The 72,089-nt window shown below is 40.9% G+C and overlaps 1 protein-coding gene across 6 annotated transcripts; it reads left to right on the top strand.

Moving 5' to 3' along the window:
• The first annotated feature begins 38,876 nt into the window (after positions 1-38,876).
• On the top strand, positions 38,877-70,256 carry LOC108606871. Of its 6 annotated transcripts, none has more exons than XM_017997383.2 (4): positions 38,877-39,102; positions 41,626-41,937; positions 59,198-59,239; positions 65,848-70,256. In XM_017997383.2, the coding sequence occupies exon 4, from the start codon at positions 65,979-65,981 to the stop codon at positions 70,029-70,031; it is 4,053 nt and encodes a 1,350-aa protein (XP_017852872.2). In that variant the 5' UTR covers positions 38,877-39,102; positions 41,626-41,937; positions 59,198-59,239; positions 65,848-65,978; the 3' UTR covers positions 70,032-70,256. The 6 variants fall into 6 exon arrangements, with proteins under 6 accessions (XP_017852872.2, XP_017852875.2, XP_017852873.2 ...); XM_017997384.2 differs by lacking the exon at positions 38,877-39,102 and adding an exon at positions 39,350-39,438; XM_017997385.2 differs by lacking the exon at positions 38,877-39,102 and adding an exon at positions 39,361-39,452.
• The last annotated feature ends 1,833 nt before the right edge of the window (positions 70,257-72,089 follow it).

Genomic DNA, 72,089 nt, shown 5'->3' with positions numbered 1-72,089 from the left:
CACATATGCGAATGTATCTTTGATACACTTGCGAAATAAACAAGTGTATGTGTGTGTGTGTTAGCCATCAAAAGCGTTGCTGCCATAAACGGTACTCTCACTTCACTATTCAGCTAATGCTGCTGCTTGGACTCGTGCTACAAGTTGAATGGCTTGCGGCGCTAACTGTAACTAGTGGGTGGTTCGAGGGGTACGAGGGAGGGAGGTAGGATGGCAGGGCGGGCGGTCGGTTTGCAGTTGCACACGAGTACGCGCAGTTAAAGTTAACGCTTGAGCAACCCCACTGGCCGCCAGTGTCTCAAGGGAATTTCAAGTCCGTGTCCGCTGCTGCGGTGACGACGACGACGACGCGACGACGGCGACCGCGCCAACAACGATTGCAACTCAACGAGAACGGCCAAAATGATCGGACAGTAGCCGAAAAAAAAAGAAATAACATCTCTATGCAGCAGTGACTAGCTTGTGTAACGGCAATGATTCGGTCGACAACATGCAACATGTGGCAACCCAACGCAGAGCGACAGCAATAAGCTGTAAGCCGTCATAACGCAATCGATGTGCCAATCTGCTGCCAAGGATATTGGGTAATTGGGATCAGCAATAGTTGATATATGCTCTAGTTTACACGCTTAGTAATTAATCATGACTTATAATAATAAATCATACTATACTTGGCAATAATTTCATAATTATTTTTTTATTTTGCGCAAATAATTATTAAATACCACGTTGATTTATAATTGTTTTGTATCATACTATTATTTCATATTTTCCTATCTACAATATTAAAATAAATAATTCGTATTTTTCTAACTGAATTATTATATTATTTCATTTGTGCAGAATTTGAATTGATTGTGCCTTTGTTTCAATATATTTTCAAAATTTGTATTATTTATTTGATATTCAATTATACTATATATTCGCTTTATTTTTGTTCTTTGTTTATTTTTCCGTTTCTTTCCAACTCTACATGATTCCCAGGCTTTGACTGCTTTGCGCATATATCAAGCAACAACAACAGCTTGTTAATACACACACACTCACACATATATACTTATATATTTATACATACATACACATACGCATGTATGCAAGACTCATAATTTAATGAAAATTGGCTGTCTCTTAATATGCCATAAACGACTTATTTAACACTTGGCGATATGCACTTAGCTCAAAAGGAGCTGAAGCTCACAAAGGACAACACATTTACATATGCAAATCAGCAAAGCTTCAGTTGCCACTTGCCACAGTCTCTTGGTTGAGGTTTCATATTGCAGCTCAAGGAGAGGAGAAATCCCGAAAACATTAAAATTAAATATATTGTATAAAATGCGCTTACAAGACATAAAACACCCTTGGGTTTTCAATCATTACTCAAATTATGATCGTTTAATTTGGGTGCTTTTTAAAACCGCAGTCATTAGGCTCTTTGGCCAGCAGGCGCAGTTACCACATGCCACTTGCCTGTTGCCTGTTGCAAGTTGTGGAAGTCCAGGGGGCATCAATGCGTAATGCAATGCAAAACACCGAATCGACTGGAGGGGAGCACAGGGCAGGGACGGAGCGACTGTTTGTTTTTGTAATGCATATGATGCGACTAATGTTGATGCCTGGCGGCTATGAATTGATAAACAGGCTCACAGTTGCAACAAGAGAGTGAGAGTAAACAGAATGTTGGGGGAGGGGGGGCAGAGTGTGCATTTGCAGGGTGTTAATTAATGAATTACTAGGCTCATCAAGAACTGGTCCTAATGAGCTAAGCCAAGCTTTTGCATTAATTCTAAGGAACAGCATACGTTCCGTTTGGTAAGTATAAAAATAAAATGTAAATGTTATTAATGGCAAATTAGCTTGAGATGAAATATAAAAGTTTAAATGTTTAACTGAGCTGTAATTGGTAGAATTTTGTATTTATTTTCAAGTACCTTTTTGAATTTTTACTTTATAGACTTTTTGTCCAACATAAATAATCTGTTATGTAATAAGTTAATATACAATACATACAATAATAATTCTAAGAGTATTATTCAATTTTTGTAGACATCTGCTGTAGAAGCCATAATATTTATTGCAATCCTTTACTCAGCTTAGCATACACTAGTGCCCAAATGTATTTTGACAAAAAAGAGAAATGCAAGTCCTATGGGAAACACACCACAAATAGTTTGTGAAGTCAATCTGTAGAATCTGTAATAAGAATAATCAATACCATTTTCTAACCAAATAATCTTTGACTTTGGATTGAAAACTAAATACACTGAACCTGAATAGGGAATTCATTTTTTGAACACTTAAGTGAAGGCACAGAGTTCATATTTTGAAATTGAATTTGAGCAACAAACATATAAGAAATATTATATTCTAAATTTAAAATTGATAAAAATAAATTCAGGCAACAATGCGCAGTTTGTCTTGATGATCAAGAATGTATATAGCTTATGCAATCTGTCACGCCTCCTTCACGATATATAACAATTGTAATATAATATTCGCTAAGAGTAATACTACGATAATTTAGACCAGGAACCATTGATAATGAAATAACGCGAATTTAATTTTGCATAATGTTTGTCCCTGGTCAAATGTATGGAATATAAGTATAAATATAGTATTGTCTTATAAGTCCAAGTTCTTTATTGTTGTACAACTATTTTTCTCAGCTATTTTTAAGGCAGCTATAATCGCAGTAGCTCCAGCTAAGATCTATGTAATTAAGCCAACAAGTAGGTAACAACTAAATACATTTACTGCTTTTGGCCTGCACGTGTTCAGAGTCTTGCTTGTCGTAGTCGTCGTTGTTGTTGTTGTTGTTGTGGTTGTTGCAGTTGCAAACTGCGTTATAGTTTGATGATTCATGAATATTTAAACGTCACATTTGGTCGCACTTTTCACGATGCTCATTAATAAGACGAAGTCAACAAGAAGTAGGGGGGCAACAACAAAAATGAAGAAAATGTGTGGCGATCAACGTTTTCGCCGTTTGCTTGGCGAGTTTCTGGGGCACTGAACAAGTGCCCTCACTATAAGCACACACACACACACACACACACACACACACACATATATATATATATATACATGCATGCAGATGGACTTGGCACGGTTGGACAAGCGCTGAGCCTGAAAAGCTACAGAGAAGAGTTTTCTTTGTTTCGGATATGCAGCAATTGTATATGTGTGTGTGTGTTGCAACTGATGTGGGGGGCGCCTCTTAACGCTGCATTTCACCAGCGTAAGCGTCAGCCAACTTGGATATGCAAGATAGCAGCAGCAGCAAGTGAGCTGCAAGCTGAGCTCTGCTCAGATATGAGGTTGGATTTAATTTCATGCCGCAGTAGTTTGCGCATTCGTTTTATGCCGCCACATTTCCAACTAAACGAGCGTCTTCTGCTTTATTCGAACCACACGCTCACGCTCTCCCGCTTGCAGCTGCAGCAGGGGAGGATTACACAGTGGGCAGAGTAGGGGCAGCAGCAGCGCATCAGCATATTAACTTATTCATGAATACATAATCAGTGGCATTGAATGTGTCTGCTCAAGTGGTTTGTGCCCAACAATGCGAAAGTCAGCGTCGTGTGTGTACTACGAGCTAATGTTGTCAACCCTAGCCCTCACACACACACACACTGAGACACATACAGGCACACATATGCATAAAGAAATACATTAATGCCGTTGCATTGTTAATGAGGTTGGCATAAGAAAAAAATATACACTTGACACCAAAAAGTTATTTTGTCAAACTACCAACCCCCCTCGCCCTCCCCACCACGCTGACCCCTCCGCAGAGGGCAACTCGTAGTTGCAGGTGTTTCGCGCATCCCTCGCTCAGCTGGTCACGCTCAATAAATAACAAATATTAAGTAATTCCTCGGCAATTTATACGCTTTTAAGTCGGCCAGCACAATTACACTCTTTGCCGCTGCTGCTGGCGCTGCTGGCCTCTGCCTCTGCCACTGCTGATTGACTGCCCTTTAGGCTTAGGTTGAGATAAACCCGTTTCCGTTTCAACTCAAAGACAACATCACATCTAAAGCCAAATCCAAATAGCATTTCCCCTCCTTCTAAACAAAAAGGTGTTTGCAGCTCAGACTACAAGTAATTTGTTCTCATTACGTTTACTTTACTTTTTTTCTTTACTTTACGCCTTACTTTCGGTATTTGGAAATTATTGTAAAAATTAATCATTCAGTTCGTTAATGCCTTATTGGAGCTCTGCCCGCATTACTAAAGAAAGAAACACACACACACACACACACACACACACACACACACACACACACCACACACACACACACACACACACACACACACACACACACACACACACACAAACATGACAAATAGCTACTGGCGCAATTAATGCAGCACTTACTCGAAATATCGAACTCAAATAATTTTCTTATTAGAGTTAAAAGTGTACCTTTAGCAGTTTTTGAACAATTTCGAATTTTAAGATCTTGTATAACTTAATCCTACATTAGCTGACTTTCAAGTCTGCTTGCTGTCTAAATGTTCCTCGAAGGACATTTTTAATTAGCTCACAGCGGCGCGCAGTCCTTTTTTTTTTATAAATTTTAGATTGAAAATACGTTGCGCATAAACGCCCTCTTGGTAACGCTTCTGGCAATATATATATGTATCATATATATATATGTTAACAACCTATAGTATATAATGATATATATAATATATATATATATATATATATATATATATGTATGCCTATCGTAACTGTTCGCTGCGTCCGTTCTTCGCCACGACATATTATATGAGATGCGCTTTATTCGCCTGGCACGCCACTGATAGTGATGCAGTCACTGGTGCTATTGGCGCCACTACGCATTCGAAGCGACTACCACAGAGAATGTGACAACAAGATAGAGACAAAATAGGCACAACGAAGCGCGCAAACACAAGAATGCAATCTACTAGTCTCAACGAGTATCATTTACCAGCAGTATACGAGAGATACGACTCGCTCTGATCAAGATGCTGCACCTTCTGAATGTCGAAGAAGGTCGTCGAGGGTTCGCGTGTCATAACGTTCTCATCTGACGGTTGAGCTTATGTTTGTGTATGGTTGCTCTTAAGGGTCATTTTATACAGACGCACAGTGAAATTCACGAATAGTTAGCCTAACACTATGGTGCAGACTGTGAATATACACTGATTACGCTAGAGACATATACTTTGATGACACATATCCTCTCTCCGTAATTGCGCTCTCTCCTGTCAATTTTCTCTTTTTTTTTTTTAAGTGTCTATTAGAGCGCTCAGCAATTCTCGATAAATGAGTCGCTTTTCACGCACACGCACAGACAGAGAGAGAGATGTAGAGTGTAGATCGTGCATTCCACGCAGCTCGACGCGCTCGAGCGAGTCGCAGCTCTAGCTACTCGCAGAGAATTGGCACATGGCGCACTAAGCAAATCAAGCGCTGAGGTACAAGTGTCTTGGCTAATTTTTTTTTACCACTAGCCCGCTATGCGATCTCTCTCAATTAATGGATGCCATAAATCGTGCGCAGAGACAATTTCTAATCCTACTCCTTACTATTCCTACGTGACTTCGCACACCTCACTACTAATGCTGTCGGCAACGCATCTTCGCTAGTTACTGTCCCATTATGGCGAGATCAAAATGGAAACATGGACTCTCACGAGTTGTATGCACGCCGTGTTTGCTGTTCGCGGAATTTTGCTGTGGAGTGGTTTTTTGTATTGCGCCACACAAGGTTCGAGACTATACAAAATACATCTTCTAGTAACTTCTATTAATAGAACTGTATTGTTAAGTTCAATGGAGAAAATAAACTCACCTCACGTCTCTCAGGTACTGATTCCAGTCGATATCGTCACTGTTGATTAGTTTTACCACTCTTTGTGTTATTTAGTTGGAATGCTTAAAGTTGTACGTTGCTTTTGCCGCTTAAGGAGCATCTCTTGGTGATATTTCCCAGCAGCTTACCACACACACACACACACAAACAACACACACGTACACACAGCGATAATAATAGTGTTTAATGCGAGACTATAAGTTCGTCTCAAAGGAGCTCACAAAGGCAGAGTTTTTGTATGCGACACTTGGTACGAAGTACAAGCAGCATAGACACGTTTTATTTAATATATTGCATGCTCATTGAAACTAATGAGCATTTTTGTTGTTTTCACACGCTTTAATATTATTCTATAAAATATAAATAACAACAACAGCAGCATAAGAATATATAACACTGATACGTAATGAAGTTCATCCCAATGCTGAAGACGATAATGATGTTATTGTTAATGAATTGACAGTGTCATGACTATATGCTGCCTTTTTCTGCATCCACTCTAGTCGCAATCCATCAATATTTATCGCTATCGTTAGCAATCAGCGTATATCATTTTATGATCCATAATGATCAGCGTTAAGGAATAACTTTATCGAAGTTTTTAATGAAGTTTTAACTGGCCTGTAGCTAGCAAATGACTTTATCTAGCTGAGATTAATCAAAAGCTACAAAAGTATCAGAGAACATTTCTGAAGATCTCGACGCATGAGCTTGACTTTCAACACATGGCCCTAACGCTCACTAAACGCTCATACGCTCATCAAGTCATCGACTCGCTGCACTTAGGACTTGTTTACAACACACCACGTACCACTCAGGTCTCGCGGGCTCGTCGCATAATATATTCACGTTTAGTTTTGCGTTCACAATCCTGGTCTCTGTCTCTGTGAGCTGATGTGTTCTGTGTTGTCTCTGTTTCGCATAGTGTTGCTGTTTGGAGGTTTTTCGTCTCTGTTTTTTTTTTTAAGGGCTTGCTTCACTCAGAATTCTATAGAATTTAGATTTTTTACGGGTATGCGTACTTTGCTTGCTACAGTCATGACACAATCGCTAAATTTTAAGTATTATGACTTATAGCTATCAGTCCGTCTCACGGCTTGTGCAGTTCGTTGTGCAGTGACTGACCGTTTTCGCTCGTTCATTTTTTCCTAGATACATTTCGCGCCAGAGTACATCGGCATTTACTTTCACATTTTGGCGACGCACTGTGTATGCGTCTGAGTCGTGCGTAGTGTGCTGCTAGTTTCGGTGTTGCGACGCTGTAGTGCTCGTGTAGATGTGTAGTGTTGCTCGTGTTACTTGGTCATTTCTAGCTTCCTATCACATGAACTCGTGTCAACTTATTATTTATTCTAATCATTATATAACAATATGTATATTGATGTATGTAAGAGATATACAAAGCGTCAATTATATGCCGCCATAATCAACACGCTCGCATGTTGGACCATTAGATATAAGACAGTGTCCTATACCAAAGAAAAATACTGAGAGCATTTAGTCTGGGATAATCTCTAAGACTCAGCAACAAATGATATGATATGATTATACGTCAACATATATTGGGTGTAAGCTCATATGAGCACACGAGAGCGTGATTAAAGTGTGCTGCTATCTGGCACTGTAAGCACTAATTGTACGCAATTTGGATATTGATAACAACATCGTCAATTACTTGATTTAGTATGTAATTTGATGTGCATTTAACTCTCCACTAGGACACATCACTTTGAGCAATCACGTTCGAGCATGTCAGTATACGCTAGCACACGTTAAGTACAGCATACACACTCAAATTATGCGAACAATGCTCGACCTGCTTACTACGACCGTACACACACGCTACGTGTGCATCTGATAGGTAGGCAGCACTGTGGGTCATTAGCTTTTGCCTATTTATAAGCCCCATGTATCTAATCTTGACAGTCGCTGACACACATTTGCATTGAAAGACGCCCACGCAGTGTTTCTCTGTGCTAGTTATCGTGCTCTCACGTTTTGAGGTTTTTTATCGTTTCTGTGGGAATTATTAGATGGGGCTTATGCGGTTAGCCAACTAGCTATTGATGATGTGGTTTTATTTTTTTCTCTTTTCTCAGCATTACATTGTGACTGTGTGCTCGATCATGTTGTTGATGTTGTTGTCACGTTGTTACACATGATTTGTGTTTGTTGAGATTGGACCTGGAGCCTGGGCTTAGCTCCGTTCCTCGATTCTCCTGTGTCCTTTGTTCTCAAGAGTGACACTTGTCCACCTACTCGCCTGCCTTTCCTGGCACAACAATTCGTCACACAACACATTGTGTGTGAGGTCAGTCGTCAGTGTGTGTGTCCTGGAGAGAATTTTTTTTCTGTTCCCGATAACCATCGCGTCTTATTGTGACCTAAGCCATAATTGAGTCTCTATGTGGATAATTAAACCACATTTTTACTGTGTACTCTTTTGTTAGAGAGCCCAAAAGTCATTGCCGGCGTGTGTGGCAGATTGTTGATCTATCAGTGCTGACTATATGCTCGTCTAAAACTGGAAGTCATTGGCCATTTACCAAGATTACAATAGATTTAGATACTAGTAATGCGTGGGCGCCAGGCATTTGTCAAAACATAACAAATATCCGGGAGGATAAGAATGTCACGCTGGTGCAGGCTTTTAGTGCGTAAAGTGTTGTCTTAAGCTTGGCATATGAAAAATTAAATGAGCTCAGAGTTAACTCCACTTAGTAGATTGATTGAATATTTGTCAAATGTGTATTATGTGTTTGAAGGTTTCTTGGGAAATACCTATTATAGTACACCATGTGAGAATACCTACTGACCAACATATATTGAACGGATGTCTAGATTAGGAGAGCTTGCTGTGTCGGTAGACCTCGCAAGTTTCTCGCATAGCTCACTTCAGGAGACTATTGGTCTCGCTGAACACAGGGCATTGATATTTGGTGAATGATTACTCTGGTGAGTGGTTCAGACGAGAGACCAGAAGATCAACCGAAGTTATCAGCAGCACACCATCGCACAGCCAAGCCTCAGCAATCGCCAGCAACAGTGGTCACAGGCGTTTTACTGAGTACTCACTCACTAGACTCGGGAAATAGAGGCATTAAAGTATCTCGTCACAATTTCACATGCCCTGTGCACATATGAAAAATTTCCATCATAGTCATATTGTATCTCGTGCATATTTGTTAATAAATTGTGATATTGTCGAAAACATAACTGATACTAAACATTTCTCCATATGCTCATGAGAATTTCCGGTTATGTTACTTAGTACGAATCTCCTAATAGTGAGCGTGAATTCTAATATAAATATTTTATAAACACACCAAATACGCACTACGCTGTGCACGACTTTGACAAAATGATAGTCGTGAGACTTCTCTACTTAGTGAGGCTCATTAAACGACACAGAGAAATACTGTAGCGCAAGCACTCTCATCAATATAAACTGATGAGGGTATGCTCTGTGGGTGGCCTGTTCGTGAGCTCTCTTCACTACGAATAGTCACTGCTAGTCACTTATGTGTGCGTGCAGTTGTATACCCATGAGATTGGTCGTTTCCTATATATAAATGGGCTGTGGTAACGAGACTCGCCTGATTATGGTGTACTATCCGCTTTTTTATTTTATGTGGTGTATAGTCGAATATATATATATAACAGCTAAGTCTTGTAATCCTCGCTTTTTGTACGCCTTCACTCCTTCTTCCACTCGTCGTTTCATGCGTTCCACATTACTTGCTCTATGTATTGCTAATGTTCACATTGATGATGTTCCTAAGTTATTGACACCAAAAAATGGCATTAGATAAATCGGCATATATTTTCTAGCTCCTAGATAATGCAAAATTTGGGCCGTAGCCTTTCTCATAACTTCACAAGATTTCAGCTTGAAGACAACTATATTCTCGTGGCATTTACCGCTGTGATAACAAGTTTTTAGCAATCGAACTTTTATCTACTGCTGACACATCCACAAGTTGAACCTTTCGCTAAAATTTGTGTAGACCTCTAGGCCCAGTATATGGAACGACTACACCAAACTCTGCGAATAAAAATGTACAGAATTATGCGGACTCGCGCTTATCTCTTTTTCGGTTTTAGCCAAAGCTCCTCCAAATTCCAACATCCAACCTCCGTGTTTCATTCCTGCTTATAATGCCAGGTACAGTGCTCATGTAAAAGTGTAAAATAGTCTATATTGGAAAACCATAAAAAACGCGTGTTTGTTTCGAATATCATCCAAACCCGCAAGCCGAGTTCCAAATCGAGTCAGAGCTAGGAAGTGAGTTAAGTTTTCACTAGCGAGAACAAATCAAAATTATAGGGATACGAGCAACAGATTCGGGACACGCGGCCGCGCTAAGAGAACAAATGATAATGACCGGCACGGGGGGGGCGGGCGCAATGGCCAAAGACAAAACTATAGTGATACTACATAATTATTATATATTATACATACGCACTTTTAATTATTCTCATTAAGTATTATTTAGTGTATAATTAAAAAGACTTACCATCTTGTCTTTTGAATACACAGTTTCTAATTTAAAGACTGTAGGCTATTGAATTAACTCCTGAAAAATAATATCATACAGAGATATTCCATGTATTTAATTCGCTCTTCTGAAATGCCTGAGACTCGAAAGATATTTGGGCAACCACGAATTTGTGATATCAAAGGAAACGCTGCGACTTGTTAATATGGAGTGCTGTGCCGTGACTCCGCCCTTTTGAGTTATCATAGGATGGCCTTAGTGGAGTGCCCTTAACACAAAATTGTGACTGAAACATGTCAACACGATGTGGTAACAAAAACTCAGTTCGATAACTAAATGTATTATACTCATATAGAACTCGGTATATGTATTTAAATATAGATTAAATTTCATGGGTCACTCTCGATGACTTGAGTTTGAATACTGCTCGCACAGTAGTGAGCGGTTTTTCCGGTACTCGATATGGCTGTTGTGAATTTATGTTTCCTCTGTCTATATATGTAAATTTTTATATGCTCATTATATTCATAGTTTTGAGGAGCCACATATTTATACAACGCATATTTATTCTCTCTATTATATGGATCAAATGATCTAATGTTTTCTTTAAAAAAAGTAATTCAGCTCATACGATACATCTCACACCTCCACCGGGTCACACACTGAGTAATCATTAGTTGAGTATTACTTTATTGCCTGTATAGACTAATGATAGTATACTCTGTATGTGTGTGTCTGTTTATCGCTTAATATGTAATATAGTAGTAGTTGCACGCGTGTACTCGTGGCATATTTGAGTCTCGTATTATTGCTAGGCATGATCTGTCAACGGCCCTAATTCATAAGTTGGTCAAGGTTCTCACCGACATAACACTCTCGATCTCCACTACACTGAAGATATATTAGTATAATATGATTTGACTAGTGTCTTTATTGCTTAGTTTTCATATAGCTAAGACCTATGATCACACACCTGTATATGCACCATTAGTCATGGAGGTGGCACAGATAAACGTAAGAGCAATTTGTATTGGTAATTCAAGTATTTGTTGCCATTTACGATGCCGTCTTATTTTAGTATACGCTATAAAGTCAAAGCATTAGAACTAGTGCAGATCTCTTTGCCAGCTAACTATTGGCCAATTTGTTATACCAAATACACACACACACATGCCCACTTTGTTGGGCCAGCAGGCGTTTCTAGACAGCAGCTAAATACTTAATTGTTAAGTATCAACAAAATATAAATCTAAGTTGCAAAGCAAGTGCGTTTAAATTATTTGAAATTTACACACACAGAGAGACAAACAGCCATGCATACATATGTATGTTTGCATACATATATGGGCATGTGTGTGTGTGTGTGTGTGTGGGCATATTAAAAATGTTGGCAACATAGACAAAAAACATTCTAACCAAAATGTATACAAAAAGTAAGAAATTACCATTAATATAGGGCAATGCGCCGACAGAAACCAAGTGCGAATGATGTGCAACAGATGGCCCCAAAAACACCCCCTAAGCAAGCAAGTAAGCAGCCACCCCACCCACCCACCGATCCTCTGGTCCACCTTTGAGCGACGACAGCATTGAATGGCAATGGCGACGAAGCTAAGCGCATGCACTGCCAGAAATCTTATATCAACTTTAGCTTCAACATTTCCGCCTATCCAACAATTGCTCGAGTTCTTCTCGCAGTGTTTTAATAAAGAACGAATTTAGATTTGCTGCTGGCACAAGAGTTAAGAGAGTTGAGAGCAGATTGCTCGACCCGCAACCCAAAAAAAAATTAGAACAAATGTTTGGATAAAGATTCGAGAGCGAGAACGAGAGCGGGCGAGAGAGAAGGAGAAAGACTGCTAGGCAACGATGGACGGCGTCAGTAATGAAATCGAAATCGGCATCGCATCGTTTGAGGCACTTAGACACTTGAGTTGTCCAAAATCTCTCACACACACACACGAAAAACACGTAAAGCAAACAATAAAATAAAACAGATGCAAAAGAAAATGTTGGAAGTGTATCAGGATTGTTTCATCTTCCTGCGTTCAAAAGCACAGCAGGTTGTCTCCAGTACCTCCCACCACCCACCTCCTCCTACACTGGCTGCGTCTCTCACGCTGTTCATGCAACAATGTTCATTGCAGATAAATATAAACAAATTCGGCTGGCGTTTGTTGTTTGTAGTCGATACACAACGAATTGCAAGTGCTTGACTTGAATAATAGCTTGGCGATTTATCGTTATCGCCACTGCGCTGTTATCGACAGCCTATGTTTCGCTTTAAACTTACCATTCTATACGTGTGGCAGGCAGGAAGTACAAAAACAATAAAAATGAGCCCCTTCCGCATTGACCACACCTTCAATTAACCTTCACTGATTTATGGCGAGGACCCTCCCAAAAGTGTAGCAACCAAGCCTAAGTATTTCATCCCTCCAATGGTCTACAACACGCCCAATTTTCACAGTTGCACGCGAATTTTGTGCAACCCCATGTTGCAACAGCCACAACAACATCACGACCACGGCAATGACAAAGCCAAACGAGCGTTAACCTTACCCGCAATATTTATAACGTATACGCCAAGTGTTACACTGCTAGTTAGCTAAAAAATTAAATTATTAATTATTAAATACTATTTGGAATATAGTTGTCTGATCGCTCTGTGCAGTTAGCTCCAACAATTTTGTTCGAGTTTCAAAAGCCTTTTATAGCGTATTCGAACCGCAAATAGTACAAAAATTGGCTTTCCTAAATGGCAGAATCTTTGAGGTTATATTAAATGAATTTTTACCAAACTATATTATATTATATTTATATTATATACCAAATAAATATTTTGTTATAATTTAGTATTCGTTTCAGTGTTGCTATAAGTTTCAAAAGCAAACATTGAGATTTATAATGCAGTTGTGTGTGTGTGTGTGTGTGTGTCTGCGTCTTTCTTCTTAATTGTAATCCCTTGACTACGCCCTTGGTCCATACTTTATTACAAGGACAATCCATCTCACATATATGTCTATTGAAATCTATGGCGCAGACATATCAAAGCTTACACACATGCCATTGCTGATCTAAATATAATACTAATTGTAAGTATGTCTGTGCATATGTGTGGACCGATCGGGTATGTGGCAACCGTAGCTGATGATTGTTGGCTGCTGCTTCTGCATTGTGTTCTCAGCAGCTCCTCAAAATTTATCTAATCACCTGCCAAGCCCCAGCACCCTTAGTTGATGCGCTGCATGTGTCTGTTGGCTTTTGGTTTGTGCCACGTGAAAAATAGCGGTTCAAGATTTTTACTGCGTACTACAGAAGACTTTTCGATGTGTTCTGTTCGTGTTAATGTTTTTTTTTTTTTTTTTTATATCTAACTTGGGTAAACATTTAGCGAGAAGTAAACAAATAGAAGACACTTAAAAGGTATTTTCGTTAGTCGTTCACAGCGAGTAGTAGTACTTGTGCCCAAAAATGTAGACACACGCATACGAATTCATTTGAATTGGTTTCGTTTCGTTTCGATCCGATTCGATTCGAGTCGTTTTGGAAAAAAGTCAGCAAACAGCAATGATTATTTTCCAGGCAACAAAAAGAAACAAAACAGAAAGCAAGATAAACTAATTCTTCTAATGTTTGTTGATTTAACGCAATAAGTTGACTTATGCGCCATTAACACTTTAAAATGCTCACATATTGTGTGGCATGCAGAGATTTTAGGGTGAACTGTCCAATTGCCTTGGATATGTTGCAACTGTCGTGAGGGCAAGAGTTCTAAGTTTTTTCTAAGCTCAATGCTGGCCACAAAAAAAAAAATTGCTGCCAAATTGATGTCTGCAAGCGTTTGATTTTTTTCTTCCTTTTGTAGAATTCGGGCGTTACGCTTTTAAGTAACTTGAACGGTGCGTGCTGTCGCCGATTTGCTGTTCCACAAAAAAGACGAAGGCAAAACACAGGCCGCGCCCTGACTTTGCTGACTGGACATGGCCAGCCAGACATGTATATATATATATATATATATTATAGTAGTCTGTATGCCTGTGCAGATCCTGTATCCCTTTATCTTCTTTGCAGCTTTTATTGTTTGTGTGTGAACGCTCATCGATCGGCGGCTTGGCGGCGCTTGGTAGCTCAGTCTCAATTTTTTGTAGGTGCTTTGGTACCCTGGCTTGCCCTTTAGGAACATCAGGAGCGACAAACAAAAGCAAAAGAAACACAAGAAAATGAAAATAAAAGCCCTGTCCACCTATCTGTCTGGAGTTTAGATGCCATTTTTTGACTTTACAGCCAGAAGGTAACACCCACTTGCTGATTTCAGGCATATACCAAATCGAAATTCATTAAGATTCATTCTAGAGCCATGAAGACAGCTCCATTTTTTGTCTTTTGTTTTCAACTTGTTTTATGTCTTTTTTGCGGTTGTTTTTTTTTTTTCGTTTGTCGTTGGTTTTTCATAGTCTGCAGTTGCTAAAAATTGGATCAGCAACTAAAAACGCAAACGGATGCCATTTAGACAGCATGTTTTTTTTATGTTTTTTACTTTTACTTGACAGCAATGTTCAAAAATGGTATGAAATTAGCTTAAAGCCACGCAAACGACGACAATGCCAATAAACAAAATCAACAAAAGTTCACCAAAGAAGGAACGAAAACAAAATCAACAACGAATTGAATGCAGCTTGGTTCCTTGGAACTGAATCGCGCATCAAATGTAGGCAACAAATTTGCTTTTTATTTGATTTTGAATGCCAGGGCACTTTAATTTGTTAATTTATTATGATGTTCGTCTGAAAATTAGTGCAGAGCTTAAGGCGATTTTCCATTATCTGTTTGTGTGTCTGCTGGCTTAAGCCTCGCTCAATTGCTGCTACCATAAGAAATGAAACGATGAAGCGAAGCGACGTCTCGACGTTTTGCAGTAGAATGAAAAATACAAAATTGCCAAAAGCAAGAAACGCTGATTTGTAGCTAATTAATAAACTGATTAATCAATGAATGTGTGCTCATTTTTTATAGCAGCTCTAAGATCTGGCAACGCTATGTTTAAAAAACAAACAAACACAGATTTCCCTTTTGTGGGAAAGAGATGCATTCGAATATTTTCAATATACTAGCATTTTTTATGAGTGGTGACAACTCTTTGCCGCCGTAACCTAATATTTCCAGCAACAATGGTCTAGATACGACTAGGTCTGATTGTAAACATGAAAAAAAATTCATGATAAAAAGTGAACCTGCGCGAACAATCTTCTAATTGAGATCATCACTCAAAAATTCTTTCAACAGTCTAATTGGCAACTCCCAACCGGATCTACACACTTGCTAGTCTGGCAACGTTGCCATGAAGCCTCTCGTGTACTTGTAGACAATATATATTAAGTGCTTATTAACAATGAGACTTACAACAAAAGTCAAAACATTCTCTCTGGTCATGGTCAATGGGGCTGGGCTTTGATGAGAGATGGTCTTGGACTGGCTGCCAGCTGATGATGGCGTCTGCATGGGGCATTAGATTTCATCCATAGAATGGGAAGGGGGTACAAGTTAATGGGTTTTTTTTCGGCACAACAAACAATGACGGATGAACAAATTTTTGATTTTACGCTCTAAATTATGTACGTACGTAAGGTTCGATCAGCAAGCAGTTTGTGGTAAATCTGGTCAACAACAGAAACTAATAACCAAAAAATGAAATTTAAGCCATGGAAAGCAGGGTGCTTGGGTTTTAAGATAGAGAGGTAAACACTATTTGATAGTAATATGCCATATGTACATATATGTATATGTCAAATCTGGTCTGTTTGGTAACCGGAATATATTAATTTATTTACATTTCTATTTCTTTTCAAATAACTTATTACTTAAAAATTTTATTTTAATAGTCTATATTATATAAATGAATAACTTATATAATAAAGGAAAGTTAGGTAATGTATTATTGTCCAAGCAAAAACAACAATATATTTATATACATTTCTAAAAAAATTTTAATTTAATTATTTTTAATGTTTTATTTCTATGAAATTTCTCTTGATTACTTGCATTAAATAAATTTAATAAAAATTTTTTGTTTTGGCTTGGCCCACCCTGTATAGATCAATGGTGTTTGAAACTTTGACGCTTGGCTCATCCTATGCTCCACACACACACACACACACACACACTACTTTTAAAGTTAACACACAGTCAAAACCTGTGACCAAAATTTCAAAGCAGACGCGTTTTTCACACACACATACATACATATGTCCGGCTCGGCTTTTTGGCCTTTTGATACATTTGTTGTGTCTGCTGTGTGTGTGTGTGTGTGTGTGTGTGTGTGTGTGTGTATCGAGTCATGTTGTGTTTTATAATAGACCTATGGCTTTGAAGTTGTTTTGGCGATGACTTCGTCGCTTCATTCTCTTTCCGTTTTCCATAAATTTAAATTATTAATTTTTTACCACGGATAAGATGACGGCGACGATGATTATGTCGTTTTGTTATTGCTGCCGCTGCTGATGCCTTTTGTTGTCCATTTTAACGAAATGAGAGTAATTTGTGAATTTTTTACCTTTTTTTCTTCTGCGTCGTTTCAAACCCATCTCGTTTTTATTATTATACATTCAGTTTTTTGGATTTTTGTCTCGTTTTTGTTTTCATCTCGCACCGACGCTGATCTAAACAAAGCCAAACCAATTTGACTACACGTTAGTTGAGGACCAACATCAAAAACCGTTGCCTGAGAACATTTAGCGGGCTGAGCTTGGCTCTGCCAAGGGTTAACGATAGCTTAGTAATTGCCAGGCCCAAGCTTTAACCAGTGTTTAAAAAAGTCTTGGCATGTAAGCCTACTTATGGCACTTCAATGCCAAAGTCATTGAGTAAACGCAACAAACAATTGTTGAAGCTATGTTACATATGTTTGCCTTTTTTTTTATTTTTATTTTTATTTTTATTTTTGCTGTGTGGCTGCTGTAATCCTTGCGGCTGGCGCAATGAAAGCAATAATCTCGCATGTTTTGGTGAATGGGGGAGTAAAGCTGCCTGGCCTGGCACTTGACGTGCGTCAGCCCCCCAGCTCTGCAGCCTGGACAAACAAACGGAGAATGCCAAATGTGTGGCATGCGGCATGTGGCATGCGGCATGCGGCAGCGCACAATCATCGATAGACGCCAATGGAATTGACAATGGTAATTGAAACCGCCGCACGTTAAGTGTGGGCCTCTTAACAAAACTCGCTTATCGTAATAAACCACTTAAACGGTAAGTACATACGTATACGGCAAACATATACGTACACTTACTTGCTCAATGTGCTGTTAGTTTTAATTTCATCTTGCTTCCATAGCCGAAAATACCCTGTAAAAAGTGTAAGAGTACATATTATAATATTCTTAAAATTCACCTTTGCATAGTAATTAATTTTTGTTTTTATTTATTTTTAGTTTTTATTTTAATTTCATTTGATTTTTAATTGCTCTATTTTTATAACTCTAAAAATATGTTTGGAGTATTCATTTTATTACTTTGTGGACTGTAATAATATTTGTAATTTATTTTTTTACAGCGTATCTAACAATCCAGATAGATTTTTCTTTTAGTTTTTTGTTTTACTTTCTTTGTTTTTTTTTCTTTTTGAAACTTTTTTGAGCTCGCTTTTAATCGCATCAAAACGAAACTAATGCGAGTATTATTATTAGAGAGACGGAAGCTGACAAAGAAGAAGAAGCAGAAGCAGCAACATTACCACAGCTGTGCCTTAAAAAATTTTCCTTTTCTTTTTTTTTTTTTTTTTGTGGGGAGCTTGTATAAATGGGCAAGCGCTTGATAACTTGTACTTGGTTCAAGGCGGTGTCGGGGATGGGGTCTAATGAGTCGGTCTGAGTGTCGCACGTGCGTCCGCTGTTCTTGTTGTTGTTGTTATCTCTGTTATTGCTGCTGCTCTTGATGCAACCAATTAGTTGGCCAAAAAAGTATTTGTAAAATAAATCTTAAGCAATGTCCTTGCAAGTCTAGCTATATATGTATATATATATAGTCTATAGTACAGCTGGCACTGTTTGGTGCAGCCCGCATCTGCTTAGCGTGAAAGCCCCAATGTTGTCAATATTTCTTGGAAAACAATTCAAAATTTAATGATGTTTAATGCTGCACGCTTCGCATGCCACATGCGTTCAACCCGCTCTCGCATGCCCCAACCCCAAGCCCAACCCCACCCACTGCTGCTACTGCTGCTGCTACCGACCAGTTCCAATCATCGTCATCATCGTGCCCAACATCATCATCAGCAACAGCTCAGGCTCATCTCGTGCAACAGAAGCAGCCCACAGTCGTGCCACATTGCATTCGGATATGTGGAAGAGTACATGGATGTAAAATGAAAACACATGAATGCGAATGTTTTACGATTTGTGTGTAAGCATATATACACACATACGTATATGTATATCTACATATATATCATACATGGACATACCGACTAACAAGCATGCGTAGCATAGGAAATATTCAAGCATGAATTATATTGCGTACGCCAAGCATAACCATATGCAATTTGTCTAAACTAGGAAAAGCCATTGCAAATAAATAAACTCAATGCCAATACACAAATTTTAATCAGTATTTTCAAACTCATCTTCCATGCAAGAACTGCTCGTAGTACATTTGTTATATTTTTAAGACAAAAGTGTTACGCTCTGTAACAATTATATGGGCATATACTCAATTTTACTTTTTTCCGCCAACAGGCGCATCAATATTTTCATTTTCATTTTCATTTTACAACTAACATTTTCATAACGACTTCCCCATTCAATGACATTCACATGCAGGCGTAAAAATCAGCGGCATGAAATATATATATATATATATATATATGTATGTATATACATATGCATATATATACTAAGTATGTATATATATAGATATATGTGTTAAATTGATTTTGAGAATTTTTCGCGCGCGTGCATTTGTTTATCCCTTCAAGCGTTAAGTGAACAACAGCGCTTAATGATCAACAAGCCGCAGCAGCAGCAGCAGCAGCAACAGCAGCAACCAACAGCAAGAGCAGCAGCAACATATAACAACAACATTGGCAATTGCCTGCCCGCCTGCAATTATGACTATTTGCATTGCACATTACACATTTCACACTGCCAACTCTTAACTCAACGCCATCCCAAGTTTTTCTTATTACCTTCTGCATGGCCTGACGCTGTTGTTGTTGCTGCTGCTGATGCGATGTTGCTGCTATTCGCAAGTTCCCAAAAGCAGCGTGCTCGTCTTTGGAAGCAGCAGCAGCAACAGCAGCAGCGAGTGCAACAAAGGGCAGCATCTGGGGTTGTCTTTAGTTGTGTTTTTGTTTTCGCTTTGAATTGTTTGGGTTTCGGTTCGGTTTGATGGATACTCGCCAAAAGACTAAGGAGATACCGAGCGAGAACGAGTCGAGTTGAGTTGAGTTGAGTTATTCTTACGGGTGCTAAGTAGCTATAGCTTTAGCCTCGCATTTAGTAACGAGCTGCCGGGTTTATAAATATACATATTCACACTTTCACGTTCGGATTGAGCTAATTGAAACGTATCTGCATAAACTGCATACCAGGCCCTGCCCTTCTCTCGTTAAACACTCACTGCCTGTGGCCACAGCACTGACTAACTCCCCTGCCCTACCCTACCCTAGCCTACCATCCCCTCTGCCCCTCTGCCCCTCTTGCTGGCGATTACATGCAATCCCGATTGCCACAGGAGGAATCTCCGTGGCTCTTTTGGCCTTACCCAAAGTGCGGTGCTATCGAGGCTCGCTCATTGTCATGGCTGTGGTTCCCGCTATTGCTAATGGACCCCTGCTTAACCACAGTGCAAACCTCAACGCATACAGAAGCTCAATAATTTTGTACACATTTGCTAGTTTTTTGGTTTGCCTAATTGAATTTTATAACAATCTCCCGCTTTAGCATACTACTCATTGAAGAATCCTTTCAAGACAAAATTGGATCAGTGCACTTATCGAGAACCACAATAAATTACTCTTCACTATTGAAAACACATATATTGACACAAATTAATCTTGTGTACATTCAGTAGTATCCATTCTATTGATAACATCAGATGTTGGAATTGTGAATGGAATGTCCCTATTTCTCTAAGAATAATCTCAATCAATCACGAATGGCAAAATCTAACATGAGTACTTATCGAAACTATCGATCGTTTGTTAGGGTTGATATGAGAGTTGCAACAACAATATGCAGAAACTAAATTATCTTGCTCTAATTTTTATGTTCTGACCCAAACATTTTCGCACAACAGGCCTTAGCAACCCTTTGCCTGCTGAAATCTTTCAGTCCATTGCGAAAATGTTATAAAAGCTCTTAGTTGAGGTACTAGAACGCATAAAGTCGTTAAAAAGCAGCCGCTGGGTTGTAAATTATGAATGGATATTTGCGGTCTGTTTTCATAGGCGTTTTGGGCGTTTGGCAATCGCCCAATTGGCGATACATCAACAGGCAATGACATCAACATCAACATGAAAAAACATCGATGCACCGAGACAACGATCGGTGGCAAGTGGCAATAGCAAACGATGTGGCAAGCTTAGAGCTGACTGTGAGTGGGGCAGCGGGCTTTTGATGGTGGGCAAGACTTACACGACAGCATTAAGGTGGAGTGAGTCAGACAGAGAGAGAGAGAGTAAGAGGTGGGGGGCAGCGGTTGGCGCTGCCCGAAAAGCATTCGTCCTCTAATCACAAGTAAGCGGTGCGCCTGAGCGTGACTAAGTACGACTACCAGAGCCAGCACATGCCGCTTGCTAGACTTCAACTAGCAGGCTAACTGCAACATCGTGAAGCAGCGTTGGCCGTTGCATTAATAGCGTAGCAATCAGGGCGTTGCAGAAGCGAGCGCGGAGTTCATAACGAACGGTTTAAATACAATATATTAAATGGATTTATTATGCCAAAGATATTGCGCCTCTGCATGGCCATCAGCTAACACACACACACACACACATGCATATTTGGCTCAGTTGCTTGACCATATAGTTCAGCTCACAACAAAGCTTGGCTTACAGCTCTCTAGACTGTCCATTGACCAATGGCTGACCACGAAGTCGCATTTGCTGTTGCTGTTGTTGTTGTGGTTGTTGTTGTTGTTGTTGTTGTTGTTATTGTGACTACTGCTCACTACTTAGTTAAAGCAACGTTTTTTTTAGTCACAGTTATTACACTGTGCGCTCGCAATTAAAAATAAACACACACAAACGTCTTTCTGTGCAGTGTTTGCCATTTGCCGTTTGTTTCATCGTCCTCACTGAACACGCGCATAAATTGTTGTTTAATTAGATACAGATACAAAAACAGATACAGATACCAAAGCACACACAAATACATGCTTCAACTGCATATATTACACATCTAGAGATATCTTGAGCTTGCACTTGTTACAACAAGACCCAAGATTCGAACACCGAGGGCTCCACTCTATTGCAACTCTTCAAGTGCGTGAGTGGATCTCTTTCTTCCTAAGTTTTATTGAAGCTTATAGAATATGGCAAAAGACAAAACTTACTCCTAGATATAAGGTGTTTTAGAAAGTTCAAGAATTTTATCGCTTTCCAAAATCATTCGTATTCAAAATTGAACTAAAAAAGCTATAAATTTGTATTAATCGATTTCAAACCACATTTAAAGAATTTCCAGCAAAGTTGTCTAAAAAGTTATATACTTACATACGTTTGGCTATATAAGTCCTATGCCAGGTAAAATCTATATATAAAAATGAAGAGCTTTTCACTTGTCATACTAAAACTCGAGAACGGCTGAACGGATTCATTTTATTTTAATCTTGAAATATTTGTGGAGGACTAGGAAAGGTGTAAAAGGTCGAAAAAATTCGTTCAATTTCCGGGAACACCCGGATACATTTTCATGTATCACAATTTTGCTGAGCCTCTGGAGCTCTTTGTCATATTTTTTATTTTTCCGTCTCTCTACTCGAGCACATTGTAGTGCAAAATAAAAGTATTTTCACACTTTAATATTAATTACGAATATTTATAATATTACAAATTAAAACGCTTTATTTTGTTTCTACTCGAAATTCCCTTAACAAATTGAAAAGGAGCGTTTCTTCTTCTTAGAGGATATGGACTCCTTTGACTTGCAAGCGAATTTCTTTATCCTGACGCACTTCTTCTTTGGCTTCTTTCTGCAGCTCAGCATATTTGCACCTTGGGCTTGGCCTTGGATTTACACTTCGGATAACATTTTGGATTGGATCGCTTAATCTTGCAACTCGACCACGGCTATGCCGCGTATTATGGTGATGAGCACCTAGCCTATGTCCTGGGAAATGTAGCCAATAGCCTCCAGCGCATTTCCGTGGACCCATCAGAGATGACCTTGTTAGATATATAAATATAGAGATATTGTGTTAGCTCTTGAAACTAGAATCGCTTTTTGCACTTTTTTTTAATCAAATTATTAACATACTATATTCAGCTAAATTATAAAAAAAATATATAAAATTATTTAATTATAAGTTCGATAACACTCAGCTATCGATGGCAGGTAATACATCTGTAGGCTGTTTAATCTTTTCTTAAGTGAAGTCTAAAATTAAGATGAAGTACACTAAATATAGTGAGCATCAGTATTTTGACGTAATAGTGCCGCCAATTACCTTTCACAACTTTCTATATATCTTTCTATGCATATATTTATCCAGAGCTTATAATGCGCTTTAAGTATTTGTAAGCTTCTATTTTGTGTATAGAATTCGTTGTACAAATCGTGTATAGTAAATTATTAAACTAAAAATTAGACAACAAATATTTTCGGGGTTGGTCAATTATTTAATTTATTGATTCCGATTAAAAAAAAAGTTTAGAAATTATCTTAAGTTATTCCAATTATTAAAAAATAATCAAAAATAGTCTGACGACTTAAAATGATTATTTTTGACTATATTTAGATAATGTCACGACGATTATTTTGCAAAACTAATTTAATTGAGTAGTAATTCTAATTGAAATTTAACTGCTTGATCTTCAGCTAAAGCAACTGAACTTTTAGTGTCATGAACAAATAATAACAAATTATATTTGAATGCAATTTAACTGCAAGCAATTAAATGCAATTATAATGAGCGTAAAATTTATACTAGTATTTTCTAAGAGCAAGCAGTCGGAATATATATATATATATATATATATATACCATTTGTTTACTTAGGTAAGTACTGAACTTGAAAAGATACGCTTTGCTTGGCAATTATCTTATAAGCATTTAGTTGTGAGAACGCAACGCGCAGCATTAAAAAAAAACAACAACATTAAATAAATAGAAGAAAGAATTGAAAAATATAAAAATGCGCGAGCAACCACCAGCAATGCTTTTTCTACCCTTGCTACCCGCTCCTACCCTTAAATACGAGTAAGCCCCGAAACCATTGCGCGTCCTGCGGCCTGAGTCCTCAGGACTCAGCTCCTGAGTGCTCTGTGCTCTGAGCTCTGGCCTGAGCCTTGGCCATGCCCTGCTTTCATGTACAATATGTTGCGTAAGTGTCTAAACAATGGAGGCATATAGCATACAAAGGCCCAGCACACAATGTACAAATAAATGTGCTATGGGCAATGAAGGGCACGAAGGATATGATATGTACATAAGAGTAGGTGAGGCTGTCTCGCTGCTTGTGTGTGTGTGTGTGTGTGTGTGTGTGCACATCCTCCATGCTGTCTAAGCAGATGGCTCTCTCCGCACTAGTCTTCAATATCATGCAGACGTCATTGTAGCCTGTGTGTGCGGATCTCAAGAATTGGGATTTTCCAACAATATATGAATGACAGCATAATAATGAACTGAATGAGGTCACGGAGTGGGGTGGGGAGAGCTATCATAATGGCGTCAGCGCAATGATTACACAATATTTATTATTATCATTTATGAAATGTGTGTGCCTGGTTGGGAAACAAGACAGTTGCTTCCTTGATGTACTCGGGACATGCGTTAACAGCTGTCAGCCAACAATATCATCTCTGAGCTATCAATTATGGCTTTTGAGCAGCAATTGCCCATAACTCTCTCTCTCTCTCTCTCTCTCTCTCTCTCTCTCTCTTTGTCACTCTGTTTCTCTTTTAGCTTTTAAAATATAATCATATCGATAGTATTGATCACATAAAATATTTGCTATTGCTGCCAAAATGGCGCCAAAGGATCAGACAGCAAACGATGCGTTAACACACTCTGCACACCAATGACAGCTCAGCTTGGTTCCGTTCGGCTCAGTTACATCAGCTGTCAATGCTTTGTTTTCGCATCGTATTATTTTTTAAACACAACAGGATTTTCAAAATTATGAAATCAATGCGTCCATCAGCGACAAAGCCATGGCAACTGCAACTGCAACAATTGCAACCTTTAAGCTGCTTTCAAAGCTGGCCTTGAACCTTTTACGCGTTTGCCCAATTCAAGGCTGTGACTTTACTATCTGCGAAACATAAAGAGAAAAAAACACGCTATATACACAGTACACACAATATACATATAGATATGTATATATATATAAATATATTTGTATAGCTACTGTAGTCGCTTAGGAATGTTATGTAAACTGAACTTGAAAATCGTTGAAACAATGGCAAAGTTTTTGAATATTTCACTGGCTTAATTAGAAACGTAAGGAGGCGAACGCAAATAATTCTCGCTACATCTATACGCCCCTTCCCCTCTTGCAGCATTAGTCACGGTGGGGGGGGGGGGGGGGGGGGGGGGGGTGGGGAGGGGGGGGGGGGGGGGGAGGCAGCATGGAAGGTTACGTGAGAGCTCGCGGAGTGCAGCTCATAGATCGTAGCAGCGGCGACATTGCCAAAGCTGCACGGAAAGAAATTTCATTGTCGCAGTGAATATTCAAAGTGGAATATCATACATAAACAATAATAATATAAAAATGAAGACTAACCGAATGATTAGATATTAGAATTCTCCCGTTATAATCGAAATGCAATAAATTGAGAAAATCTTCAAGAAGCTTTGTATGGCTTGAATTTTCGGGCAGTGTATCGTAAGCTTGGAGGAGGTGACGCTGACGACAGTAACGTATAAATTATTCAACAGTTGGCTGGTGGCCAGACCGAGACACTTGCCACACTTGCCGCACATAGGTCTCGACTGTCGACTCTCGACTCTCTACTCTCGACTTAAGTCAACGCTACTCTGCTCGGCCCTCTCTCTAGACGCGGTCGCATACCGTTTCGTTTCGTTCCGTTCCGCATTGGCGACGCAAGCGCGTTGCGCAGCTTAAGATCGCTCCTACTAGTGCTTTCAAGATGTGCATGGGGTGTACTATTGTCACGCCCTCCCCTCCCCTCCCCTCACCGTTCCACCACTCTCTCGACCAGCTATAGACGCCCTCGAGACGCCGTAGGGCGTTGTGGATAATGTCATACGTACGCGTGTGTGCAGGTATTTGCCAGCGATTTGTGTTGATGACGGTCGGTGACGGTGACGGTGACGCTGACGTTGACGCTGACGTTGACTTCAACTGAAAATCATAAATGTGTGCTCGTCGCAGATATCTAAATGTATATGAACAGGTGCCAGAGGGCGTCTCCTACTACTCCAAGTTAGTGTGTGAGTGTGTGTTTGAAAATTGCTCTGGGAGACCAAAAATTTTTCAAAACGTCCCCAGCATTGTTATGCAAATTATGTCGCTTAACACGCAAACGCCGACACCGACGCCAAAGTCAACCGTCGACATTCGCGTTGTTTTGTCGCAAACAGATCTTATTATTGTTGTTGTTATTGTTGTTGTTGTTGTTGTATTCCACCCTCGGGCGTTTGCCTACTCATATAATATATTATGCGAACGCAGCTGAGTTCATCGCAGTTCCCCAGAGACAATCTATGCCAAGCAGCCAGAGCAGCTCTCCAACGCCACTTAAAGTCGCCCAGTTGAGACCAAAATGTCAACTGCTGGGAACTCGTTAAAGTGACCAAAAGACCATCAACCTGAAGATCAGCGGCAAAGCACGCAGGCACTCAAACCAAAAATTCACAAAGAGAGAGAGAGAGAGAGAGAGAGAGAGAGAGCGAGACGAGAGAGAGAGCGAGAGAGAGAGAGATAGGAAGAGAGAGAAAATGACTTTGCCTAATTATTTTATAAACCATAAAATAAAAGAGATTATTCGAATATCAACACAAAGGGTTAAAACTATTTTTTTTAGTTTTGTTTTTATTTTAGGGCATAGAAAGACGGATATTTCGTATTGCTGAGCCTTCTTAATATTTTTTTTTTTGAATCAAATGCATACTAACTTAACTCAACTTAAAAAAAAAATTTGCAATTAAAATATCTATTTTAAGAAATAAGTTTAATTATTAATATATAATTTTGTTTAAGTCAATAAAAAAAAAGCTTAAACTATCTAATTTTTTTGAAATCGGAAAGATTTGATAGAGAAAATAATATTTAGAATTCTGAACCTGCTGGGAAACTTTTCTCGAATTTAGTTTTGGAACTCAACTCTTACGTGGGATCCCTGAAAAATAGAAGCAGCCAGATGGGCTGATCAGTTTAAAAGAAATCTCTAGCAAAACTTTCAATTAACTAAAGCTACGAGCTAAGCAACTGAAGCCAAGTCCAACTGCAATGCCAAGGCCTGGGACGCTTATCAAGTTCGTTGCGGTTCAAGTTTTGATCTATTGCATTTGATTTTGTGCTCGAGACTGTGCTGCGTGTTGTAATGTCACGTGAGCTGGCATTGAGCAAGCTTCTATTGACCACAGAGACGTGCAACAGCAACAGCAGCAACAGCAACAGCAACATCAACAGCACAATGAGACAGCTACAGAGACTAGTATAGAGACAGAGACACAAAAACAGACAGAGACAAGAGGCTGTAATTAGCGAGAATGAGTGTGGGGCCATTGCATGACATTTGGCTTTGGCCGCGATGAATGATGCCAAATTAAGCAGCACTGTGAACAAGATGAACTCGGAAGACTGGCCATTGGAGCAATGTGTATATGGTTAGCTGGACCTCCTGCTTTGCTCTGCTCTAAAGTTCTGAAGCTCTGAAGCTGCGTGTTCGTTAAGATTTGCCCACAGATAACAGAGGCGGCAACAATTTTCGAATTGTAAACAATTTGCGCTGGGGACCTGTGAGCTTGCCTAAGCAATGGGAAAGGTCTTTTTTTTATTTTATTTCAACTTCATGCCCGATCGAACCGACTGTGAATTGAACTCAGCGAGCGGCCCAATGTGCCAGATTGCTGAGCATTCACACTGAAGATACGTTAATTAGACTTGAAGCAAATACTTGCAAAAATATTGTCCTGAGATCGTTAAAAAAAAAAGAAAAAGAAGAAGAATGTTAGAGCAGCCTCTGCCTCGGCCCCTGCAGTCTTTACAATTTGATTGTCATTAATTTGGTGTCATCTAATAAGCAGTCACAGGTGCATGTGAGTTGCAGGTGCTGTACACACTCAAGCGCGCGGCCGATAGCTCCGCTTGCCACATGCAGCTTGCGTGCAACTGTGCAACAGGCAGCAAGGGTCCGAACACTCATATGCCACAAAATGTGCACGGCGAGAAAATAAAATCAATCGAGTAATAAAAAAATTATAAGTAATAGCTTTGAATAAAAATACGATAACTTTGTTAATATTCATATTCTATATAGAATCAGTTGAGTGTGAATAAAATTTAAAAGCCAAATTCCAAATATAAGCTATGTTAGTCTACTAGAAACTAGTTCAGGTTCAGGCATCATAATCAAAGGCCGTCATCATTGACTACAGTGGAGCTTCAGTGTCAGTCAGCACATAAAAGTCCTAAGGCCTGAATTGTGGGCTGTTTGTGATCTGCACCATTGACAACTGTCCAGAGCTAAAGGAGCGAAGCAGCGTGAGCGGCAGTGGGGCGGTTAGGAGGACTTTTTCTGGCTGTTCGAGAGTCGAGAGTCAGACAATTGGACGACGCTCCGATCGCACTATGGCTGGGAAATTATATGTCTTCGTATCTAAACGCACATTAACCATCGCATTCCCCACAGCCTGAGCCACAGTGCCAAAGCTAAAGTCCCAGTCCCAGTCGCAGTCCAAGTCAAAGTTAAAGTCAAAGGCAGAGCCACAAGTACGCTGAGCTTGCAACAAAGAGCTGGTCAAGGTGGCATGTGGCATCTGGCATGTGGCATGAGGGTGGGACGCCAGCCAGCCAGCCAGCCAGCTAGGCTCTCGTATAGCCAGAGTGCATTTTCCTCTCTGCTGTTGCTTACTTTTCTTATTTAATTTCGATCGATCACTTAAAAGAGTACGAATAATGAAAAATCGCAGCTACAAGCCGCAGGCCAAAGAACTTGGTCTTTTAGATAAGCCTGACACACACACACACACACACACACACACACACACACACAGGCAGACAAACAGACGGTCGAACAGACAAACAGACAGATAGACTTAAGCAGCTTTTATAGCTGCGCTGTCTTAGGCGCAGATGTTAAGTTCGATACATGTCGACTGGTAATAAAACAACTCTAACTAATTATTTACAGTTGCACCAAAGAGCGAGAGAGAAGAAGCGAGCATTTAATATGAGGCTTGAATCTAAGACAATAGAGAGCTTTAAGAGCCGCGCTAATTTGCACTGCGCAGCTGTTTAGCGAGCATTCACTGTAAGTAAGTGACTAATTAGCTCAGTTCCTGCTCAATACTAAAAGCTATTCAGTCTTTTGGGTTAGGCTCTACACTTAAGCGTGTCCGTATTTTGACAACAATTTGTAATTTAGTACCCTTTCTTTGGATGATTCATTTGATTAAGGTGCAGCAAATAATGTTTAAGTAATGGCTTAGTACTCACTACTTTACTTTCTTTTAACATTAGAAAAGTAAATGACTTTATTTTAGAATAATCTTTTTCCTACAATTTTTTAGCATAGCTTATTATGTTGAGTATAATCGAAGGATACACTGGATACTTTTTATTCCCGTTATTCCCGCTCAAAATAAACTTGAGAAAATTGAATATTTATATATCTTTGATATAGTTCAATATAGTCATTGGATTATTCAAAATGATGTTCGGGATGTATTTGAGTTTTCTCAAATATTTTAAATTGTTTGAATAATCTACAATTAAATTATTTGTAATCGAAATGACTAGTACTTGAAAATATTTCACCTGAGAATTAATGTATAATTTATTAATATCCAGCAGATTCATAAAATATGTACATATGCCTGAGTCCTTTGTGCCCACGACTGTGCTCAACTGAGCTCCAGCCGATATTCCAGCTGTCTATACTCCTTGACGGAGACTGGAGCTGAAGTAAAGTTACAGCTTCCCATAGGCCCACTGTTTATGTCTCTGCCGAGGCTTGCTGTGCTCTATATCGATTATGACAGTTCAATTGGAATTCTTACACGCGGCAATTGGATTTGTGTGCTGCTCATGCGTAGCTATTGAACCACATGGCAAACTCATTTGCAGCCACACTCATGTGCATGTGGAAATCAATTAAGTGCAGTTCTCACGATCTTTCTCTCACTGGAAAATAGAGTCACTTGGTCAATGCAATAGCAGTTGTAAAAATGCAACTACACTATACTATACTATACTATACTATACTATACTGTACTATACTATACTATACTATACTATACTATACTATACTATATACGATTTTATTGTTCTGCCGTCGCTTCTGCTGCTACGTATTGTAATTAACTAAGAGCGGCATGCCCGGTTGCCCTCTTTGTCGCCGCTGCAGCGCTGCTCAGAATTCAAATATGAAGTGAATGCTGTGGATTTAGTTACGCTTTGCACTTGGCCATGAGCGCTAAGCTAAGCCAAGCTAAGCTTAACGCAGCTCAGCTAAGCAGCTGCAAAACCAATAACAGCGCACAAGCAAAAAAAAAAAATAAATAAGTAAATAAATAAGAGAGGAAAAATGCTATCAGCTAAATCGTCCATAGTACTTTTGACTTGAACTAACCACTAACCCTATCACTAAAACAAAAATGAAAAGTCGAAGTTGAAGCTAGAGTATATTACAAGAAAACACTCATATTTACAGAAATTAAATAACATACATAAATTCTTGCATATTTTAATATACTTTGCAATTTGCTTAAACTAACTGAAGCACTAAATATTAAATATGCAAACATTGATAGCATAAAATATAATGAACATTTACATAAGCAATTAAAATATAATAAAATGAATATATATTCATATTTTGAATTATAAATACAAGTGTATTCATTGGCGTGGCATAGCGGCTTAACTCTATTCTCTTATTTTTTGTAGCTGAAGTGTATTTTCGGTTTTGTTTTCGTTGCAGCTGATGACTCGAGGCTTTTGTATTTCCGAGCCAAGAGCAAGAGCGATAGCATCTAGTTCTGCTGCAGCGAGGGCGCGTTTGGCTTATTGACGTCAAAACTAAATCATATTGAGTTGGCAGTTGCCAGTTGCCAGAGCCGAAGTCGAAGTCGAAGTCGAAGTCAGACAAGCCCAGAGTTGTGGGCAGACTGCTGCTGCTGCTGCTGATGTGGTGTGAGTTTGAGCCTTGTTGACCAGCACTTGTTGTCTGGGCCACTTGATCGCTCGGCACTAATCGCCTCATCAGGTGTCTGAGCCGAGGCGCAGTCAAGTGTCCTTTCTCTTGTTCTGCTCTGGAGAGTGTGCGGGCGACAAAATGACAAATCCACACACAGCGGCCTTTTCGAGGGTGTTCCTGGCGTTTTTGTTATTCCAAACTCAAGTGCGCTGATCTCTCTCGTACAAACAGCAAGGACATGCTGCTTGATCCTGCCAAATGTTTGGCTTCACACAAAAGGGGATTAAATCATAAAAACACTCGCCTCACATTCTTTCCAATCCCAAATGACACAAAAAAAACATGAGAAAAATTTCACAATTTCATTGTTTTGCCAGCCACATTGGCGCATCCTTTGCCCGTTGCTTTGTCCTTTTTCTCCCTCTCTCTCTCTCTCTCTCTCTCTCTCTCTCTCTCTCTCTCTTGTTGCGGTGAGTCGGTCGCAAGTAGAAGGGCAAGCACTTGTCAGCGTCAACGCGTTGACATTGCTTAAAAAACAAAAGGCACAAAACCAAACAGAACTAAAATTAAATCCGCCAACTGCCTGACTGCGTGCGTGTGTGTTTGTGTGTGTGTGTGTGTGTGTGCGTGTGCAATATCTGCCGCGATCAGCTTTTATTATTATTTGGTTAATCTTGCATTAAGTTTGTCCGCAATTGGCAAATTTACGACTCACTTGATGGGATACTTTGATAGCGCAATAATGCGCATTAAGCCCATAGTGCGTGCACCGTGGTTTACAAGTGTTAAGCAATGTCTCGTTTAATGCAAAGCAAAAATAAATCTTTTAGACTGTAGGCAATAAATATATTTAAGCAAAGAAATAAAAAATATTTTTATATAACTTTCAATTATTTTATATTTAATTTCATATCCAGATATAGTTCAACGTGTTCAACTAAAACTATTATTATTATTACTATCAACTATGAAACTTCAATATCTGTTTCAAATAAAGTAAAATAGTTCAGGGGCTTGAACAAAAGTTAAATAAAGTTTACTTGGCACTTGGTGCCAATGTGCATTGGGGTAAGCAAACATCAATTAACATTTAACCGAAGTTAAATTAATTGCTGAGCACAGACGGTCACTCTAATTGTGCTTAATGTGGAACCGATACCACGATGAGCATGTTGACGATGATAATGATGATTGGTATGGGTCTGAGGACAATGAGCACACCCAATTGCTGATAAGCGATTAAGCGGTTAACAGCGCGTAGTAGAGACAGAGAAAGAGAGAGAGAGAGAGAGAGAGAGAGAGAGAGAGATTGGGGAGAGAGAGGTTTGTTGGTGTCATATGCTGTTGGTCTGTCAATGATCGCCATGTGGCAATTTTTCGGCTGAAGAGCTGAACGCTATTGTCCTTAAGCCCTGACCAGCAGTTGGTGTGGCCCGAGAGCGACCCGTGGAAGAGAGAGAGAGAGAGAGAGAGAGAGAGAGAGAGAGAGAGAGAGAGAAAGAGCACGAGGGCGAGGGCGAGTGAGAACAACTGTTGACCGCAGTCGTGGCAACAGCAGTAGGAGTAATAGTCACCGTAGCTATGAAATATATTTTTGTCATGGTCATTATGAGTTATAAACGATATTTTGATCCTTAATCATTTGCCCTCGAACACACGCACACGCACACACACAGCCACAAAGGCAAGCTGTCAACGCATTCGTTTCACGTGTTAGCCAAATGTCTACGGCCAGCAAACCCTGATCAATGCATCCTGGGCACAGCCCCCTCTCCGACAGTAGGACACATTTGTGTCGGCTTCTTATTGTCCTTGTCTCTGTCGCCGTCGTCGTCGTCGCGTCGTCGTCTGTGTCGTCTGTGTCGTCTGTGTCGTCTGTGTCGGCGGTGAGTATTAAAAGGCACAATTGCTGCAGCAAGGGGCAATTATAGATTATCACCTTATAGCTAACCCTGTTCCTGTCTTGCTCGCACACACACCCACACCTCGGTTGTTGCTGTGTGTTGTGCACAGCGTGGACAACGAAAAAGAACCATAAAAATGACACCACATTGTTTTATCTTTATCGCATAATTGCGGTCAATTCTCTTGGCCAGGCCGTGGCGCAGTCTCAGTCACAGTCTCAGTCTCAGCCTCAGTCTGTTGTTGGCTTGGCATGATTTCAATACCCAAACATCGGTTTTCGGCTTTGGCTTTTGATCATTTGCCATGGCTACAGCAACAGCAACAGCAGCAGCAGCAGCAGCTTGCCCCTTACTCTCCCATGCCTTGAATTAGATGTCCAGTAGGTGCTCAAGGTAGTCACTTGCCTGAGTGTGCGTCTGTCTGCGTATGTGTGTGTGTGTGTGTGTGTGTGTGTGTGTGTGTGTTTCTGCCTAGTGGGGTTAGCTTTAGACGCAACACATTTATCTTCTTGTCACAGATGTAAAACAAACTCATTTGAAAATTATCAAAACAACAACAACAGCTAAAATAAAGCGTAAGCCTTTCTATTTCGTTTAGTCGTAGTCCCAGTTTGTCCCATTTTGCTTTACATTCTCCCATTCCCATTCACCCAGTGCGCACAGCCGCCAGGGGCGTTATGGGCGTCGACTTTAGCCTAGCTCTTAAAAAAAACAAAAACTAAACACACACAACTTTAAGCTGTAAGCTGTCAAAAATGCCTGTCGCTCCAAATTATTGACCGGAACATAAAAATTTAATCAGTTTTCGGTATTAAGCAACTGTAGTTGAGCTTAACAGTTTAATGAATTAACTAAAATTCAAAAATCTAACAAGTTTGGCTTCAAAACTATTTTTGAACTCAGACATGCAGAGCTGTACAAAATTCAAACTGTGAATTGATGCATTTGTGGTTATGAAACAGTTATTTTCCAGTGAAAGTCCAAAGATTTCGGTACTAATGGCGCAAGCGCATCCACCTGTCTATATTAAAAATTGAATAATTTCTAAGTTATAAATCCGATCGTTCTGAAACGGTACCGATTTATTTTAGATTTTTCCAGACTTTTTTGTGGTAGTAAATCTTTTTTTTGGTTTTGCATGGCGAAGGGGGGAGGAAATAAAAATAAATAAATAAAAGCGACTTGTCCTGGGTATAACTCGCACTCATACAGACGGGCAGACGGACGGACAGACTGACATGTCCATATCGACTCAGTCTGCCTTGCTGATCAAGAATATATATACTTTATATGGGGTCTGCCAGGCGTCCTTACATACATTTGCACAATTTCATGATACCCTTTTTTCATTTTTTACAAAAACGTCAAAGTGTATAAAAACGCCTCGAAGATATCCAGAAATATTTTGTCTCATCGTATCATTATTGAGCTTTATATTGAGAATGCCAAATTGAGACAGGCATTTGAAATTAAATAAATTGATGCTGTCTATGGCTTTCTGAAATTGCTGCTCGGCCGCCATTAGAAGCCGCGCTCATGGAGCAGCCGGTGGCAATGCTCCCAGATGTTCTCGTATATAAGAGTGGGTGGTAAACGCTGCTGACCAAAGTGTCGGTCATCTGCAATATGCCATCGAAACGTGCAGATTCCAGCCGCAGTTGATAGCTCAGGCTGCAGGCAACAGTCGGCTGAGGCTCGTTGGACGCCTCCCAGGACATCTGCAGACCACTAAGGGTCTGGGGAACCCTTGTGGCCCCAACGGCTTCATCTGTAGCTGACGTATTGTGAGGTTTGGCAGCTGCAGCAGCCGCTAGTTGCTCTGCAGCAAGCCAAGCTTGAGTTCAATATTTTCTTTAATAATAATACTTTCTGGCTTACTTCATTTCATGACATATTGAAGCGCTCAAGCGAGTCTTGAATTTACTGGACTACGATACACACCTACCAATTTTTCTTTGAAATATCTGTATCTGGATTTCAATTTTTATTGCAGAATTTAGTGCGTTCACTTGACGATACACACTTTGGGGATATAAATATTTTTGTGTCTCTTGTTAAAGCTTTCTTCAATCAGTAATTGCTGAAACTTGACTTTTGACTAATTTTTTTGCATTATACAATAAATTATTAATGCAATATACACATTATCAATATTTTCATGAAAAGTTTGTTATTTATGTAGCTTACTTTAGTGTAATTGTTAATAACAATTTTAAAGCTGTGATTGAGCCTACTAGACTACGATACACACTTTATACACAAGATTTCTTCAATACATAATATAGAAATTTGAAAGCAGTTATTGAGTTAACTCGACTGCGGCATGCATTTCATCTATATTCTATTATCCCAATATACAAAAATGTGTCGTGCCCTTTAAGCAAGCCTAAAGGTTACTTTGATATTGATAACAACATTTGATAACAATATTTTCTAACTGTCGTAACTTAGCACGTATTGCTGTCTTGTTGTGAAGCAATCAAAGCAAATATATATTGTGGATATTATTTAAAATATATTTTTTAAATATTGGCTTAGTGACTAGGGACTAGAAGCTTATATGTATATACATGCCAAATTTGGTAGCTCCAGGTTTTATAGTCTCTGGGATCTTGTAGCTCATACAGACGGACGGACCCACGGACGGGCAGACGAACATGGCTCTATTGAATCCGCTTGTGTTGTATATATACAATATACATATATATATATATATATATATACATTTGTTTTTTTGTATGAATTTTGAATGAAAAAAAGGAAGTGCGACTAGCCGCATCATATAGCGACTATTTGATAATTTGCAACTATTTGCGAGTGTTGATTAATTCACTGCTGCTCATCTGTCTGTCCGTCTCTGACTATCTGAACGCTGCTGCTGCTTGACGTTGAACTGTATCGGCTGTTGAACCGGTTTGGTCATCCTTGGCCAACACACACACACACACACACACACACGCACACACACAGTCAGCCAGCAGTAATCAACAGCCGCATGCAGACGACTGAAAGCTAAAGTCTCTGGGCACACACGCACACGCTCACATGGCCTGCATACATGCTTGGGTAGCGTTACTCTGCCCGGGCCCGAGGACTTGACGACCTTCAGAGATTGGCACAGCCAAAGACCGCAGCGCTCCCACACTCGCTGCTGTCGCTTCTTCAGTGTCTGCTGTTGGCCGTATGCGTTCCCATAGGCCATAAATGCTTTAGCATACATACATATATAATTATTTAATGCGCGCATGTGTGTGTGTGTGTGTGTGTGTGCGTTTGGTATCCTTAAGGCAGCTTAATTTGCTCGTTTGCATTTCAATTGCATTTAATTTGATTGTCTTGTTGTTGTTGTTTCTTTGAAGCGATTGCAACTAAAGCACACAATTGTCGCCGTTTTACTTTACGGCTTATGTTTAGCACCCCACCTCCCTCTACCAGCAGCCACTCAGCACCCATCGCCCATAACACACAGTCAGTGAGACTAGCATGCGCACTGCTTTGCCGACACTCGTGTCACATGCACACACGGCCAGAAAGTGTGAGAGAGCACGCGTGTGCTATGTGCGTCTCTCTCTCACGCTTTCCATATACTAACCTCTCGCTCTCGCTCGACGCTCTCTCTCACTCTAGCCCACAGCACTGGAGCCATGCGCGGCCATCCGTCGTCGGCATTGACCAATGCTGTCTTTTTTCAATCAGCTAGGGAGAGTAGCGGGAGCCGACAACGAGAACGAGAACGACACAAACGAAGACGACAACAACGACGACGACGACGACAACGACGACGGGCGACACATTTGACTGTGTCACACATTTACTTACTTATGTACATACGCTCTGTCTCTCTAGTAGGAGGCGGCATTTGGGAGCTATGCATGCATATGTGTGCGTGTGTGTGTCTTTTTGTCTGTCTGTATTGCATGCGAAGGTGGCCACGCCAACCGCGACATTACCGCACTCTGGGCACTCATCATGTGGCAATACTTGGGCTCCATTGGTTGCGCCGTTTCTTGTCGTCTTGTTATTGCTATTGCTATTGTTATTGTTGTTGTCGTTATGTGCGTGTGGGACAAGGAGCGCGCTATATTTATATACACAGCTCTATATACATACTAATGTATGTATGTATGTACATATATATAGTAATTGGTCCGCCAATATCTGCAACAATTGCGTTTTGGCTGCTAGTGACAACGAGTCATTGTATAGTTATAGTCAGTGCGCCCGATGAAGGGTGGAAGGGGGAGGGTGAAGGGGGGTAAAGGTAAGGTTACTTTTATAATGAATGTTCATGTTTATGGTATACAGGTTCTAGAATAGATTAGAAAATTAGCAGTTTTTCTTCCTTAAATTTCAACTACTCGAAACAATCCGTTTCAGCCAAGTCGCTGCTTAAATAGATTTAAAGTCAAACTTACCCAATCGATGTCAATTTATATAATAATTCAATTTATATACATAATAAAAATAAAACATATTTGTAACTGTACAAATATATATATATATATATATAAATAACAAGAATAAAAACAATAATTAAAAGCTTAAAAAATTATTTGTAGATCTTGAAGCATTGGTGAAAGTTTAAAAGCCTGGAAACTGAAAAGTACATCTCTAGTTCTTGAATATAGATTAAGAGTAAGTATAGCCAAATTTTTAGGTAAAATTAAAACTGAAACTATGGTGCATTCAAATTCATTTTGAACCTAAGATTTCCAGATTTCCGTAATCCTAAATGAAGCACAAAAAGTGCTTTTAATATTCTCAAATAATCACAATTATAAAAATAGAATTTGCAAATATTTCTGTTTCAACTAAAATGAAATTCAAATTGTGTACTTCTTTACTCGTTCTTTTTTCATAAATTTCAAAATTCTTTTTTCTTTTTTTTTTTTTGCCTATTAACGTACATAGCCGACGGCAATCGATTTACAAAATCAAACGAACTGATGCTGCTCAAATTTTGGATTATTTGTCAGATATATGTATGCATACATATGCACATACATATATGTACATATGTTAGTACATATATATGTATTTATTATTTTGCTTTGTTAGTTGGCAAGGCAATTGCGGATGCAATTGAAATGATCGCATGGTAAATAAAATTTTATATGATAAGTTATTTTTAGCTGCCCGCGTTGATTTTGAACAAATACACACACACACATGCCCCAATACATATTGAGAGCAGATTTTGTGGTTAAGCAAACGCTTAAAGTGCTTTAATTAAATTTGTTTATTTGTACAATTTGGCTGCAGTGCCAACAAACAAGACGACACCCAATATAAAGATACACACATATGAATGCTTAAAGCTGAAGGCATGCACATGTATATGTATATATGCATGAATATAACGGTAGCTGTGCATTAGAGGGAGAAAGCAACATCGAGCGAGTGGTAGAGAGTCGATGGCTAGACTTAGCCTGGTGCTTGTGCTCGTAATTAATTATTTCATTAGTGCACACTTGATTTGAACCATTACCATTCCACTCTGAGCTGCGTGTGGTGGACACTCAAGACAGAGAGAGAGAGAGAGAGAGAGAGTGTGCTTATGACACGCATTGAATACTCTACCTATGAGGATTAGACAGTCAAATGGGCGAAGCGAACGAGCAGGGGGTGAAAAAACATATTTGAATTAAGATTAACTGAATTTGAATTTTATTGCAATTAATGTCATAATGGTTGCCTCAAGCGCCATGACTGGCGCATTGTTAGTGTAGCATAAAAGAGAGCGCACTGTTTTGTAAAGAGAGTACACAAAGCAGCAGAAGCGAAGAGCGAATTGCACTGCTTGCTTTGCACTGCACTGAGTGAGAGGCTGTGTTTGTGTGTGTTTGTTGCTCATGGGCAGGGCGTTTGCAAGTGAGTGAGGGAGCAAGCAATACAACACGCACAGAAGCAAATGGACACTTGCGGCGCACAACCTACGTATATATATACATATATTTATATATATATATATGTGTGTGCCTGCGTGCGAGAGAGAGCGAGAGTGAGAAAGAGCAGAGTCTTTTGTGTGTGTTTGTGTATGCGTATTTATTTTGGCTTATGCTTATGTCTTTAGCTGTGTGTCTCCCAGTCGCCGAGTCCAAGCATACACGAGCGCCAAACGCTGTCCAGAGGCCCAGCAACAACCATTGACGCTGACGCCGGCAGCGCTGGCAGCAGAGCAGCAGCGGCCAGCGCGACGCAACGTGTACGCGATGGTTGTGATTTCAAATAGTCAAGTCGAGTTGCCGCTGCCGCATCGCCCAGCCACAACGCAATCGCATCGCAATCGTCGCATTCGTAATCGTTTTTCTCGTACGTACGTCTCTCTTGTGAACTCAACTCAACTGAACTGAACTGCTTAGCGATAATATTTTAGCCAGCAAAGCTACGTCGCCGCCGTCGCCACTGCTGGCTGCGGTGGCGTCTGCCCTGCCCGCGCGCCCACGCAACGTTGCTGCTGCTGCTGCTGAAGCTTCTCTGGCTGCTGCTGCTGCTGCTGCTGCTCAGCGATTCCGTTTCTGTGTTGTCTTGTGTTCTGTTTCTGTTACTGTTACTGTTTTGTTGTTGTTGCTGTTGCGCGCGCGCGTGTTGTTTTGCCGTCGCTAAAACGACAGAAGCACAAGACTACGACAAATTTCTAAATCGCATGTAATTCGTTATTTGTAGGCTCTTGTTTCATTTTAAATTTGCATATTCCTTCTTCTGTTTTTTTTTATGTGCTCTCAAAAAATTTTCAATTAATTATTTTTGTTTTGTTTTTGCTGTGTGTGCAGCACCGAAAAGTGTGTGTAAAGTGAATTCGCAAAAAGGAAACAAATGCTAAAAAGCAAACACATAAAAAATAAAGCCTGACATGGACAGCGCCTTGCATATAAAACTGCCAATAACATACATACATACATGCATATATATGTATTTACATACACCCACCCCCAAAAGTATACACACACACACACACACACACACACACACTCCCATTGACATCGTTATGTACAAGATTCGCATAAAAAAATGACTACCCTCAAATTGTCGCCACTGGCACTGGCTGAGGCTGCCTCGAGAGTGGCTCAGGAGTCGACGACTACGACGACGACTCTTTGTGTGTGTGTGTGTGTGTGTGTGTGTGTGTTTGTAGGGTCGGGTCGGGTCGGTCGGTCGCTTGTCGCTTGTGTGTCGTTGTCATCGTTCTCGTTCTCGCCAGGACAAGCGACCAGAGCCTGAGCGGCGCACCACCTACTACAACTCCACACTGCTTGCTTGCTTGCATTCCAATTGCCGCTCTCGTTCTCTCTCTCTCTCTCTCTTTCTCTCTCGTTCACTCTCACACATACACAGAAGTGTCGTTTTGTCGCTTGTCGCTGCTGCTGCTGCTGCTGCCGTCGCCTTTTTGGACTTTTGCTTCGTCATTCTGTGCGTCCTCTGGATTGGTTTCGACGATTCAATTGCGTTCGTTTTTTATGCTGCCTCCCCCTCGCTCTCTATGCATATGTGTTTGTGTGTGTGTGTATTTGTTCTCGATTCGATTGGATTACATAGTATTCGTCGTCGTCGTCGTTGTCGCCAGCCCTGCTTTGAGCTAGTAGTAGTGTGTGGCCTGCTATTTTTTTACTCAGCATCCGCCTACCTTTACCCACCCCCGCACCCCTCCCAATTGAAATGACGCCCAACGCACGGCGCCGATGACATTTCGTTTTTATTTTTATTACGTTTTTTAGATTCGTGTGCGTGTCTTTCTCTCTCGCTCTCTCTCTCTTTCGCTCTCTCTGTGTGTGTGTGTGTGAGTTCTTTAATATTGTCGTCGAGTGTCATTGGTCGAGGCCAAGCCAGCGAGCAGCGCTGCCTGCGTCTTCTTTGCGTCGCATATTGTCGCAAAACCGTCCATACACACACACACACACACACACACACACACACACACACATGTATATGTATATGTATATATACATATTTTTTTCGGCTACTTCTTGTTTGCTCTATACTCTGCCTGACTTTTTATTAGAATCCGTGCAAACTGTGTGTAGTTTACGGAGCAATTTGTATAAGGTGAGGGGAGGGGCGGCATTGGTCAGGCCTTGTGGTGGCCTGTGGCCGAGCGAGTTTTAGGTGGTCTGCAGTGGCTTTGTGTGTGGTTGGGGTAGAGCAGGGAGACGACAGTGGGGGCGTGTGCACCCAAGTAGCCGAATGAGTTTTTGATTGTGTGTGTCGTCGTCGTTGTCGCTGTCGTTGTCGTTGTCGTTGTCGGGTGTGTGCGGGTGTGTATCGTGCTTGTGTGTGCGTGTGAGTGGGAGCGAGAGCGCACTCCGCTGCAAATAAACATACATACGTACGTACGTATGAACATGTGTTTGCATGTGTGTGTGCGAGCGAGTGCAAAGTGCACAAAAGTTTTGCCCAGCAAAAATGGCGACAACAGCAACGACACAACGACAACGACAACGACAAACGAGCAGAGACGGGCAACAGAAGCAGCGGCAGCGGCAGCAGCAAAAAGTATTTTTTGTTGTGTCGTGCCAATTTTATAACCGTTTTTAAAAGCGTCGGCGTTGCTGCCGCTGTTTGTCGCACAAAAAAAATGGACGCGCACGGACGTTGACAATTACACGCGAGCAGTAGCAGCAGAAGCATTACACCAACAACAGCTCTAATAAAAACAACAAAAACAATATCATACATGTCCAATGAAAATTATCGACAACAATAACTTTAACAATAATAAACAAATAAATAAAGCGCATATTATTACTTAAAACTCAAAGAACCTACAGCTCAATTCTTAAACAGTCTTCACCTGAATAATTGATATATGTAAAAATAATTAAAAATTGTGATCTGCAGCAAAAGATGTGTGAAAGGCGCTAATTAACTACAACGACAACCAGCAACCAAGAATAAAAGAAAAGTATTACGAATAGTTAATAAAAAAAATAAAGAAATTATGAAAAATGCTCAGCACTGCAAAACCAACTAAAATTACAAGTGTGTGTGCCCCAAGCTTTAACCAACTAACTAACTAACTAAACACCACAGCTCTACCCATTGATAAACCAAACAACGAAGCACGACAACAAAAGCAGCGGCGATTACTTAAAACTCTCAACAAACAACAAACAGCAGTAAGCCAAAATTTCAGCAGCTTACGAAGCTCCGGTGAGTCTAGGCCTGGCCTTAAGATAATCATTAACTAAATTGGGCTAAAGACAACTTGTGCTATTTATGGAAATAACTATACTACTACTATATATGCAATGTTAATTACAAATTCATCGCTTCGCTCTGTTTTGTGTATAGCAATCAGCTTTGTGTCACTGTCTGGACACTTGATTGACCTTCTGGCTGGTCCAATAAGAGCAAAAAGTTTCCGCTTAGATTACAAGTCAAGTTAGTTAATTGTTAATGAAACGTTTTAGCAAGTTCAATGAAAAGTTGGGCCTTATTAATTTATAGCTTTTATGACAAAAAATAAAAAACTTTGTTGCTCAAAGAGAAGAAATGTATTCAAAGGAATGTTTAATGAATCTGTTAATTTCTTCTGCAGCGAGTAACGAGCAGCGAATTCAAGGCAAGCAGCGAGTCAAAGCTAGGGGCGTGTGCGGCGGGCGAGTATTTGTCTCTCGGCCTGTGTGTATAACGTCAATAGCAATAAGCAACGTATATAGCCATATAATCGTTTGTTCGTGAGCTGTAAACACAGGCATTGTAAATTTACACCATGCTTATAATTAGCAATAGAACGGCAGTTGACTTTTTCGCTCCCGTTCCCGCTCTCGCTCTCGCTCTCGCACTCGCACTCGCACTCGCTCTCCTCTTTATGCATTTCTTTTTAGCGTTTTTGTTAGCTGATATTGCCAAGCTGCGCTGCAGTGCTAAAAATGACAAGCTGTCAGCGAGAGAGGGACAGAGAGAGAGAGAGAGAGAGAGAGAGAGAGAGAGAGAGGGAGACCGAGAAGACAATTGGGAGTCAGGGTCTGAGATTGACACTGCGTGTGTCTCTCGCTCTCTTGGGTAGCCCAAGTCCAAGCTGTAGGCTCTGGTGCTAAGCATGCTTGATTGCCAGCAATAATTGTCGCTCAGGCGTTGACGTTTGACGCCAACTTCAGGGACCGTTGGCCCTGGCGCGCTACAACTTTTCCACGGCTCAAACAATGCATCAGTGCACCTGCAGCTCGGCTCAGCTGCACTGATCCATGCTAGCTAACAACTAACAAGGCAGCAACAATAACAACAACAACAATGAAAGCGCGTTTACCCACCGCAGAGTTGCGCGCAAACAAAGCAACAGCAACACTAAAAATTATAAATGTGAAATATTGACAAATTGCTAATAAATCAAGCATTCGACACAGTGTCGCCATCTGTGGCTGTGTGGCTGCAGTTGGGAAAATAATTGTTGAATTGCTAAACTGAATTTTTAATTAACATTAAGATAATATCAGGGCTGATTTTATTTATTTCATTTTACTTTATTTTTGAATAGAATTCTTAAGACTGCTGAGATAAAAACAATTATACAAAATGATTTCTAATTAGCTTGCTTTACTTTAAATTCCCATTCACAAATCCAACTTTTAGTTTGTTTTATTTGGCAGGGGGTAAATCTAGTAAGACATCTCGGACATTAAGAGGGTGCTGGAGTTCAACGATTTGGCTTGAGAGCTTCCAGGCAAGATAATTTTAAAGATCAGTTCATTAAGAGTTAATTATTTGCATCCACTATTTTAAATAGCAAACTCATATTGGGCTTATCTCTAAGATTAAAATATATTTTAAGCATAACATAAATTAAAGTTCGGCAGTAGCCTGGCTAAGCAGGCCGAGCCTTAAGGCTATTTATTTATATTATAACCAAATTTTGAATTTGCTCCTTTCCATCATTTCCAATTTCGCTGGGCTAAACAGCAGCTTGTGTCTATCTGTGTGAGTATGTGACTGTGTGTGTGTGTGTGTGTGTGTGTGTGTGTGTGTGTGAGTGTGATGAGGCCTTTGGATATTCGGGGGCTATTAATTAGCATATTTCGTCATGAATTAGCAGGCCAAAGTCAAGTTATAATGAGGTGGAAAGACATTTCGGAAAGCGAGCTTAAGCTGCAGTCGAGTGTGTGTGTGTGTGTGAGCAATATACATGCATATGTATTGTATAAGCGATACTTTCAGCACGCTCATTTGTCGCACGCCTTGCCCCTCTACGCCGAACGCCGAACGCCGCAGCGTTGCCAGCAAAGCCCTTTTGCTGCATTTTGTTTAAGGTCCTCGCCCTCGCGGCAGGACAACAATCATTTTGCACGCTGTCCCCGCATTGAGTTGAAGTTCCTTTTTGCCCGGTGGTGGCATAAACATGAAATTGCAACCAGTAACAAGAACAACAGCACACAGAGAGAGGGAGAGAGAGAGATATATAGAGAGAGATAGAGAGAGAGACAGAGAGAGAGAGAGAGAGAGAGAGAGCAAAGTCATATGTGCAGATGCAGTTGCCCCCGCCTGCTACGAATTCTTTGGTGGAGCTGCCCATAGCCACGGACATTCACATGCCGACATGTCGCTGTTGTTGTTGTTGTTGTTGTTGCCCAGCGCCAGCTCGCTCATAATCCGCTGAATCTGCTTTTAGCCTCGAGACGCCCGCGGGCCCGCAGCACCCGCGCGCTGGCAAATAATTGCAGTGTCGCCGCCGCTACAGTTACCGCCACGTACAGTGGTTAAAAGCATATTGAAACCTGGGCAAAAAGTTACATATGCAAAGTCTTTCATAATTACTAAATTAATAATTATAATTACTTAAATGAATTTTAACCGAAAACACCGAGACAACATTTTATTTTTTATGTTAAGGTTTTATACATCAGAGTAATTTAAATAGGATTCCAGTGTGTTTTAAGAATTTCAAAGACTATTTTCTTCAAGAATTGCAACGCTTTCATTAAGCAATTGCATTGATTTTTAAGTGCAGCACACTCATACACACACACACACATGCATACAAATGGGGGGGGCACACGCACGAAAAAACAATTTGTGACACGAAATGCCAGCTAACGACAAATGATTAAAAAATCTAGACTAACAAGCAGCCAATTAAATTATATATTAAATATTTCATACAATAAATTGCAGAGCGAGTGTAATTTTATATGTGTATGCATGTGTTGGCCCCACTGTGCATGGAAGCCAACGCTGCACAGCAAGTAACCAGATGTTCAAACCCATGTACATGCGGCTGTTGCTGCTGCATTTGCTGTCGCTGTAGCTGTTGTTGCTGTTGCTGTTGCTGTTGCTCTTGCCTCTGAGTTGTCGATCCGTTCCAGCTAAACCCCTGACCAATGAATGGACAACGACGACGACGACGACTGGCAGATGAAGACGACAATTCGAAGCTTATGTGTCAGGTGCGCCGCCGTTGTCTGTGTGTGCCGCGAATGAAACAATTTATTGCACTACCCCTACCCCACCACCCCTGCCCATAGCCCCTACCCTACTGCTCCTTTAGTTGTTATTATGATTATTGTTGCTTTGTTGTGGCTGGCTTGAAATTGAATTTTCCCCGCAAAACGCCATAGCGAGGTCTCTTACGTTTGCGTTTGCGTTCGCGTTTGCATTTTCGTTTTCGCTTGAGCCAAAGGAGCATAGCAAATGCGTAAAATTGCCCAAAAAACAACAACAACAACAACAACAACAATAGCAGCAGCAGCAAAATAAGGATAAGAAACTCAATTGTGTGTGCCGCATGTCATGCCACTCACAACAATTTAAATTATGCTGCAACAGTTGCCATATAGGAAATACTATAAGCTGGGGTTAAGCCTCAAAAATATAATTAAGCTTGTTTTATGAGCAACTATGCTGTCAGCAGTTGTAGCTAACCACTCAAACATATTAAACACACATGCACACATACATATGCATACATATGTTTGGCTTATTTAGTGCTTAAGCTTTCCCAGCCGAACTCCATGGCGTATGCGTTATATTGTGACAGTTTTTATAACGAGAAACTGCAAGCAGCTGAGGAACTGAGAAATATTTCCAAAACTGCTGTTAGCTTTTACTCTGCGAGCTCTCGATTAATTAATATTAATATTCTGACACAAATATGACTAATAAAAATTAGATTAAATAATTTTTTAAAAGTATTATGTAAATGACTTTACAGCAAAGTAATTATATATTAATTTCGTATAACAGCAAACAGTGAATTCCAAAACTATTCTGGGTAGGACTCTGTAAAATTCAATTTGTAGCTCTCAAAATTTTCTATATTTTAAATTGAACGCGATTCTTTGTTGCTTAGAATTGTCGCTGCCATTTCGCAGCTTTCACAAACTTGAATCGAAGTAAACAAAAACAAAAAATCCATAATATATAATTAGTTCATGTTTACGAGCATTCCGGACCTTCATGTGTGTGTGTGTGTGTGTGTGTGTGTGTGCGTGTGTGTGTGTATAAACAGCTGGCAGGCAACTCGTCAATCGCAATCACAATCAGAAATCGCAAGCAATGCGATTGCTCGCTTTTGCCCTGGAATAATCTCGCTTTGGCCTGCCTCTCTCTGTTGCACTCATGGGCGGATGAATGGGGTCGCGGTTCAAGGTAAAAAGTACGAGTGTTCTCACACACACACACACACACACACACACACACACACAGATACAGATACATATGATAATCACATATACAGTTACATTTATAGCCTTTAGAGGCCACTCGCAGTCGCATCTTGAATCTTGAAGCGTAATAAGCTAAATCAAATTGCTCGATTTTTCTGCCCTGGCACACATGCTTGTCCATCGCTCGCACTTCTTCACACACACACACAGAGACGCACAAATACAGAGAGGCAGCAATTATATTTCATATTTTATACAAAATCAATTCCACAGCCCCCAGAGTCACGAGGCCGTGAGAGAATTTGCGTTTTTGTGTCTCCGTCTGTCTATTTCATCTCCATCTCTGTCTCCATTTGTTTTGTCTCTCGGCCTTTAAGCAGCCAAGCAGTTCATCTCAACTCTCAGCCCAGCCGAGTCGACAAGGTCAAAACACACAAGACAACAAACAAATTAAATAAAAGCAAAAACTAAATTCAAAACAATTCAAAATTCAAATATAATTACCAATGCCTTCAATTATTAATACACTTTTAGCGCGAAACACGCTAGCAAACAGTTCGCTTTCAATAGTTGTGCATATATATATATAGATATGTATGTATATATATATACACACAGCTATTTTTGTATATCTATCTGTCTTGCATCAAGTTTAGATCGGGCCTATATGAAGTCAACAAAAGCTGCGTACAAATCCTCTGACAGCTTTTCAATTGCAAAATTTTGTGAAATGCTAATCAAAGCTTTGCCTCTTTGCTTTCAAACTCATGTCGCTGTCGTTTATTTTTGGACATTTGCCAGCCAACATTTTTTCTAACAAGTGTGTGTGTGTGTGTGTGTGTGTGTGATGCGGTTGCAGTCGGCGCTACTTAGACTCTGTAGTGAAGAACAGAAGTGAGCGACTGTTGCCTAATTTAAAAATAAGAATCTTTCATAACTCTATCATAAATATAATTGTTTTTTTTTGTTGCTAAAGCTTTCAAAGATTCGTAACATTTTATTTCACAGAATATTTTGTTAAATTTTTTTTATTTTTGATGCAAAAGTCTTTATAATTCTAAAAGTTTAATAAGATTTTTCTCATCCATTGACAACAATATTCAATTGATCAATTTTGATTCAAAATTGAGAATTTTCTTAAAAATTTATTGTTGTGCAATTTGATATTTATAGCTTATAATACTTGAAAAGTATTTTACAATAAAATTGCGAACTTTAATTCTTTGCATAATTGTCTTTGTGGAATTTTTATATGAATTTGTAAAAAATATTTGGTGGTCATGATTGTCGACAAGACTGAAATGCCCTTTGGCGCGTACAGTGCGTGAATTTGAAATAAATTTTATTGAAATCTCAACATGAGCCAATAAAGCGTATGCACAAATTTGTTTCTATGTGTATGTGTATGTGTATGTATTAATGTGTGTGTATGTACAGGTCTATGCCGTAGTTGTTGTTGGTGTGAAAATCAAATTGACAGTTGTTGCTATTCAAGTTCGCTGTGTTGTGCTTTTTATGTTTCAGTTGTGTCTTGTATTGTCGCTTGTTGCTTTCGAGATTTTGTTGTTGCTGTTAGGGGTTAGTTGACGTTGCGGCGGCTTGAAAAGCTTTAAATGTTTTGTAATTTTGGCTAATTTGTGACATGCGCGACCTTAATGGCTTCTTTTCACATCGTAAACTCGAACTGAGCTCAACGTTTAATTGCTCCAAAAAGAGACATAGACTGAGACTGAGACAGACTGAGGCCAGTTAACTTTCAGCTTGTCTCCCCAGCTGCTATCGCTCATATCTGTGGCTTAGTTGACAATTCTATGGCACCTTGGGAAATTTTGACAGACAAAGTCAAGAGTTCGTTATGCAGGCAGCAGTCGAGATTGAAAGATAGTTGGCAAGCCTAATTAATTATGCATTTTAATGTTGCTATGTGAAATAAAATATCTCAAGTTGCTGCTGTTGCTTTTGCTGTTGTTGTTGCTAATGTAGTCGTCATGGGTCTGTACGCTTTGGGCTAATATGCTTTTATATTCAAATTATCACGCATGCCAAAAGCAGTTTCCACAAAAGACGAGCTACAGTCTTCACTCATCTTAACGAGCCATTGCCGGCGGCTTTATTGGCTCTGCAATTAGCTCTGATATGTTGCTCTCGATCTTTGGGCTTCAGTTTGCGTTTGCGTTCGAGGCCTGCTCAAGGTCACGCAGCTTTGGGAGCTTGACACAGGCGTCAGAGCGTGTTGAACTTTATGCATTTATTGATGATGTGAGGCATGACCCCCCTCCCCATCCCCTCTCAGTTTACCCCTTTTGGGGCACTTCCTGTCCCCATCATCGGGGATCGGGCGGGCACACAGCGCCTGTAATTGAGCTCACGCTGGCAGCTGTAAGCTAATGACAAGCGCAACCAAACTCTAGCTTAAACCAGCCTTAGCCTCCAGATGTGTGTGTGTGTGTGTGTGTGTGTGTGTGTGTGTGTGTGTGTGTCTCTTTTGGCCAGGACAGTCGCCAAGTTGTCGTGGCATGTCGCGACGCTTCGATTTGTTTCGATCTGCTTTAGCGCTGGCCTGATCCCGGCCTGCCCGGCTGCTGGCACCATTATCTGCTGCAATTGCCACACCGCATGGGATGCGACGCAGACACGCAAAGCACTTGCAACGCTCTCTCCCTCTCCCTCCCTCTTCCCTCCCTCTCTCTATCTCTTGCAGTTAATACCGCTAACTCCTTTGGCACTGCAGGCTGGATCCGGCCAGCGTGCTGATATGTTGATTAGTCAATATGTTTGCTCTCTCTCTCTCTCTCTCTCTTGCTCTCGCATCCTTTCTCTTTTTATGCTGTCTTTGTTGTTGTCGTGCTTGTGGCTCATCTCGGTGTGGGGGGGCACTCATCATAACTGGCCACAGTTGGCGCTGTGCGACGCCAGAGAGCCGAAGACAACATTAACAACGGGATGACAACGCATGCTCTAACCACCACCCCTCCCAGCCCCCTCCCAGCCACCATTTAGCCACCACCAGTGCTTCAGCTGCAAGTGCTGGACCAAAATGCTTTCATTTGTAATTTTCGTATTTCGTACGTCTCCTCTTAGTTGATTTCATTTCTTTTCAGAGCGTTGATTGCACTGCAGTCTCCATCAAGAGATTGCATGATCTCAACTCTAAGCAAAAATCGTATTCAAAAGCTGCAGAGTTATGCAGAGTCTCTAATGCTCTACGCAGAAATAATTCTCTGTGAGGTCTCATTGCATTTCATAGTTTCTATCAAACTATCTCTTTGAGCCTCGCTACAAATGTTTGCAAGTACCAAAGAGCCAAATATTATTTAACTTAATACGAAAACTAAAGGATTTCTTTAATGTAAAGTAAACGTAAACATTTTAATCAAATCAGTTACTCAAATCACTCAAAAGCCACCCAACTGTCTTCACTTTACTTTACATATTATATATAAGTTGTAATTGTTTTCTCGAATGCTTCTCAAGCTCGTAAGTATTTTAACACCAGCTTGGGTTTTCGATTGGCTTGGGTACCCATGAGAGGTGCCTAACATCCTTAGAGACTTGGAGAATTTGAAAACATGCTGCTTATCTTAGTCAAGTGGGTCCACTGTGTCTTGTCCAAATATATGCCACAGTTAGCATGAAAGTGTCAACTTTTTGACTATATGTTCGCCTATTCGTCTGGTTGACAGTATGAGCACGAAGAAAGCAGAGATTGTAATAGATAGAGGCGCCAAGTTGGGTATGTAGGAACATATTGAGCCCTTAGTTAAAGTGTATCAAACAGTTAGCCGTGCTGCTATTAATCTATGTGAGTTGAAGGAGAGAAGGGTGTGGTCAAGGTGATTGAACAACTTTGGTATTAATCCATATTAATTTGCTATCAACAGGAAATATACTAATTCCTTTTTTTTGTTATTATTTAGTGCTGATAAATTAAAAATAAAGTACCGATCTTGTAACCCAAGGCACATATTAAATCGTTCACTACCAAATACGAAATAAAATGAAATTGTAAATTTGTTGTAAGCTAAATACTAAATATTAGCTAAGCAAACGCACTTTAAAAATATTAAGTAAGCAACAATGGGTTTCAAATTAACGCTTTTCGCCTAATAGAGTAGCTAGCGAAAGGTAGTCAAAGCGAACGTAGAATGGGCAGCAGCAGAAGCAAAAGGCATTAGGCATTAACATCAGCAGAAGCAATAACCAATTACACTGAGCAGCAGCAACAACAATGGGCACGCACAGCAATTGGCAACAACAGCAACAGCAACAGCAACAACAACAACAACTATAAAGCTCCGCTGGCTTGCAGTTTGCGTTGGTCGTTGCACGTTTTCGCACTGCCCTTTGGTTAATATTTACACCTTCGAGAGACGAATCCATCAAAATATGGCAACTCGTTATATGGCTGAGAAGAAGACTGCGGCAACGACTACGACTCTGACTCTGACGCTGACTCTGACTCTGTGTGTGGATCACGATTGTTGGTTGCTGGCGGTTGGCGGTTGGTGAAGTACAGCAGCCAAAGCGGGTTGGCGAATTGGGCTTTTGGGCTGAGCAGCTTAAGCTTAAGCTGGTTTTGATGGCTGGACTTGGATTGTTTGGCATGCAGTGGGTGTGTGTGTGTGTGTGTGTGTATGTGGGGAGGGGGTTGGCAAGGCGGACACTTGTCATGTCGCACGACTACGACTAGGCCTGCCCCAGTACACAGGCAGTTGGGGATCGGGTAATAGGCAAGCGGTTTTACACAAGGCAGAGCAAGACAGGCCAAGTTTAGTTTCTGTTTGAATTTATTTAATGGCATGACAAGGTCAAGACGCCACTACCAGCCACAGAGCTGCAGCTAGAGACTGAGGCTGCGGCTGCGGCTGCAGCTATAGCTATAGCTTAACTTTAGCCATGGCCTGGTCTTTTGGGCTACCTGCCGACTGACGATCGGCGGAGTCGCGCAAGTTGGGCCGGGCCATAAGTCACAAAGCAATTACAGTGAATTGCTTTCTACGGCGAGTAAAGCAGGCACTGGCTCAGGATCGGAGCTCGGACACAGCCAGCGGCTGCATGTGTGCTGTTGTTGTTGTTATTGTTGTTCTTGTTGCAGGAGCTGTTGCGCCTGGCGGCATGCAACGTCCATCTTTTTGACCAACGGATGTGCGACTGGGAAGACGGGCACCAAAGGGTATTTTGGGTGTGAGAGCGTCGTCGTCGTTGTTGTTGTTGTCGTCGACAGCAACAGCAACAATAATAATAATAATAACTGCAATGATGATGACAACAACTCCAACAACAACAACAACAACATTATTTGAGCGGCAGCTGCATTGCCGTTGTAGAACCAGTGGCGGCGTTACCCACCAAAGCTAAGCCCATCGTTTTGAGGCATTAGATACGCTAGCATGGCCAATTCGCTTGACGAAGTATACAAAATTGTATTGAAATAAAGTAGAAGCTTAAGCAGCAAGTTTTAGTCAATTGATTTAAGCTTAGCTTGCCATAAATGCTTCTTTCTTTAAGCTTGTTAGACATACCTAAGTAGTTTAATGTGTTATCGATACTATCGATATAAGCAGAGGACGACAACATACAAATACAAATGATCATGTGAATTGTTTGAAAAGCAAAAACAAAACTTCAATATATGAATTTACTGTATACCAAAATTAAGAATTAGAGACTACAATTTTTCTAACTAGGAATTATTACAATGATTGATTGAAATAAATTATATGTATATATGAATTTTTGTAACATTATACAAAGCTTCAAACTTGGACAAAATATGTATCACTTTTGGTCAGCAAGGATTCAAAAAAATCAAGGTCGACGGAAATTGAGTTTCTCGCCGTTAATTCATATTTATCGATACTATCGATACACGAATAGTTATGTTTCGCAGTAATTGCCGCTGCTGCTTGAATGCTCCTGTTAAATAAAAATCTGTCTTTATCCCCATGCAACAAATAGGGCTGACGCTTATGAGCTGGACTATGTATGCCGGCCTGCCTGTCTGTCTGTCTGTCCGTCTGTCTGTCCGTCCATCTATCCGTTTGTATGTATGGTGGGACGTTGTGTGTTGGAGGCGGTGGCGGTGGCGGTGCCGTCATTGGCATCTGCATCTGCAAAGCCAAGCAACAACAACGGGGCCCAAAGCTCTTTTAGGCGAACCCCAAGTTTCATAACACTATAAAGATGAAATTGAAACCGATTACCGCACTCTTGAAAACGATCAAGTACCACGAATGCTCGCGGACACATTTTACTCATGTAATTTTATTGCGGCTGCGAATGATTGGCAATTCTGGCTAAAAGACAAACGTTGGCAACGGCTAACCGGCAATGGGGGACACAACAGAAACAAGCAGAAACAACAACAACAAAAACAACAACAACAACGAGATGCTGTTGCCCAATGCCTTTGGTGTGTGTGTGTGTGTGTCCGCAAAAAAAAACCAGTTGCGGCATATTGCTGCCGCTGCTGAAGCTGATGCTGCCATAATGGCGATGACGATGATGATGTTTGATGATGATGCGCCAAACAAAAAGTAAAAATAAAAATACTAAAACAATGCCAAACCAAATCAGCAGACAGCTACGACAACGGCTACAAATCGATGTCTAAGCCTTGGCTAAGAGCGGCAGCGGAGCGGAGCTGGTCGGGCATAACAGTTAGATGTGGAGACACCTGCCATGCATTTTTTCGCCTCAAGTTGAGACTCCGACTCGGCTTCAATGCAATGCAAGCCAATCCAATCACTCAGCGGCCAACTGAGACAGACAGACAGACAGACAGACAGACAGAGAGACAGACGGGCGTACAGACAATTGGACGACGAGCGGTCTAAAGGAGAAGCTCGAAAAGTATGGCAATCTCAGCCATCATAAAGTGTGCGAACGAAAGCTGCCAGAGACCGCCATTTGCCGCAGTCGCCGTCGCCGTCGCCGTCGCCGCAGTCGCAATTCGCATCCACTTGCTGTCGTCTCATCCTCAGCCACAGAACCTCAGAGCCCACATCCTCTCTGGAACTCCTACTCTGCGTCCGCGTGCTGTGTCGTAGATCAACGCGCATAAAAAATACAAAAATTGAGCGGAGGGTATAGCAAAACACGAATAAAAAAACAAAAGCACAAAAGCCACTTATCTCGTCGCAAGCTCAATAAGTAAGCCAGAGCCAGCCCAGAGCCCCTAAGTAAGCAAAGAGCAGCGCATTGGGTATCGGCATCGCTAACATCTCACCTGAGCAGCAGCAGGCATGAGAATAAAAAGCAAAATAAATGTAATGCTGCATAAAAATAAATAAATAAAAACCTTTTGAGATGCGGCCAAAAAAAAAAAAGAAAAATAAATAAATTACACACATACTAAAGAGAGAGAAATAATTCACACGCTTGTTGGAGGTGAAGACTCCTCTGCAAGGATCTAACAATATAGACTTGCAGATTGACTGATTGATGACTTGAAGCGCACACTTGCGAGTGTTAATGACAAGCTGGGAATGTGTGGAGATGAAACATTGGTGCCTCAGCCAAATCGCATGTAAATTACTCGTTTCAGTTTCGTTTAACATACTAATTACTTGGCAATTATAATTGCTACTTAATTCTTAATCATACAAGCTTAAGCGAAATGCTTGCTAATTAAAAAAAAGTCTTAGAACTCATTTGTCATTTCGAAACTGATTTTCCTTTTTCATATGCACTACGATTATTAACCTAGGCCCCAGTTACAATCGCCTAACTCAAGCTGACAAAGTCAATCGCGCTCAAGTTGAATGCACGGGACTAACTGCTGGGTTTCATTCAGAGCACCACCGGATGAGGGGCGCACATGGGGGCTATGGGGGGCACCAGGGCACCGTATGTGGTCGCAGTTGGAACTGTTTCGGATTCGGTTTTGTTTTCTTTTTTGGGGTTGGTCAAGAAGCGGCTTGGTAAATCGCAAAAGGAATCGCCTGGGCCGCCTGGCCTGCCAGGCCTCGAAGCTGCAGCTGGATGCCGGAATTGGTTTAGCTAGTGCGGGGGTGGGGGAGAGCGGCTTAGTCTCAACTGGCGCAATTTTCATTTGCAGGCAGCAAGGCACTAAATATCAAAATAGGCCATGCAAATGCCTGCGGTTGCCAGTTGCTGTTGTTGGTGTTGGTGTTGGTGTTGTGGATGTTGCTGGTGTCGCTGTTGAACGCGTCGGTGTTGGTCGTTGTTGTTGTTGTTGTCATGGCATGGTGATACTTTTACGAGCAATGTTATCCAATCTGACGAATATAGACACCCATTGGCCCTGGCAATTTGTTGCTATCTTATTTTCTCATCCTATCGTCAGCACTGCAGGACTCTTTGTTTTGATATTGCCGCCGTCTCATGATCGCGCCAACACCGATAAAAAACCAAACAATAATAACAATAAGAAGGAAGCAACAACAGAGCGAGCAGACATTTATATACATATATAGATGCATATATATGTATATATAGTGTGAATACATATTTTATGTTTGTCTGCTAGAGTTCGCTTACTCAGTATCCATTCATCTCTTTAAAGGATTTTAGCAATAACCAATCACTCAGCGAATTGCTCATGGTAAATACATCGATATTGTACATACTATATGTATTTATGTAAATATTATATGTATGTATGAGTAAATCTTTGCTGCTCACGTGCAACAGCAAAAGCTTTTCTATCGAAATTTAATTAACTTACGTTATATGAAAATGTAAATCTTTTACAGCTAAGCTAAGTGCAATGCTAATAATAAACTTAACTGATTATTTTTATTAAAAGAAAAGCAACCTCTTTTTAAATAGAACCTTATGTTTAAGATAAGTCTTTTCGATTTCCATTAATTTTTAAGATGTTAATGTTAGGATTTTTAATATTTTGTTAATATTGCAGATCTTAGTCAATGAGCAAGGAAAAGAGCAAAAACTTTTACTAAAGCTTGGTCACATTTTTTTCACAATATCAATGCAACTTTCTAGCTTGGAAATCCCAATCATTTGTTGTCAAATAAAGCGCCGACATTATCATTATATGAAAGTCGGCTGTGCCGTCTTATAATAGTATTGTCAGCCTGGAAATGAAGTCAAGAGTTGCCATGGCCAAAGTTTCGACGGGCCTCGATTGGCAAGCCAGGTATTTGTTTACTTTAGGGGGAGATTTTCTATGTTTGAAATCTTGTTGCTGTTCGGATTGACAGAGTCAAGAGCCTTGCGGGGCGGCACAGCACAGCTCAGCACAGAATGGAACTGCCCCTTCTTAACAAACTTGCCACATGCCGCTTGAAGCGTGCTGGACGGAATGGCATTCAGTGCAGGCGACGAACTATTTTTCGCCGTTAACGTGTTCACTGCTCAAGTGCTTCCTTTTGTGACTGCTTGGCTAACTGACTGACTGACTAACTGACTGACTGACTGAGCGCCCTGTCTGCGTACATAATGCATGGTCGAACGCTCGGCCGGCATAAACACTGACACAGCCATGACGTGTGCCTTTCAAAGAAACGCAAACGCAAGCCGGCGAATGCCAGTCCCAGTCTCAGTCCCAGTCCCAAACTCAGACCCAAGACCAAGCACCAAGTGCTCAGTGCTCATTCTCGCTTAAAAGTCACAGTTGCAGTGTCAGCGAGGCTTGTGCGAGTGCGAAGGAGCAGCAAGAGATTATAATGCTCAAACAACTTGAGAATGTTGCCTCAGCCATCTTAACCCTTGTGTACATGCATTGCCGGTGGAAGTTTAGGTTTCTGCCCTCCAATCTGAAAATTATATCTACATACGTCTTACTAGATTTTGGTGATTTTGTTGGTGATTTCTTCATTGGAAAGCGTGCAGCGAATTCACCAACGATAGATATTACGCATTAACTAATGCAACGCCTTTCGTTCAAGCATTGGGGTTATTAATTTAGAATGAGAAATGAAGCATTCGGATGCTGGTCAAATTAATGGTGATTTGTGATCACATGTGGTGTAAATTACATTTCCATATTTCGCAATTTTTTATATGGACGGTAACCGGTGGGGTAACCAGAGTTGTTGATCACTAGCTTGTGGAGTATAGTGCATAGTGTTCAGCAGTAAGACTCAAGTACGCCTGCTTTTTTAACAAATTTTCAAAAAATGTAATTCTAAATTCAAAAAGAACTTTTTTTTGCCTTTCAGAGCGTTCACTGTAGTAAGTGAAAGACTTTTATTTAAATTTCTTCTATTTGCTAAAAAAAAAAAAAATAAAAAGTTGCTTAGCTGTGCACCATTTAAGGGTTAAGGTCGACTGCAACAGAAATGTTTCTAAAAAGATTTTTAATGAAAAGTTTAGTTTGATTTGACGTCGCACTCCAAAATCGCAATATGCACGCTCGCTCTCTCTCACTCGCTCGCTCAGTAGCTCTGTCTTCGTCGCACTCTCGGGCTCTCAGGTGTGCAAATGTGAGTACTACTACTGCCACGTCCGTCTAACTGACGGACGTACGGGCACCCTCCCAGGCTCGCCGGCAAAGCGACTGAAAAAGTCAACCTGGTTGGACGGTCGACGGTCGACGTCAACGTTTGCTGTGGCACGACAACAACGACACACGACATCATTTTGTACGTCACTCAAAAACGTTCGTAGGCTGTCAGGGAGACAGTTCAAAAAATGAAATATATTTATACACACACACACAGATAGATAGACAGAGAGACAGACAGACACATAAGAAATTCTAAAACGCAAAAGAGACACTCACTTATATAGACACATGCATAGTTTGTCAGTCAGTCAGTTAGTCAGTTAGTCAAGTTGCTATACCGCCTTGTGCTCAATTGCTTATATACCCTGGTGTATATAGTTGCATACACACATATTTATATGCATTGGCCTAGGTGCAGATTTGTGTAGCCACCCCCTTGAGGGCGCTGAAGTGGCCCGTTACTGCGATGACATGGACACCAAAACACCGTCACTATCACCATTACCTTTCCCTTTGCTTTTCCCATACCCATACCCACTGCCATTAAACATTTAACGTCAGCGACATGCTTGGCTGCATAGGCCGTGAGGATCTGGGGTCTGGGATCTGGTCGGGCAAAAAGAAGTGTCATTGTCATTGTATGTAGCTTGGCACAAAGCTGATTTTGATTTTATTATTGATTCAATTACAACGTCAATGAGTGCAGCAACAGCAAAAACAACGACGACGACAACAACAACAAAAGCAGGGTTGTCAAGTCGACCCAAGCAATCAGCTTGTCTTAGTCTAGAGTTGACATACAGCATTGATTGCGTATCTAATACACATCTGATAGAAAATGTTGCTAATTCATTCTGTCAATATTTGCATAGTTAAAAACGAATTTGGTTAGCTGCTAACTGTGCAAGTTTCAAAGTCAAACAACACTTGGATAACAACGGCAGCAGTTAACTAACATAACTGTAAATAAGCTATGCACGCTTAGCACATACCCTAGAGCAAAAGCCCCAAAGGGTTTTTGATTTTGTCACAAATTTGCACTCCCCAAAACTTCCATCATCTGTCGCTCGACAAGCCCCAGCAACAGTTGGGGGAATACATGCTAATAAGCCGTTTAAATTCTTATTTATTTGTCTTTTTTCCTCCGTCTTTCGTCTCTCGGCCTTTCGACCTTTCTGCTTGGTGCTAATGACAATAATATTTGATTAGCTAGTTTAATTGGTTTTCTTAACATTTTGTGTCAAGCATGCTGTCAACTTGTAAACAAATGTGAATTTAATACGAAATTTGTGATACACTCACAAAGCAAAGCACAATACCTTTATATGGCCGAGACAAAATCATGAAACACAGCTGAAATGAAAGAAGAATTAGAATTTCTGTACCGTGTAATATTCACTGTCGCCATTTTCGCTTTTTTCCCGTCAAATCTGGCAGTTTCCGAAGATCAGCTGCGGGTAAAATGTGTGAATTGCGGGAAGCAGGAATTCTGGATTTTAATAAAAAGTGTATTTGTCGTTTTTTTTTTAAATTTTTTTTTTTTTGCCAACATCAATATAGAGAGTATAAACGTATATAGAATATGAACTATCTTTAACATTATTTGTTCGCAAATGTTAAATTTGTTGTTTGGAATTGAACTTGGACGAAAAGTTAAGTTGCTTTAGTGAAATTTGCGTTTGATGAGTAAAAAAAAGATTGCGGGCTCGGAAAACAGCATTTCATAAAACAATTTTAAGAATATTATTGCATTATATGATATTTGAGCATAAAAAATCCCTTAATCCAGCTTTTTCCCTTACAAAAAAATGACATCGTTGGTAATAGATTTTTCGGAATGCTGAAATAGAACATTCCGAAAGTGACAAAAATCTATATTCCAATTCGAAAACTACTTTCGCTATATATAAAAGTAAAAAAATTAAAAATTAATGTGGTGAAGCAGAAACGCTGGAATCTTAGAGCTGCAATTCCAAGTTAAAAAGCCTGCTAATTATTAAGTGCGTCTTGAATATTATAAATGAAAAAAAAAAAATTGAACATAAAGCTCTCTTTATTTGCCTATATGCTGCAATTCATAGAGTATTAAAGTCACATGTGTGTGTGTGTGTGTGCTTGGCTTTATGTCCACCGATGTCGTGGAGCTGATTTTATTTGTGCCGACACTTAGCACCGAATATAACGTACGTATGTACGTACGTATATATGTCAGTATGTTTGCTTTTTTCACGCGGATTAAATTTTTATGATCGTTTATTATATTTTGTCATTTGATTTGAATTAACACCCATTGGCCCCAGGCATGTAATATTAAGCTAAATTCGATTGTATGCCACAGACTCTAATAGAACTTTATCTATTTGTTTGAATCTCATTGCAGATGTGGCAATTGTGTTGGGCTGCCTGCCGTTATTGTTAATATGTAAGTAACCTGTAACATTTAAATATAGTTAGTTTATATGGCATTGTTATTATTATAAGCTTTTACCTTTAGCGGTCAGTCACAGGCGTTGCGCTTTTGACAATGTTACAACAGACTAATTTCTGTATATGCTATAGTATATCTATATACTATACATATGTATATATCTCGCTGATGCGGCCTGTTGATGGCCTGTGATTCGCCTCAGATATGATGAAGAGGCAGGCAGCAAAATAAAGAAAAAATAAGCAACACAATAGAGTCACAAAGCTATTAAAAACTGATATAAATCTCATTAAATGCGATGGTTGTAGCACAAGCACATCGAACAAAGCCAAAACGCCGACACTGCCCCTTTTTACTGTTGGAGCTCTCTGGCTCTTTATACATTTCGGAGTCATTTTGGCTCTTTTGCCTTCAATCAATCGTTTGTTTGCCCCCTGGCAATATATAAAATATAAACCCATACACACATATACATAAAACTTATAAGAATGGCTCTTTTATGCGATTCACAACTCTTCTCTGGCTCTAAGTTCAGTTTCGTTTCTCAGCGTGTCATGAAATTTGTTTCGAGCATGAGACGTGCTTCAATTTGTTGTTGACAAATCATTTTTAATAATTGCAATTGCAAGTGTTATTTATTTTAATACTGAATTTGATATTTCGGCCGTCTCCTAAATTACTGAGTTTATTTTTTTTTTGGTAAATATATAATTTAATTAATCATCTGCTCAGAATATAATTAATGTTGAAACATTACATTTGAATTTGAAACATTTGAATGAATTCATTCATAGATGAGAGATGAAATTTTAATAAATATAATATATATAATATATATATTATTTTATATACATTAATACTTAATAAAATAAAAATGTAAATAAATGAATTTACTTTATTGAATACTGCTGGTGCTTAATAAACAATTTTATATAATTTGCTGACTAATTTTACCGCATTCCTTGGTTATAAATTTGGCTTTCTTCGTATCAATCAGCATTGAATAGAAGCTGAAAGGACTCTTGCTCCTCTCAGCTGTAGTGTAAATATCACACTCTCATGCCTGCCTGGACTCTGCTTGTCTGTCTGTCTGTCGACTACTTGCTGCATGCCCCAATGGCTTTGGCACAACGTTGATTCAATTACACAGGCAGCGGCATGTGAACTGCGCTTTCAGCTCTCTTACAAAGCTGTGAACAATACGAAGAATGCAAAGCTCCTGCTGTGCCGGCGAACAGAACATCACAACTGATCTGCTTGGACAGTGGGACGCTGCGGCAGTGAGAGTGGAGTGGAGAGTGGCTTTTGCGTTTTTTTTTTTTTTATATATGTACATACATATATATTTTTGTTGTTGGTAGCGCCACAGTTCAGAAGATGAATATGCATTTGTCGCCCAAATTGTGCCTAGTCTCTCTCTCTCTCTCTCTCTTCTGCGTCTTCTGCTCCTTCTCCTGGCTGCTTGCATACGTTTTGTTTGGGCTTCAGTCCATGTAGCATGGTCATAACCATAATCATAACCATAACCCTTGTTCAGCTTTGCGTTGCTTGTGTCCTTGTGGCTTTGGCTTGTAGCTTGGAGCTTGGGTTTTGTGGCACTGTTGGCGCTTTGTAGCTCTTGCCACAGCTTGTTGCAACCCAAAGCGATTTGCATATTAAAACAAAATTTTGTGTTTTTATTTTTTATGTATGTTGTTGCTGCTGCTGCGGCTGTTGTTGTTGTTGTTATTGTTGAAATCACTTTGTTAAGCTTTGTGCGGCGGCAGTCGGAGGCGATCAGAGGCGTTCATAATCGAAACTGAAGTAATGCCTTGGTCACGGCTGCCGGCGTCTTCGATCTGTGAATATCTTCACCTCTTTCTCTCTCTCTCCCTCTCCCTCTCTCTCTTTCTCTTCGTCTCGCTGTCGTCATGGACTTGACAAACATATTTCATATGCAGCAATCCGTGTTGACACTTTTTATGTGTTTAATAAATTAAGTTTTACAAAATAGACAGAGCAACAGCCACAGGTCTGTATGGGATGTCTGGTCTGCCACAAGGGTTTAAGGTTTAAGGCTTGGAATTTTTGAGTTTTCGGGGTTTTTGGTCATACGCTTCGTTTAATGGTTGACATTTTAAATTTTCGGTGTTGGCCGACTTTAACACGCATTTATGGCTGCTGCTTTATGGCCTGTGGAATGCGTTCAAAATAAATATAAAAAAAAAAAACACAGAAATGACGGCTCCTTATGACGGCTACATGCACAGCGAGGCCCCCAATAAAGATGATTGTGCTGTCGGCAAAGCCAAATTAACCGAGGGTATTCCAAAGAGTTTCCAGTCATATGGAGCAGCAACTACACCGCACAGACTTGGCATAGACATAAATATGCACATCACAAATTAATACATAAAATCATCAATAGATCTTTAAAACAGTATATTATGCTATACTATACTATTTATACATATTATATTAGAATTGTGTTCAGTAGTCAAGTTTCGTAGAAGTTTATCGCCATTCATATTTTCTTTGAAGACATTTTATTTTATAGCATCACGTTTTTATTAAACCAGTAAAATGATTCATAATAAAAATTGCTGCAGCATTGACAAAGCTATGAAATATAATATACACAATAATGATTATAATTGCGAGATTAAAAGTTGTCTAGTGGTGAGCTTTTTATACAGGGTATCATGAAGTTGTACAAATGTAAGCCGTGTTCGTCTGTCTGTCTGTCTACATATATAAGTGAAAAGAACTCATAGACTATGAGAGCTTGAGACACCAAATTCGGTTTGCGGGCTCTCCTATTCTAACCGCAAAGCGAAAATAGCTGATGTACGCCTACAATTCCTTACAGTTTTTTTTTCCAACTCTCATTCGATCCCGAATATTTAAATTTCAATTTTGGCTACGCCTAACCTGAATGCGTTCTTGCTTCTGTTTAGGACTTCGCATTTATTATTGTATTAAAAAACTTAAAGCATTTGACTTAACTTATTGTATGTGCTATATACATACAAATAATTCAGTTTTATGCTTGGCAATATTTATTTATATTGTATTTTAATATTTATTCCTAAATTAATTTACAGTTACATAAATCGAAAACCTTGGCGCTTTGCAAATTTTCATTTTAAGCCTTTTATGTGCAAGCTTAGCTAATTTACAATTCGCTACGCCTCTGCTAAATTATGGGCAATTATAAGTACTTACAAATACGACTACACATAGTATCTATAACTATAAATATACATGCACACTCCGAACGCTTTAGGCGAAAATGACAACAAGAACTCGTTTTGGCCAAAAGCTGAAATCGGGAAAAAGAGCAACAGCAACGACGGCAACACTTACAAATAAAGCAAACACTGAAGAAACTAAAACGAAAGCAATTAAAACACGAACGAACAAATGAACGAACGAACGAACGAACGAACGAACGGAGCGATATTCGAATAAACTTGGAACTTGGGCCTTGGGCTGAGCTGTGGCAACTTGCAAGTAGCAAGTGGCAAGAGCAAAAGCCAGCAGTATGCTTAGATCAGAGCTGCTCGTCTCGCTCTAGCGCGGTTTTCGAACTTTGCGCTCTCAGCTTAATCAAAATAAATATCATTACAACAACCAGAACGACAACAACAGCAACAACAATGGCAATAATAACTTTTTCGAACAGGTGGCAATTAAAATACAATTTGTGCAGTATTTAAATTGCTTTGGCAAGATGACATATGTCATGCAAACTGCCCACAGACGACAAAAGCAGCAAATAATTGTAGCAACAACAACAACAACAACAACAACAACCAAAACAATAAAACAAGCTATAATATGCTTAAATATATGCTTGCCATGTATGTGTCCGTATTGAGGCATTTATAAGATTGTCAATGGCAATTGTAATTTATTGAACGTGACTTTAGCTGGGCTTAACCCCTAACAAGATCTTTATAATTTACAACACACACGGGACAGTCAGTATGACAAACGTCATGAAGCAATAAATAGAATTATAAAAATAGAAATTATAATTCAGTAAAGTTAATCAAATAATATTTTAATAATACTTTAGCGAAAGCTTAACAAATCAAGCTCAAAATTCAGCTTCAAATTTATACACAAAAATCTCTGACTCAAACAAGTGGACAAATTAAAACTTGGCGCAACCAACCTTTATATACACTTTGCCTAAGGCATCGCAGTAAGCACACGCACGAACTCACTAACACATACACACTCGCCGAAATTTGAAATGTAAATAATTTCTGAGCTATTTATCCGATCGTTCGGAGATTTCGTTTGAAAAAATGAAAAGGCGTTTTGCGCTTTATTTCACATGTTTTAGTTGCTTAATATTGTGGGGGGACGAAATAAAAGAAAATAAAATAAAAGTGATTGCGTTTGGTTATGGGAGCACTTACATACAACATTTGGTTACTCTAGCTCTTAATAGTTGCTTAAATACACAGACAGACAGACGGACATGGCTATATCGACTCAGTTTGTCAGGTCTCAAATTCTACGTTTATTTTATAGTTATAGTTAAAAGCTTTTTGTGATTACAATAAAATAATATTTTCCTATATATTGGTGTCTACCAGAAATTCCTCTCACACACATACTAATCTAATTTAATAATTAAACGCACACCTAAACGTTAAATGACAATTTATTATTATAGCGGTCTACATGGAGTTTATTTCAATATAGATTTTGTTGAAAACATATTAAAGCCTATATATTTTTTTTATTTTATGATTATAGTTTTAAATTGGAAAGGATTTGTCTTTTAGGTGAATCCTATGGCGCCTAAGGGAAATTGCAATATATTTAAATAATCCAAGTAAATTAATAAAAAAAATATTAGGATTAAGAGATCCAATCAAAGTCGATTCTAATAAGTCGAGTAATTGAAAAGAATATCTTAGAATTTCTATCACTGTCTCTGTTATCAAATTCGATAAGTCACTGAAGTTGAGCTTCACTTAGCTTTAGCTTTCAATACCCACAAGAGCCAGCGAGTGAACTCTTCTCGATGGACAGGTGAAAACATTCGATATACCCATTTAGTTAATATTAGTTGCAATTTGGGCACGCAGGCTTAAGATAATGAGCAGCAAATACGAGTACTACTTGCCATTTAGAAGCTATGCTGATCTCAATCATAATTTGCGTAGCCAAGAGTCTTCGTCGTCGTCGTCGTCGTCGGGGGACGAGTAAGCAGCGTTGAACACGTTCGCGATCTTGATATCGAAGGCTGTAGTGTCCCCGTGTGTGTGTGTGTGTGTGTGTCTTCTGTACTAGAGACATGGAGACATGAAGAGATCGGGGCTCGAGAATGTGACATGGGAACTTGAAGTGGAAATGGCCATGGCCAACAAAACACGTAACGCGATCGACACAAGTATTGGCACACACACACACACACTCACACACACACATAGTTGTCTTGTCACGCTCTCTGTAGAGCGCTGCTCGTTGTTGTCCACTCTCGTGTGCCGTGCGTCTTTGTACGTCTGGCTCTTAAAAACTCTGAAGTGTCCCCTCAGAATTTGTCACATCATTATTCTTATTTTTCTTTTCAATAATCATCAGCATAGAGAGGCCAGCATGCAAAGACAGAGGGAGCGAGCGAGAGCGCATGAGCGTGCTTGCCGCTCGCTTGTTGGGAGGTCTTGGCGTGCCACTTCGTTAGGCCTTTTCGGTGGAAACTCCTTGAGCATTTGTGCGCTGTGGACAATGTTTCACATGGCGACAGCCAACAACAACAACAACAACAACAACAACAACAAGATCGCCTTGTGCCTCTTCAAACTTGAAAGCCTGCAGAGGGGAGTGGGCCTGAAAGCCAAGTCCCTACTTGGGCGAAAGCTAACAATATCTTGTATTTTTTCATAAGCTATTAGCTTGGAAATGACTGCATAAGCTTCATTAAACTACATTAGAGTCATTTAAATTTGGCAAGATTCTAGAACCATACTCAGGAACCGAAATGTCTTTGAAAATTGAATATAGTACAACTAGCTTCTAATTGAAACATTTTGCATTCACTATTTGCAATTTTAGAATCTGGGCAACATATTTTTCACGAATATATTTACATATTTAGGAAATAATTGATGCTCAATTTGCATTGAGCATTTTCTTATTATTATGTTTATTCTAAAATCTAAAACGATCAAATGCCCAAAAGAAATCAATATATGATTACAGTTGCTATTTAAATATACCTTTAGTACGGTTGCTACCAATTGATGATTTTGTTAGAGATTTTCTTAATTAATATTAGGTATTACCGGACTTAGCTAATACAACGCCATTTCCTATAAGCATTCGAAATATAGGTTCATATTTTGAAATGAGAAACAAAGCAGGCAAATTGGTTACTGCCTATGATATTTCCATTTTGAGTTCTCAAATGTTTTATAAGGACAGTAACCGGGGCGGTGAGCAAAGCTGGTGATCGGTAAGTTGTAAAGTTAAAACACCTTGGTGTTTACCATTAAACCGCACTAAACGCAGGGATATCATATTCTCAATTTTGAAATTTAACATACTTATTATCCAGAAATGAATGAAACAATGTTTTAAATTGAATTTTCTTGCCTTTGCAGCTAACGCAGTCCAGTCGCAACGAATCTACGAACAAGCAGCGCTGTATATCGCATATAGTAGATCCTAGTCAAGTCTATTGTCGTCCCAACTACACACAGAAGCTAGCTCGTAAGCCAGAGGCGCACTCTTGATGCATATTGGTCAGGAAAAGCTTCCGCACTTGCATCCTCAGCCACATACGCAGCCACACACACACTCACACTCGCACACACACGCACACGCACATCCACACCCACACCCACACACACATCCACACTCACATCCACACACACATTTGCAGCTGCAGGAGCATCAGTCGCGACTGGAACATTATACGCGTGCTAACGACTACACGGCCTTGTTGCTGGGCTATCGGTATACGTTGCCGCCGCTGCCATTGCCGGTGCCGGTGCTGCCAGGGCATGAGCAACAGCAACAGCAGCAACAGCAACAGCACGCGCACTTGGAGCAACTGAGGCGCTGCAGTGCACGAAGTCCCACCAGCTCCAGTTCCATGGTTATGACACCCAGCTCGCGACACAGCTCGCCGCCGTTGTCGCGCCAGGCCGTGCCACTAACCCAATCAGCTGCATCCGCGGCGTCCCAGTCGCCCGCGCTCTCACCCTCGCAGTCGCAGTCACAGTCACAGTCACAGTCACAGTCACAGTGCATGGGCGCACACTTTTTGCACTTGCAGTCGCAGCTGCATCAGAAGCTAAGCGCCAGCTACTTTCGCAACCCGCCCTCGCCCTCGCCCACGGATCAGAGAGCCAGAGAGTGCGATAGGGAACGCACGCCGCCCGGACTCAGCATGAGCACAGCACAGCTGAATCCGCTCAGCGACTTGCAGAACATGCAACCCTTTGATTTTCGCAAAATCAACACAGCCTTTACCACCGCAGACTTCCATCACCATCAGCAGCAGCAACATCAGCAGCACCACCACCACCAACATCATCAACAGCAAGCGCTGCAGCTGCAGCAGCAGGCAGTGCAGCAGGCAGCAGTGCTGGCAGAGGCGCGTCGACGCATCAATGAGGCAACCACGCCCAGCGAGAAGAGCGCCGCCGTGGCAGCAGCAGCAGCAGCTGCGGCAGCGGCAGCCGCCCAAAGCAATCAGTTCTTTAGCGCCATGGCCATGGCGGGGCATGCTCTACCCTATCATCTGCCTCCACCCCCACCACCGCCGCCGCCACCACCAGCAACAGCGCCCGCCACAGCAGCAAGCAGCCAACAGCAACAGCAACAGCAGCAGCAGCAGCACCAACAACAGCAAGTTGCTGAGCTGAGACATGCCCATTCGCCCAGTCAGCATTACCAGCCGCATCACAAGCCCGCCACGCCTGAGCATAACAATAAATCGAAGCCCAACAGCAGCAGCAGCAGCAACACCAGCACCATCAGCAGCAACAACAACAACAACAACAACAACAACAGCAGCAGTAGTTCGCAGCAGCAGCAGCAGCGCCTCACACGCCTCACGCTGGCCAACGCGTCGAGTATGCGCGCCAGTCGCAAGAGCGCGCACTCGCCGGGCAGCGCCGGCTCCGGCAGCAAGCGCCAGTGGGGCAGCATGCCCGCCAACCTGGGCACGCAGTTCATCAATCCGGTGACGGGCAAGAAGCGCGTCCAGTGCAACGTCTGCCTGAAGACCTTTTGCGACAAGGGCGCGCTTAAGATTCACTTCTCGGCAGTTCATCTGCGGGAGATGCACAAGTGCACCGTGGACGGCTGCAGCATGATGTTCAGTTCGCGCCGCTCGCGCAATCGCCACAGTGCCAATCCGAATCCGAAGCTGCACTCGCCCCACTTGAGGCGCAAGATCTCGCCGCACGACGGGCGCAGCGCGCAGCCGCATCCGCTGCTGCTGCAGGCGCCCAATGGCATAATGGCGGGACTGACACCCTTCGGCAGCTTTCCGCTGCTGACTCCGCCGCCGGACTTGCGGCACCATGCAGCGCTTGGCGGAGCGGGAGGACTGGACCTGAAGCATGGTGGCGCCGCGGGGCAGGAGTACTTGCAGCAGCGCTACTTGGAGAGCAATGGCATGTTGGGACGCTGCTATGAGGGACAGCGCCGCAAGGCAGCGGCGCAGGAGGAGGAGGAGGACGAGGATGACGAGATACTGGAGGTGGGCATACACATGCCCACGGATGACGACGATGATGATGATGAGGATGAGGACGAGGATGATGAGGAATGTCTAGTGGCACGCGTGGGGGAGGACGATGATGATGACGATGACGATGCTGTGGACATGGGCATGGAGGTGGTGGCTGATGAGCACCATGCCTTTATGCTGGACAATGGCCAAGAGAGCGATGAGCGGTCCAGTTCCAGCCACAGTCAGAGTCACAGTTACGATCAAGCTCACAGTCACAGTCACGGTCATGGTCACGGTCAAACCAAAGAGCAAGCGAGCAAGCAACAGCAGCAGCAGCTGGACAGTGAGCTGGAGCACGAGGATGCGCTTAGTCAAATGCCAGGACATACGCCGGCCAGCAAACGTAAGCGCAAGAGTCAAAATCCCGTGCGCTGCACTGCGCTCCAATCCGATGAGAACAACAGCTACGACGACAATACGCTGGACAACTATGACATGGCTGCAGATTTGTCCATAAAAAAGATCAAGTTGACCAAGCAGGCGGACCCAGTAATAGCAGCAGAAACAGCAACAATTCCTGCGAGCACAGCAACAGCGGCAACAGCAGCAGCAGCAACAGCAGCAGCAGCAACAGCAGCAACAACAACAGCCAAAGAAGCCGAGGTGCTTAGCAGCTCCAATGAGTCCACCAAAGCAATACCATCGCCACCTCTAACACCCTACGCCAGCGAGCAGGTAGCCAAAAGCCTGGTCAAATTGGAGCTAGAAGAGCAGCAGCAGCAGCAGCAGCAGCAAACATCGATTGCGCCACCGCCTGCCATCAAGCAAGAGCCGGTGGATGAGTTGGCCTATGAAGCTGATGATGAGCATCGTTACTTGCGCATTAAGCAGGAGCTGATGGGCGTGGACGATGATGTCGCTGCTGCTGCCGCGGTGAACAACAACAACAACAACATCAGTGAGAACTTGAGCTTGAGCTTGGGTGACAAGCAACTGCAGAGCAATGGCGACGTCCCAGAGGCTAAGACCGTCGCGGAGCCTGAGGTGGAGCCCGAAGCGGAGCCCGTGGCCGAAGTGCCCATTGACCAGGAGAATCCCTTAAAGTGCACAGCATGCGGTGAAATCTTTCAGAATCATTTTCACCTACAGACTCATTACCAGAGCGTCCACCTCAAGCTCCATCACAAGTGCAACATCGATGGCTGCAATGCAGCGTTTCCCTCCAAGCGAAGTCGGGATCGTCACAGCTCCAATCTCAATTTGCATCGCAAGCTGCTCAGCACACGCGACGATGCGCAACAGCAACAACAACAGCATCAGCTGCAACAGAACAAGCAGCAACAGAAGCAGCAGCAGCTGCAGCAGCAACAACAACAACAACAACAGCTGTTACTCCCGCCCGAGCCGCTGCTGGAGCTGATGAGCATGAACAACAACAAGCTGGCCGCGGGCGGCGGCGGCGGCGTGTCCACGTTGGCGGCTGCTGGTGGCGGCGGCGTGCCCGGCAGCATACAAGCGGAGCTGTTGGCGCGCATACACGCCTTGCATATGCCGCTGTGCTTTGAGGCACTGCAGCAGCGCTTTGGAGGACACGCGGCGCAGGCTACGGCGTTTGGGGATGCCACCAATGCGCAGGCGTTTGCTGATCCGCGGCTGCTGCTGGGACATGGTGGCAATCCGTTGTTGTTTCCCGGACTGCCACGGCTGCAGCGATTTCCGCTGCCACACATGCTTGGCGCCGGCGCGCCATTTTGCCGACGCAGCTCGTCCGACTCCAATTCGCAGCAGTCCATAACGCCGCCCGTCTCGGCCATGGGGCTGGCCATGCGCCCGCGCTCCGGCTCTGGTTCCGGTTCGCCGGACTATGAAACGCATGCACATCTACACATGCAGGCAGCGGCGGCGGCGGCGGCGCAGCAGCGGCAGCGGCGGCGGCGGCGTCGGTGGCAACTGGAGCAACCGCAGCTGGCGAGGAGCTCAGTGCAGCGTCACCAGATCGCATATCATGACCATGTACCTCGTACTATGCCAAGGCGCTGGCATTTTATAATTAAAAACAAACTGAAAAAGTCGTGCGCGCATATCGATATGTATCGATAACACAAATATCTAGCGCTATATATTCATTTATTCATGCAATATCAGGCTAAAAAACTTAGGACTATAGCATTGCTCATTCGCATAGACTTGTCGTTGAATGCAAATTAAAACAGTTAGCAATTATTCAATTAATCGATGAATCGATTAATCGTTTGGTTTGCAGCGCTCATTATAAACTAGGCTAATATCATCTATAACTATATAAATATATGTACACACAATTATAGATGGAACAAATAGCATTTTTTTTCTATATATATAACTAATAATAATAAATAAAAATCAAATATGCATTAAATCAGAATCTTTCAATTTTTTTTTTTTTTTTTTTTCTAAGCTGTATTTTTAAGTAATAACGAAAACTGTTGTTTTGCGATCAAGCATAGAAAAAAAGAAAATTGTAGTGCATTACCTTAAACAAATACTAAATGCATATAAATAACGATTATATATTGTTAGTGATACTCGATCATATAAGTATTTAGACTTCGAAGCAACAACATATTGTAATAATTCATTTTTTTTTTTGCAGTCTACTATTTATTTCGAATGCTACTTGTAATAAATTATAAAATGCAACGAGTCAACGATTAAAATTGCTTTCAAAAAATTGCTTTCATAAACACACACAAAAACTGATTATGTTAACTGTTTTTTTTTTTTACGAAATTACGCTGTAACTAAAATATTTAAAATATTAATAATTTTGTATTGTATTGTAATCTTTTTTTTATGTTATGAGCATCCTAGCGGTATATTATAGTGGGTTTAGTACTGAAAGCAAATAAACAGGCAAATACCTTCAACTCATATTTAAGCTTTAAATGTTTGCAATAAAATATCAATGAATAAAAAATTTACAAATTTGCGTTTATTGTTGGGACTTAAGAAAGTAATCCTGGCTGAGAAGAGTAGAAAGTTTCAGTATTGCACCTGATGGATAAGTTATATGTTCACCAATTCACTATATCCGTAACTCTATAGAATACGGCTTGACAGATTGAGAGCTCCTATGACAAAGTTAGTACTGTGACAGCAGCTGGAACAATGTTAATTAGTATATCGATAACTTTGTTACTTACTATTGCACATAGGCAAACATAGTATTAAAGTTTTTTTGTTTGCCGCTTTTTTGGCAAGGGTGTTGCTATGCAGGCGATTAAATTTTAGATCGATTCAAAGCATAGCACATAAATTTAGCTGCCATCGCATAAAAGTTGCAGCTGAGGGCGGGGAGCCCTACTGTCTAAATAAATAAATGCATCAAATGGGTGGGTCCACATACAAAAAAACAACTGAAACAAATATGTATATACATGTATAACTGTATGCAGTTATATATTGGTATGTATATGTTACATGTGTTTATCGTATTTTGTGCTCGTATCTCTTGCGGTTGTCCATGTCAACCCCCCTTGGCCATCGCCAGTGCTAACGCCATCGCCATCGCCAACGCCGACACCAACGCCATTGCCATGTTGCACTGAAGCGAATGGCCACCCGCCAACCCCTAGGAGGGCACCAAATAACAGAGCATGGCAGGCAGCATTACTCGCTTGTAGTGCAATTTATTTAAAGTAACATTTTAGTGTTTCCTTCCGCTGAAATTCGTTCTCTTCCTTCCTGTTTTGTCCAACAGCGGCAACAACAACAACAACAGCTACGATTACAAAAGTCTCTTTTGGGCCCCCGTATGAGCGGACACAAACACACATACACATATACACAATAACAGATTGTGGGCAAATAAAATTGCCACAATGTTATCGCAAAGCCTGCAGGACACGCAGCAAACAGCAACAACAAACAACAATACTAAAAGGGGTATCTCTCCACATACACTTAGTTAGAGCCAGTGCCCGTGGCAGTGGCAGGGGCACATTGCAGCCGCTTATATGGTACTTACATGCAGCTTACATATGCCACCATATGGCATGGCTATAGTAACTAGCACATAGCTCTGTCCGTCATTCTGTCTGTCTGTCTGTCTGGCTGGCTGTCCGTATGTGTGTGTGTGTGTGTGTGTCGCTTATACATTACATTTAGAGTGCGAAAATT

Source organism: Drosophila busckii, chromosome X (assembly GCF_011750605.1).
Source record: "Drosophila busckii strain San Diego stock center, stock number 13000-0081.31 chromosome X, ASM1175060v1, whole genome shotgun sequence".
In the NCBI taxonomy this organism is placed as follows: domain Eukaryota; kingdom Metazoa; phylum Arthropoda; class Insecta; order Diptera; family Drosophilidae; genus Drosophila; species Drosophila busckii.
This window is presented reverse-complemented; position numbering and strand designations above follow the sequence as displayed.

Excerpts from the sequence above, each read along its gene's own strand:
- LOC108606871 (XM_017997386.2), top strand. The coding sequence starts at position 65,979 with ATGCATATTGGTCAGGAAAAGCTTCCGCACTTGCATCCTCAGCCACAT.